General features: G+C 45.9%; 3 long non-coding RNA genes across 4 annotated transcripts; 2 read left to right on the top strand and 1 right to left on the bottom strand.

Annotated features, from left to right (window-relative positions):
- The first annotated feature begins 15,795 nt into the window (after positions 1-15,795).
- LOC145527288 (uncharacterized) lies at positions 15,796-51,114 on the top strand. The gene is made up of 2 exons (XR_014069640.1): positions 15,796-16,151; positions 48,125-51,114. It is a non-coding gene; the product is annotated as an uncharacterized LOC145527288 (long non-coding RNA).
- Positions 18,764-24,877, bottom strand: LOC145527287 (uncharacterized). Of its 2 annotated transcripts, XR_014069639.1 has the most exons (5): positions 24,820-24,877; positions 24,355-24,434; positions 23,356-24,117; positions 19,882-20,021; positions 18,764-19,088 (listed from the first exon to the last, which is right to left on the bottom strand). It is a non-coding gene; the product is annotated as an uncharacterized LOC145527287 (long non-coding RNA). The 2 variants fall into 2 exon arrangements; XR_014069638.1 differs by lacking the exons at positions 18,764-19,088; positions 19,882-20,021 and adding an exon at positions 22,695-22,944.
- Positions 32,502-33,603, top strand: LOC145527286 (uncharacterized). The gene is made up of 2 exons (XR_014069637.1): positions 32,502-32,779; positions 32,972-33,603. It is a non-coding gene; the product is annotated as an uncharacterized LOC145527286 (long non-coding RNA).
- Positions 51,115-71,600: the final 20,486 nt, after the last annotated feature.

Here is a 71,600-nt window from a genome sequence, read left to right on the forward strand (position 1 = left end):
CCAGCTGCTGGTGGTGGTTTAGTCATTAAGTCGTGTCCAACTCTTGCGACCCCATGGACTGTAGCCCGCCAGGCTCCTCTGTCCATGGAATTCTCCAGGCAAGAAAACTGGAGTGAGTTGCCATTCTCTTCTCCAGGGGATCTTCCTGACCCAGGGATCAAAGCCAGATATCCTGCACTGCAGGCAAATACTTTACCACCTAAGCCACCAGGGAAGCCCTGGTTCCCAGGAAGATGAGAGAAAATAGACCAGACCTGAATCCAGTAATCGTCCTGGGGCCAAACTTGGTCAACCTGCAGCCTGAAGCAGAAATGATGTGTGTGTGTGTGTGTGTGTGTGTGTGTGTGTTAGTTGCTCAGTCATGTCCGACTCTTGCAACCCCATGGGCAGTAGCCTGCCAGGCTCTGTCCATGGGATTTCCCAGGCAAGAATACTAGAGTGGGTTGTCATTTCCTTCTCCAGGGGATCTTCCCAACCCAGGGATTGAACACAGGTCTCCTCCATCCCAAACACCTCACAAACCCATGAGTGAGAAAAAACTTAATACTAAATAGCGTAAGCCACTGAGTTTAGGGATGGTTTGTTATACAGCATTATATTATTGTAACAATGGCTGACAGATACTATTAGTGAACTGAATATCTGCTGTTTTTGTCACCCACCGTTATTCATGTTTCCTTTTGTCACCACCTTTTCATGCCTCCTGTAAGCCATCTCCTCTCCATCTCTCAGTCCTGGGCTTTGAGTGGGGAAACTCACCCACAATATACACGCCTTTGGCCTTTTATCAGTGGAGCATCACGGTCTCCAAATCACAATTTGTTCAGAAAATACCTGTGCCAGGATTGCTGGGAGACGTAACGATGTGCTTTCCCAATGGGCTTGTATCCAGGCAGGTGCAAGATTGGAAAGTCTGGAAGCACCTGACAGCTAGACTGAAGGAGCCTATATGAGAAAGGAGCCAGCCAAGGAGAAAGCAGAACCTAGACATGGAGAGGGGCTTCCCAGGTGGCACTAGTAGTAAAGAACCCACCTGCCAATGCAGGAGACATAAGAGACATGGGTTCTATTCCTGGGTGGGGAAGATCCCCTGGAGGGCATGGCATCCCACCCCACTATTCTTTCCTGGAGAATCCCATGGACAGAGAAGCCTAGTGGGCTACAGTTCATATGGTTGCAGAGAGTCAGACATGACTGAAGTGATTTATCATTTAGCACACACAGACAGGGAGAGAGAGTGAAACCAGATGTCCGCTTTAAGCCCATACATGAAGCCACAGCTGAGGGTGACTCTGCCCTATGGACTTTCCAGTTAAATGAACTAAAAAAAAAAAATCCTTTTTAGATTAAGCCAGTTAGGCTGAATTTTCAGTTACTTGCAACTGAAACATTCCTGACTCTGTTTAGAAGAGTTGCCTTCCAACTTAACAACTCAGTTACAAATCTCCCTTGGGTGACTCTGGTCCTCAGGAAAATACTGCTCTAGGGGATACAGGGCGGTGGGAAGCATCAGGCCATGAGCACTGCCCTTCAGGCATTTACAGCACCAGGAAGGAAGAGCCAAACCACTACAAAAGGTCTAACTAATTGTTCGACACATCAATAACCTGCATTTGCCACCTAGACATCTTGGTTTACAGTTGTCCCTCTTTTAACACCTAAATCAGGATAGAAAATGAAAGAAGTGAGTGGGATGAGGTCTTTATTGATCAGGCTTACCAAGAGACACAGCCAGGGTGGCAGTGACTCAGGTGACTATCAGAACCATCTAGAGACATCTCCTGGAACTCCTCCATGAACAAAGGCTGAACTCTTACAAGGCTTGCCATCTGCAGGGGTCACTCTGTTAGCCCCCAGCCCCTAGGCATAGTTGCCCAGATCCATCACTATCTAGCCTTCAAGGCATCAAGAATCTCATGGCAATTTGTTGTTGCTGTTGTTTTCTTTTACAGTACTTTAAAGACTTTTAAAAGTACTTCCCAGTACTTAAAAAAGGGTCTTTTGGGGTAACCTGGGTCCATTTCCTCCAGGAAGACATAGAACAACCAATCAGCACCCTTCCCCTAGTGACAGCCCTTTGAAACAGGGCTGGAGGCAAGCCCCTAAAAAGAAATCCATACATGCAAAGGGACAGTGGAAGAAGGATACCGCACCACACTACACAGACTGAGGGGGCAAAGTTGTCGGACCAGGCAGTTTCATGTCTCCATGACTGTGGCCAATGAGGTTCTCTCTACAGGAATATCCTCCCCTGCTTTGTCTGCTTACCTGCCCAAGTTCTAATCTACTTTTGCAATCAGTCCAAGCATCACCACCTGCAGAAAGCCATAGGAGATTGTATTATTGGTCCATATATTCCCCACCCCTCCCACACTGGCCTGACCCTGTAGAAAGATAATACTTTCTACTCTATTTATGGCCAACTTACTCACATGCCTTGCTTTGGTCAATGCAGCATTAGTGAGACTGTTATATACTACTCTAGAGCAGAAGGCATTGCACGGCTCTGCCATCAAGACCAGCCAGACTCATGTAGGGACAAGCACTTTTACCCTTGGTTCCAGAATGAAGGGACTATGAAGCAGAACCACAGATATGAAGTAGATCTCTGATGGACAGGCATGCAAGTAAATAATACCTTGTTTGTTTTTAGCTACTTGAGTCACTGAAGTCATTTGTTACTGCAGCTCAATGTAGCCCAAGCTGACAGATCAGATACACTTCCCAGGGCAGATTTCAGCAGCCGCATCCCCTATATTATCATTGCATCTCATGAGCAATCCAGTTGTATCAATTATTTCACTGTAATACAATCATTTACTGTCTTCTCAATGGACACAAAACTCCTCCCTGACAGAGGCCACATCACTTTAACTAGGTTTCCCCAGTGCCTTGCACAAGGCGTGGAACACAGTAAACCACCAAGAAACATGAATAAACGGTCAAAGGATCCTAAAGTTCTGTACTGCCCTTTCCTCCCCTAGGAATGAAGCCTTCTCCTGAGGCCTTTTGCATGTTTGCACATAAATCCCCACTTTCAAGGTGATACCAGGTGACAAATCATAGAACAAGCTGCAGCTGAACTGTATGAAACCACCATCCTGAAGAATAGGAATTCGGAGGAGCATGACTGGGAGGATAGAGGCCTTCTGAAGGGCGTTCTCAAGTTCCTGATGTCCAAGGCAACCAGATTCAACAACCCCAGCAGGCTGGAGCAGAGGAGGGCCCAGTGGACGCTGAGCCTTCCACTCAGACATCTCTTTTGGGGCTTGATAGAGCTTGTCGGCAAAGCAGTTTTCAAGAACCTATCCAGGTCAAGTTCTTAGCAGCTATGGCTGGAACCTGGAATCTCAACCCCAGCCCTGCTGCCTCTCTCCTGGTGAAACTTCAGCCCCAGGGACCTGCAAACTGTTAAGAGGGGGCCCCACGAATGTCTTTTAGGGCAGCATCCAAAACAACCTCTGGCTAGGGGAGGGGCGAAAACACCTCCCACACAGTCCCGCCCTCTAAGTGAGCCCACACCTTCCACTGCAGGGCATTCCCAACTGGGAGAGCACAGGGTCTGATCTCTGAGTATCTCTTGCTTTTCACAATATTTATTTCTCACCCTACCTGTGTGTCCAACACACACCATCTTATCTCAGCTCCTGCGTCAGACGCACAGTAACCCAGAGGAGACAGACCTGGGCCAGGCCTTGCTACCCAGTTACCAGGGGCAGCGAATGCGTCTTCTTGGGAACTGAATGGAAGCAAACCACAATATTTACCCTGGGGGCGGGCACGTGCTTGGGTGATCAACAAGGGGCGGGTGAAATGAGCTGGTGTTTAGGCTCCATCTCCTGCGAAGCTCCTGTTTGTTTTTCCACTGCCCTGTTCCAAGTGGGGTGTACACCGAAGGGGCCCTGTGTACAGTCTGTGTGTCACCCCCGCTCCCGTCCGCTGCCTGCACCCACAGGGACTCTAGAGGTGGGGGCCGGAGGTGGGGGCGCCCGGAGGAAGCGATGGGAGATTTCAATGCTATTGAGGGCAAGCAGGTGCAGGATGGAGTGTCCTGCAGGATGGCTGGCGACACGGGCGGCTGGGCCTGGGAATGACCTAGTGTGGGAGGGGGCAGGTAAGTGGGGTGCCTGGCAGTCGGGGAGGCCCGAGGGTGGCCAGCTCAAGGGGTTAAGGCTGGGAGCCAACCTTCCCGCCCCCGCCCCCCCAAGCGCACGCTGCGGAATTTTGCCAGCACGAAGCAGAGTCACGAGCTGAGCCAGAGCAGCGGAGCGGGCAGGACATCATCAGCGCCGGGAGAGCGCGCGCGCGTGGGTGGATGGAGGGAAAGGGCTGGGAAGTTGTGTGTGTGGGGGGGGGGGGTCCTCGCATCGACTGCCTCCCTCGCCGCCACCAGCCCGCCCGCCGCTGTAATTCCTCATCCCAGCTTCTCCTAGCCCCAACCCTAGGGAAAAAAACCCAGAGTGTCCGGGAGAGGCTCTGGGGGGCCTGGGGGACGGGGTTGGCCCAGAGGGAGGCAGTCGTTCAGCCCTGGGCGCCAGCCCTGCCCCCGCACCTCCTTCCCCATCCCCCCCGCCTCGCCCCCGGCTCCTCGTCGCCTGGCGCCCGCTCCCCGGGCTCCGCCGCCCGCCCCCGCGCGGGAGCTCTCGGGGCGGAGGCGGCGCGCGCAGCGGCGCGGGGGCGGCGGCGACGGGAGGGGCGGGCGCCGCGCTCCTACGCAAGCAGCCGCGAGAGGGGATCCTGGGCGCAGGCCCCGCCCCCTCACGTGCCCGCGGCGCAGCGCCGCGTGCGGCCCGCGTGACCGGCTGGCTCCGCCCGGCCGCCGCCGCAGCCCAGCGCCCACGCTTGGGAGGGCGGCCGCGGCTGCGGGGGCGGTCGGGCGGCGAGTCGCCTCCTGCAGCCGCGCCCCTGCCCCCGGCCCCCGCACCTGGGCGCCCTTCTCCGTCCTGAAGTTGGAGGCCAGGGTTGCTGACCTCCCGGCTAACCTAGATTTGGGGGAGGAGGGTGGAACTCTGTGAAAGGAGGTCTCCCATCCCTCCTCTCCAAACCCCTGAGTTTCAGGAATGAAAGAGGAGGCAGAGTAAGGGGGCTCTTAGTGACGAGATGGTTCCCCGATTTAAACCTAAGCTGGCCTTGGGAAGGGCAGGGAGACGAGGTTTTGAAATGAGCGGGCGGGCATTGCCCTGTTAGACCTCCATCACTGCGCCGACGCCGAAGCATCACCGCCTGGATTGGTCGCGACCACCCAGACTCTTGGCTCGGTTGCGTCAGGTGCCCTGGCATGCTGGATACAGTGCCGAGCAGCGAGCTCAGTCCACGGGACGAGAGTCTGGTATCTTCTTCCTTCCCGGGTCGGTGACCTCGCTGACTCCCCGTGGCCCCGTGCCCCTCCCAGAAGTGGCAGGGGAAGCATCTAGAAAGAACCATGGAGCAGTGGAGGCCAAGGACAGGCTAAGCACCGAATGTTGTCCACAGCAACGGAGAAAGAAACCCATCATCTGTGCCTTTGCCTTGTGTCCTTAAGTGACCCATGTTCCTGCCCGGTGTCAGGTGTTGAGAGAGTCCACGCACCCTTGTTGCCGTCCTGAAACTTGTGTCTTGCTGCTTGCTGGTTCCAATGGCCGGTGAAACGGGGTGGGAGAGTGGCTCCAAGTGGAAGCCCCTCAAGTAAGTACACAATCTCAGGAAAAAGCGATGGATGATGTGGTCCAGAGTTGGGGAGTAAGATACAGGAAGCCAGCAAGCGCCGGAGTGGGAGAGGGCCCTGCGTCTGACCCGGATCCACTTCCGTTTCCCCGTGGAAAACCGTGGTTTGGTGTGTTCTCTTGAATGTGTATAATATTATTTAGAGCAAGGGTAATTTCCCAGGATGGTTCTTTATAGAAGGCAAAACCTAGGAGTGTCCAGTTCGTAGTGGTTTCGTTTCTGAATGGCCAGGGAATGGAAGACATTGACATTTGGAGACAAGAAGAGGGGTCCCCTTGGGCTATGTGTTTAGATGTCAGTGTATCTGGACTATTGCCTTTCTACTCATGGCTCTTGAGAAGGCCTATTGTCTCTCAGCACTCACTGTATTAGGTATGCTGCTGCTGCTGCTGCTAAGTCGCTTCAGTCGTGTCCGACTCTGTGCGACCCCATAGACGGCAGCCCACCAGGCTCTGCCATCCCTGGGATTCTCCAGGCAAGAATACTGGAGTGGGTTGCCATTTCCTTCTCCAGTGCATGAAAGGGAAAAGCGAAAGTGAAGTAGCTCAGTCGTGTCCGACTCTTAGCAACCCCATGGACTGAAGCCTTCCAGGCTCCTCCATCCATGGGATTTTCCAGGCAAAAGAGTACTGGAGTGGGGTGTATTAGGTATGAGAGTGGTCAATATAATTGAATGGCTACTGAGTGCCAGGCAGTGTGGAGTAAACAAAGGGAATGCCAGCTAATGTCCTTGACCTTGAGTTTACATCTCAAAAGGAAAGTCCTATGTTCTTGAAATACATACTTAAGGAATGTGTGTATATGAAGTTAAGAACCAACATGAGTGCTGTAGACAAGTGCTTTGATAGAAGGGAGGGAACAATAGAGGCCAATGAACCAGAGAAGAATGGGGGAGGTTTTGAATAAATGGACAGGAGCTAGGCAAGATGTCCTTGGTGCTGAGAACTACCTAAATAAAAGCAGGGAGGAAGGCATGGTTGTGGGCAGCCCACTGGTCAGGTAGAAGGCTGGTCTGGCTGGAACAAAAGATTTAGGGTTAAAGAAAGTTGAAGATGGCCTCAACGAATGAATGTACAGAGGCCCAAAGCAGAAACTTCCAGGTTCCCTTGCAGCTGCTAATTACCCAATAGGCTCTAAAGCCCAGCTCTGATCCCATAAAACCCTCCTAAGGAACATGCTGTGACTCTCCATTGCCCAAACTCACATGCCACTGTAGGCTCTCTGTGATTTATCCTAAACGTACCTGTAATCTTAACATCCTATTCTCCTCTTTGAGGCGCATTATAATCCACAGCTTGGAGAAGGAAATGGCAACCTACTCCAGTATCCTTGCCTGGGAATTGCATGGATGGAGGAGCCTGGCGGGCTACAATTCGGGGGGGTCACAGTCAGACACGACTGAGCAACTATCACTCATGCTCACTCACAACTGCTGCTGGGCCCCAAGCATGCCTCCTGCTTGCTTGCTTTTGTGCCTTTACTCATCTGCTTTTCCCTTTCTTTGGAATGTCCTCTCCTCCCTCGCCATTTCTACCCACTCATCCTTGAAGACACAGCTGAAGTGCCAGCTCATCCCACAGCCAGATGTAATTTTCGTCTGAGTTCCCACAACACAGTGTACTCTATCTTGGCACCTCACGTTCTACGCCGTATTATGCATATGGAGAGGCAGCAACTTTCAAATGTACTGCTGATCCAGTCACTTCTTGCCACTCCATGAATGTCAGTCTCATCCAAGCCACGGTCATCTCTTGTCTCAGTGCCATGATAGCCTCCTGACCCAAGTCCCCTGGCTTTCCCCTTGCCTTCTTCAGTCAGCTTTCTACACAGCAGCAGGTGTGATGTTTTAAAATGTAAACCAGGTCGTGTTACTCTTCTGCCCCAACCCCTGCAATGGCCTCCCATCACTTTCAGATGTAATTCAAAATTAACATGGCCTTCAGGACCCTATGTCATCTGGCCCCATCTATCTTTCGCAGGCTCATGATCTCTAGCTACCTTGGTCTTCCTATTTCTGGACTATTCCATTTCTGCTTCAGAGCCTTTCTGAAGGTTCTGGTTGACCCTCTCTTTTTTTTTTTATTTATTTTTATTGAAGTATAGTTGATTTACAATGTTGTTAATTTCTGTTATCCAGCAAAGTGCTTCAGTTATACACTTCCTTCTTTAATATTCTGTTCCATTATGGTTTGTCATAGAATGTTTTAATTGGAAGATAATTGCTTTACAATGTTGTGTTAGTTTCTGGTATACAACAGTGTGAATCAGCTGTAAATATACATAGATCAGCTCCCTCTTGAGCGTCCCTCCCAAACTGCTCCCCTCCTCATTGGTCCCTCTTAATGAAGTGCGTTTCTTTTGGAACGTACAGGGTTTGCTGTCAAATTTCATGTCTGTGGTCAAATACCTTCTCCTTAGAGGTTTCCCTGATGGCCTTATCTGAAACAGGCCTTCCTGTCAGTCACTCTCCATTTCCTTACTTTTTCTTTCTTTCTCTCTCTATTTATTTATTTACTTTCGGCCGTGCTGGGTCTTCGTTGCTGTGCACGGGCATTCTCTAGTTGCCGCAAGTGGGGGCTCTTCTCCATTTGCAGTACGCAGACTTCTTGCTGCGGTGGCTTCTCCTGTCGCGGAGCGCCGGCTCTAGGACACGTGGGCTTCAGTAGTTATGGCTCCTAGGCTTGGCTGCCCTGCAGGCATGTGGAATCTTCCCAGACTTAAGGATCGAACCCATGTCCCCTGCATTGGCAGGCAGATTCTTAACCACTGGGCTTCCAGGGAAGTCCCCTCACCTTTTCTAAAGAGCCATTGCCACTTTCAGCAATGCTTCTTTGGTTATTTATTCATTTATTGTGAGTCACTCTCATGAGAAGATAAGCTTGGTGAGGTCAGGAACTTGTTCACTGATGCAGAACAGTGCTACCTAGCATATAGTAGGTGCTTGATTTGTTAAATGAGTAAATGAGTGGGTGAATCTTGTTGCTCAGCTATAAGCTCCTGAAAGGCAAGCACCATGTTTTATACATTGGCTCCCTTTCCCCAGCACCTGGCTTCTATACATGTAGGTCCACTCAGATACTCACTGTGGGAATTTCAGATTCTATAGAGTATCTCTAACTGACTTTTTCTGCATTAATGTAACTACACCTATTTAGAAGACATGAAAATATGGTCTCTATCTAGTCCGTCACCTTCAAAGAACATTCATCCCTGGAAGATACACCCAATCAGTTTCTCTCCATTGATGAGTTGATACCCACATTGTGTGTGTGTGTGTGTGTGTGTGTGTGTGTGATGAGATAGAACAAAAGAAGGAATATCAGAGTGCATTGAAAGTGCATCGAAAGGCTAGGCATTATCTTTTAGCTTTGTGTATGTTATCTTCAGGTCATGATATAAAATGGATGTCTTACTGTTGGCCGGGGACCCAAAACTTTGAAAGTACTAGATGCTCCATAGATGGTCATCTGTAGAATGCATGCTTATAGTCTGAATAGTTGAATACCTAGGAGGTGAATGTTGCCGAAAGTCCTCTTGGTGGGCACCATTAGCCCTACCATAGAGCCTTTAGACTCCAGGACTGGGTCACCTCCATCCAAACAACTAACAGGGAAGGAGTACAGCCCACCCATCAGCAGCTTATTGGATTACTGAGCATGGTCCTGCCACTGGAGCAAGACTCAGTTTTCCACATAGCCAGTCCCTCCCATCAGGAAGCTTGCACAAGCCTCTTATCCTCATCCATCAGAGGGCAGACAGAAGAAGCAATAACTACAATCCCACAGCCTCCAGAATGAAAACCACAATCCCTGAAAGCTCACAAAAATGATCACATGGATCACAGCCTTGTGTAACTCAGTGAAGCTATGAGACACACCGTGCAGGGCCACCCAAGATAGATGGGTCATGGTGGAAAGTTCTAACAAAACATGGTTCACTGGAGAAGCTAATGGCAAACTACTCCAGTATGAAATGGTAAGAAGATATGACAACCAAAGATGAGTCCCCCAGATCAGTTGAAAGTGAAGTCGCTCAGTCGTGTCCAACTCTTAGTGATCCCATGGACTGCAGCCTACCAGGCTCCTCTGTTCATGGGATTTTCCAGGCAAGAGTACTGCAGTGGGTTGCCATTGCCTTCTCCAAGTTCAGTTACAGTCGTGTCCAACTCTTTGCAACCCCATGTACTGCAGCACACCAGGCTTCCCTGTCCGTCACCAGCTCCAGGAGCTTGCTCAAACTCATGTCCATTGAGTTAGTGGTGCCATCCCACCATCTCATCCTCTGTCATCCCCTTCTCCTCCTGCCTTCAGTCTTTCCCAGCATCAGGGTCTTTTCTAGTGAGTCAGCTCTTCTCATCAGGTGGCCAAAGTATTGGGAGTTTCTGCTTCAGCATCAGTCCTTCCAATGAATATGCAGGACTGATTTCCTTTAGGATTGACTGGTTTGATGTAGATGTTAAATATGCTACTGGGGAAGAGCGGACAAATAGCTCCAGAAAGAATGAAGGGACTGGGCCAAAGCAGAAACGACACTCAGTTGTGGATGCGTCTGGTGGTGAAAGTAGAGTCTGATGCTGTTAAGAGCATTATTGCAAAAGAACCTGGAATATTAGATCTATGAATCAAGGTAAATTGGATATGATCACACAGGAGATGGCAAGAGTGGACATCAACATTTTAGGAATCAGTGAACTAAAATGATGGGAATGGGTGAATTTAATTCAGATGACCATTATATCTACTACTGTGGACAGAATCCCTTAGAAGAAATGGAGTAGCCCTCACAGTCAACAAAAGAGTTCAAAATGCAGTACTTGGGTGCAATCTCAAAAACAACGGAATGATCTCGGTTCATTTTCAAGGCAAACCATTCAATAACACATTCAACAGTAATCCAAGTCTGTGCCCCAACCACTGCTGCTGAAGGAAATGAAGTTGAATGATTCTATGAAGACCTACAAGACTTTCTAGAACTAACACCAAAAGAAAAAAATGTCCTTTTCATCATAGGGATTGGAACGCAAAAGGAGGAAATCAGGAGATACCCGGAGTAATTGGCAAGCTTGGCCTTAGAGTACAAAATGAAGCAGGGCAAAGGCTAACAGAGTTTCCAAGGGAACGCACTGGTCATAGCAAACACCCTCTTCCAACAACACAAGAGACAACTCTACACAGGGACACCACCAGATGATCGACACCAAAATCAGATTGATTATATTCTTTGCAGCCGAAGATGGAAGAGCTCTATACGGTCAGCAAAAACAAGACCTGGAGCTGACTGTGGCTCAGATCATCAGCTCTTTGTTTCAAAATTCAGGCTTACCTGGAAGAAAGTAGGGTAAACCACTAGACCATTCAGGTATGATCTAAATCAAATCCCTTATGATTATATAGTGGAAGTGACAAATAGATTCAAGCGATTAGATCTGATAGAGTGTTTGAAGAACTATGGATGGAGGTTCGTAACACACCCCCAAGAAAAAGAAATGTAAGAAGCCAAAGTGGGTTGTCTGAGGAGGCCTTGCAAATGGCTGAGAAAATAAGAGGATTCTTTACCGCGGAGCCACTGGGGAAGCCCGGAAGAGATATCTAGTCTTTGCCATTGTATTGTTTTCCTTTATTTCTTTCCATTGTTCATTTAAGAAGGCCTTCTTATCTTTCCTTGCTGTTCTCTGGAACTCTGCATTCAGTTGGGGATATCTAAGTTATGACAAACCTAGACAGCGTTTTACTGACAAAAGTCCATACAGTCAAAGTTATGGTTTTTTCAGTAGTCACATACAGATGTGAGAGTTGGGCCATAAAGAAGGCTGAGCGCCAAAGAATTGATACTTTTGAATTGTGGTGCTGGAGAAGACTCTTGAGAGTCCCTTGGACTGCAAGAAGATCAGACCAGTCAATCCTAAAGGAAATCAACCCTGAGTATTCATTGGAAGGACTGATGCTGAAGCTGAAGCTCCAATACTTTGGCCACCTAATTTGAAGAGCCGACTTACTGGAAAAGATCCTGATGCTGGGGAAAATTGAGGGCAGGAGGAGAAGGGAGTGACAGAGGATGGGATGGTTAGATGATATCACCAACTCAATGGACATGAGTTTGAGCAAACTCTAGGAGATAGTGAAGGGCAGGGAAGCCTGGCATGCTGCAGTCCATGGGGTCACAAAGAGTCGGACACAAGTTAGTGACTGAACAACAACAACAACCGAAGATTTAGTATGGGTTAACTCTGGGCCAGGCAGTGCATTACACATTTTCACATACCTTTAACAGTCCTTATAACAATTCTAAGAGCAGGGTACTGTTATCATTACTATTACCAATTTACAGGGGAGGAAACTGAAGCTTAGAGAAATTAAGTAACTTGCCCATGATCACAAGGCAGCTAAACAGCTAAGCTAATGGTCCACTTCCAGAACCCTCCTTAACTGCTCTGCTGAAATATCTCCTGCAACATCTGTCCTTTAAGGAACTTAACTGAAAAAGCTCACCTTGTTCTATGTGCATAAAGCAAACACTATTTACCCAGCATTCTGATGGGAGATGTTTTACAGTAGCCAATAGGAACCAATAAGGAACATGGATCCAGGGACTTTTGCGCTGCAGAAGAGGAACACAGCCACAGACAACCCATAGCTTGGCCCAGAGGAAGCTGGCGCTACCCTCCTGTCTTCAGACTTCCCTGGCAGTGTCCCCCCATTGGTTGAACCAGACACCTAGAGTTCATGGAGGTCAACCTCCAGAGGCACAGAAGAGAATGAAGGAATTCCCAAGCGGCTCTGGAGGGACAAATGGAGAATCCCCAGCTCCCCAACCTCAGTGTCCAGATCCACAGAGATTCCCAGGGCCTGGGAATGCCAAGTCTTGGCTCCTGCAGGACTTGACAGCTCTCCACAACTCTCACCTCTTCCCGAAGGACAAGATCTGAACGGGCCAAGTGGGGCACTGTGCAATCTTGGGCACACTGCAAGCCCCTCCCTTGGCCCTCTCTTTGTCCACCAGGCTGCCAAGGGAGGAAAACCAGGCCAGGAAAAGAACTGGCCCCCCCCTCATCCACCTAAACATCTGCACCTCTGCCAGCACTTGGGCATCTCGTCCATGATCTAATCATGGGTGAGGTCAGTAGGTCTTTATACACACTGGGGATTCAACTGTCTGTATGGCAGATGGCTCAGAGGGTAAAGTGTCTGCCTACAATTCAGGAGACCCGGATTCTATCCCTGGGTTGGGAAGATCCCCTGGAGAAGGAAATGGCAACCCCACTCCAGTATTCTTGCCTGAAGAGTCCTATGGACAGAGGAGCCTGGTGGGCTACAGTTCACGGGGTCACAATGAGTCAGCCACCACTGAGCGACTTCACTTCCACTTTCTGTGGCAGAAATGTGTTCTTTTCAAGGAGAAGGAAGCAGGGCCAACAGTGAGGGTGTGTGTGTGTGTATGTGTGTGTGTCTGTGCACAAGAAGGGAGGGGTGGAAGGCAGCCTTCTAAAAACACTTTTCTGCTGTGCACACTTGCTCAGCCTTTGCAGACAAATGTGTGGCTGCAGCTGTGGCTAAAATATGAATGAATGTCGCAGCGTGCAGGTGCATGAATGGCTGTAGATTTCTGTGAATGAATGCATTTGTGATGAAGGGTGTCTGGGAGCCCTTGCAAGCTGGGGTAGTGGTTTGCAGGTGCCTGGTTGGCTGGAAGCATCCACCGATCAGTGTCTTTACCACAGTCTACAGACTGTGCTGGGTTAGGGGCAGAGAGGAACGCTGGGTTTTCTCGTAGCCCCTCCCTGTTGCTATGGTGATAGGCACTTGCCTTGCCCTCCCTGAGAGGAGAGAGGGGGAAAGACAAGGAAAACCATGTGGTCAGTCTGTCATCAGTTGAAGGTTCCTCCAAACCCCAGAAACTGTCCTTAGATAAACTCTGGCCCTACTAGCCCTCAGGGCTTCTCCTTGGGTCTGACAAGGGCCAGATGGGGTTTGGTTTTCTCTGCCCTCCACTCCCCTGACCTACTAGCCTGGCATAATAAAATTATGCATTTTCTGTCCTTGTCTGAACATTTTGAGGATGACAATATCTTACCCCTGTCTCTCTCTCAACTAGATTTCAGGGAGTGAAGGGAAGGGCCTCATTCTTTTAGGAAATAGTGATAAGCACAAATGATTGGGTGATGAGGCATGGGAAGACTGATTTTGTGGGTGTATCCAAAAAATTAAAGGTCCTCTTAATTTTAAGTCTTAATTTCAATACATTATGGATGTTTGTCCTCCACCCAAAACCCCCCACAACCCTTGTCATCTAAATGCTTCCCAAGAGGGCCCCTGTACACAATGGGCCTAATTAGTCCCCTCATTAACAGTCTCAGCAGAGGCTAAAGACTGAATGGGTCAGAGGCACCAATGCAAGGAGAGAGGGTCAAGGGGAGAGGATTGGGAAGCAAGAAATGTGGGCAATGGCCTCCATAAATTGCCTTCTCTGAAAATAGAGAAATCCAATATCCCCCCTCCCCAAAGTTTTGAGAGTGACACCTGTCACCCAACTTGCTTCTATGGGGGAGGCACTCTCTATATTCCTGTATATAATTCATAGGTATGTAGAAAAATGTACAGTTATAAAATAGTACAGTTAGAACTGTACTGTGAACTATGTGAAGAGGGTGGTGGCTCCCCCCACACACAAAAAAAGGCAGATTTTTAATACATGCAGATTTTAATAACATAATCTAATTATCAGGTTGAATATTTAAGTCCCCCCTAATTAAATTGAAACCTGTTTTGGTGGGCTGCTATGCCTTTTCTGCCAAGCAACCAGGAGAGGAAGGAAGATCCCAGAGCCTTTGCTTATGAATGTACTGTGTCTACTAAGTGTGAATGCCCTGGTGCTTTGTGTTTGTATGAATGGGGGTTGCATGTGCTGGTCACAGGCCACGTGAGACACGTGGGGTGGGAATTATATCTTTAAAAGATGAATTGGGAAAAAAATGAAACGAAAAAGTGTGAATGGCATACATCTTCCCAGGGCGTCCCCTCTTCTCTATTACCCACCACCCCGATGAGTCGCAACCGTTTTTATTAAAATTAATTCCTGGCTTTGCAAATATCAATAGATCGATATCTGCACTGTGTTCCACCCTTCACCAGGACCACACTGCTAAAAGCAGAGAGCTGCAACACAAAAGATACCGCAGTCAGCTCAAGCAAGGGGTTATTTTTAGATCAGAAAAAAAGAGGAAAGAAAAAAAAGCAGTTCTGGGTTTTTGCAATCTAATTTGGTCCCTTTTCTTAAGGGGAAAAAAAATCCCATCAATGGCATTTTCCATACAATCTGATTTCTATTTGGCTCCTAGAAAAAGAAGAGATCTGGGGCTGAAAATTCTGGAGTTTTATGGCTGATTCCAGCTAGTAGCCTTTCTTCACCAGGCTCCAACTGAATTAATTTGATACTATTTTTGAAAGTCAGTGTTTCTAAGGGAGACCTAATGACGCACTGACGTCAATGCAGGTCAATAGCACACACTGCTGGAACTGGGCGTGCTACACTGAGCCAGAGCTGGAGCCTTTTCAAACAGCCCCAACTCTGCAAATATCCCAGCTTTGCAGGGGGAAACAAGCCAAGGCTTGGTAGGCGTTGAGACCCCCCACCATTCTTCCCGAACACCCTCAAAATTGAGGCACGTTTTCCTGATGCAAAAAAAAAAAAGGGAAAAAGAAAATCCAAACATATAATCAGACGCACTGCAGTGCAAAAAAAGAGAGAGAGAAAAAAAGAAAAAAAAATTAAAAATCATACCTGTCAAAGGAACCGTATGTAATCCACACACACACATTTACGCTCAGAATGCAATGCATATCATTAGGGTCTGTCTATATATAGCCCCCGAGTGTGTGTGCATCGGGACTTAGTCCCCAAACGGGGTTTTCAAACGTGGGTGATGAGTTCTTGCTCTGATCAGTTACTCAGGAGGTGCCTGAATGTGTGGGGGTGGGAGCGTGGGAGGGGGGCTGCCTCCTCTCTCTCCTCCGGCTCCCCTCCTTTCTTCTCTCTCTCTCTTCCCCTCCCTCCTCGCTTACCTCGCCTCTCCTCTCCCTCTATCTCTCCCTCATTTCCTTTCTTTCTCTTCTTCTCCTCCAGTCTCCCCCACCCTCTTTCTAACTCTCCCCTCCCGCTCTCCTCTCCTTCTCCCCCCCTCCCTCTCTCTTCTCCCTCTCCCTCCAAGTCTGGCACTGAATGCGAACTGTTTTGCTTTGCTCCGGGAAGAGTGCAGACACAGAACGTGAAACCCCGAGCTTTTTTTTTTTTTTTTTTTTTGCGTGGTGCATTTAAAACGCTTCCTTATTTATATTACCCTCATTCCCTCACCTCTCCCACCCCCTCAGCAGCCTTTCCAAATTTCCCTAGAAATCTCTATAAAGCGTGCGGAGGGGAAAACATTTGCACAAAAAGTGAAGGAGCTCGCCAAGGTAGGTTATACCATGCACTGCCTTGTGTTTGGCTTTTGCAAAGTTTATGATGTCAGTTGGTGGATGTTTGGAGGAGTAGAGCTGTATGACTGGCCATGATTACTGTCTGTTTCACTGAACAATTATGTTCCTACAAATCGACTAGACTTCTTGAGCAGGCTTTCCTGGGCTTGGGTGTGTGTGTGTGTGTGTGTGTGTGTGTGTGTGTGGTTTTTGCAGGAGGCATGCCAGTTGGAAGACAGTTCTGTGGTGTCAAACTGGGGAGGGGATGCTGTCTCCTTTCTCCCACTCGGATGTTTTGTGGTGGGGGGGGCATGCAGGGGGATTCTGTAGTGGGCAGTTTGTCCACTTTGTCATATTTGGGGTTGATTCTCATTCACTACTGTCTTCATTCTTGTCATTATTTTGCACATGCAGTTTTAGTTCAGAAAAGGCTTCATGAAGTCAGAGCAAAGTGGGGGAGAGTGGGGAGATGGAGAGAGTCAGGGCACGGTGGTGGTGATGGTAGTAGTAACATTTCTTGCATAAAAAATTTAATCTCTAATCCCATTATTTGGAGAAATGCTGCGTCTTTAGTGGAGGCCGGCAAAATAATTTAAAAAAAAAATCCTGAATAGCAGGTAAAATGAAATTAAAGAAAGAAAAACACCCCAAACCACCACGTTTCTATTGCAAGAGTAAAAACTGCTACAGCTCACAACCACCTGTAGAGGGAAATCTCTGTGCAGGATTTCTTAGGGCCGGTTGTGTGGAGGAAAACCGCCGGAAAAAGCGCCTGGCAAACTTTGCAGCCTGAAGCCCGGAGAGGCTGAACTCCGCAGGGTGGAGGGTTAAACCGCGGGGGCGGCGGCGGCGGCGGCGGCGGCGGCGGCGGAGGCTGGCGCTCGGCCAGGGCCTGTCACCGCCTGGGAAGCCGCGGCGCTGGCCTCCGGGCTCTGGGGGGGCTGGTGCTGGGATGGGCCCAGCTTGGAGTGGGCGCGGGCCTGCAGGGTGTGGGCGGTGGTGCTGCGGGGTGTGTAGGGGGCGTCCCGTGAGGTGAGGGAGCGCGCCCTGCCCGGTGCCCTGTGGAGATGGGGGATCAGAGGCCGGTGTCCCCCGCGGAGCCCTGGTTTCCCCGCGGCCGCACAAAGCAAGGTGGTGACCAACAAGTGTTTCTCTTGAGAAGATTAATTCTGACAGAGACTTCAAGGGGTTCTCTAATCTGGGTAAATCCACGGGGGCTTCATTGTGTTGTGGCAAAGAGAGTCCTTCTTTGTGAGGAGGGAGAGCTTGGGCAAGGGAAGTGGAGGGACAGAGACAGGGGACTTTTTGCACGTCAGTCGTTTGACCTTGGCAGGGGGTGGGCAGAGTTCACATCCTCCAGAGGGCTGAAAAGGCCGAAGCGGGACCCCTTCTCCCACCCACCCCCACGCCTTTCATCCTGAGCTTTAAGTTTAATGGGAAAAATTCAGCGCCTGGTGTTGGTCAGATCCCGTCAATGGGAATTCCATGTGTCTGAGAGCAGGGTTTTTTTGTTTTGTTTTGTTTTTAAATCTCTGGAAGCAGGCAGCACTCTGAGCAGTAGTACTGTATTTTCCCCTGCAAATGATCTTCTAGGAAAGCTGAATCACCTCCATTCTGGTGAGCAGCCACTTCTGGGAGGTGGAACACAGGTCTCTTCTGAGGGGGGTGGGGGCGGGGAGTCCCCCCACCACAGCCTTTAAACATAGACGTGGGGGTGCCATTTGAATGCCTGGTTAAAATGCACTTGGAAGTATGGAAACTATAAAAGACAGTGATTCTTTGGTGGGCTGGTGGTGGTCAAGACCACCCAGCGGGAGGCGGGGTGGGGGTGGATGTGCTTCTAAAGAAGTGAGTTGGTGACTTTTTCCTCCTGGGGGTGCTGGTGGGCTCACCAGATTCTCATGAGAAGTGAATCTCTTTCAGCAGAGGGGGTGGGAGACTGGGGAATGTGCGCTTGGAAGTTAGAATCAGCAGTGCCCTTGCCACCTCTTGAAGGCGTAGAGATGGGGTGGGACATGAGATGGGGACACGGACGGGCACTAAGCCTGCTGTGGGGAAGAAGCACCAGCCAGCTAAAGAGAGCAAGTGGATGGCGACCCCATCCTTCTGGACTCGCTGGTGCCGAGTGAAAAGAGGTCAGCGGGCCTGACACCCGCTCTCCACGTCACTCAAGGGCCTCGTTCATGAGGCTGTCTGCTCGTTTTTTTGTCCAGTGGTGGAAGGAAATAGTCTTTCACAGCCTCGGAGGCGGTAGGGTTGCATGTGTCACTTCTTTCAGAAGGAAATCGAAAATTCTTCTGTTCTTTAAGTCAACAGGTGTTTGTCTTCTTGTGATATAAAGGGAGAGGAGAGTGGTTACAGGAAAAACTGGTCTTGGAAATAGAGCCATGTGTCTCCCCACCAGCCCCCCAAACCCACCAGATAGCTCTCCACTCTCAGCTGTGGTCTCTTGAGGACCAAGTTCCAGAAGGACCGTGTTCACCCAAGCCTTAAAGGCGTTCTGTCAGTCAGCCAGTCCTCCCCACCCCCACCCCCGCCCCGAGACCCATGTAAAAACCACCTCTCTTAGGTTCTATGAGGTGCCCAAGCCCACATCACATGCAAACACTTATGTGCAATGTACATGTACAATGTGTGTCAAGGCCAACCACGACACACCCACACGTGCACGTGTGTGCATTTGTGCACATGCAGAGTCCTCTCCACCCGTGAGCTCACGGACAGCACACAAAAGAGCGGACTCTCTTCAGCTCGGTCACGTGTGAAGACGCCAACGGAGAAATACCACTTCCGGTTTAGGGGTGGATCTGACGTCCCTGAGTATATGTGGTGAACCTGAATTTGCCTGGGGTTTCCTCATATTCATTCAGGAGTGTCAGTTCTCCCTGCGCTCGACGTTGGAGACCACTGTTACTGCACACGGATGCCCACCTGCTTAGGAGAAGAATCAAGTCCAAGTTTTCCATTCATTGCCTTGAATTAGCCCTGGTGCTTTGCCTGTGTTTCTCATAAGAAAAATAAGGGTAGGAGCAGGGCCAGCAACATAATTCATGGGGCCCAGTAAAAAATTGTAGGGCCCCTCGTTCAAAAACGCAGGAAAAAAGTGTTATTAAAGGTACTAAAATATAAAGCTTTTTTCCTTGAGTCTCTCTCTTGTAATGTTTTTTATTTGCTAGTTTCATGTCATGCTAAATAAAAATAAAAATTTTCATTAGCATGAAATTTACCATCTAGCTTTATACTGCGCAATGCTAGTTTTAAATGCAAATATAAGAGCATTTTATTCATTTGCAGAATCACTGAAATCACACAACTTGTATTTCATAGGTCATACCTGCACATGTGTTTAGTTCTTACTAGGACACTGGACACGTTGAACAAAGTGAACTCAACTGCTTTCATCTGACTTCTAACATGTGAATGTTCTACCAGCATCTCTGACTTCAGCTTAATGACGAGGAAGGAAGGACTGGAAGGAGAGGCAACTGTGCACTGCTCTAGTCCTCGCTTTCCTCCCGTGCCTCCTTTTCAGCATAGGTGGTTGGCAAACAGAGGGAAGGAACACGAATAAGAACTGATAAGGGACGGTTCCTTGGTCATCAGTGTTTCATATAACCCCGCTGCTTTATTTCTACAGTTAAGCATGTTCTGGTTCCAACAGCAGGACCTCTTGATGTTGTCCGTGGGCCCCCCCCCCGCCTTTCCCACAGACCCACCTTTGACTTACTTTGCATCTCACTGGGCTCCCACTGGAATTCTGTGCTCTTGGGGGAACTGCCAACCTCACGGGGGCAGTGAGGAATAGTGAACATATAAATGGTGCGTGTCTTCTCTACTCATGCTTTCTCCATTGGCCCACAACAGACTCTGCTTACAAAACACAAGTTCAAAGATATGATTATTAAGAATTTTAGGACAATGACAGCAGAGGATTAAACCAAGCACATGGCCCTTCATGTGTGTCTATACAAGTTGCACACCCATGAAGCCAGCCTAGGCAAGAAGTCACCCAGATCCTAGACTGAGAGCACTGTTGCTCATTTTCCCTCATCAAGCAAATAACCCACCTGCAGCAAAAAAACAAAAACCAAAAAAACACTCCACTAGCCTTAATTTTTCCTCCATTGGGGTTTCCTTCTTCTCTAACCAAGTCTCACTCTGCGAAAAGCCCACCACTTGCTGGTGAGAGTGTCACAGCTTTGAAGACAGAATTCATCTGCTGATATCTCCCTGATCTGCTGATGCCTTGGGTTAGAGCCCAGGCCTTGGAAATGAAGCATCTATCCACCCACCACTTTGGAGCTTGGCTCCATCAAGCAGATCTTCTGCCTGATATGTAATCAGGTTTCACCATCTACAATCAAATGAAAAAATACTTAGCTTGCTTCGTGAGTAATTTTGCTATTATTTAGTATTTAATCAATTATTATTTACCTCACCACTGCTCCAAAGTCAGCTCAGGGATCTCTTGGGCTAGTGTGACTGGTGCTTAGCAATGACTTTGGTCATACATTCAATTGATGTTGACATGGAAGAATTAGAGTTCGAGGCTCAAAGGGTCAAAAGGAAGACAGACCTAAATTCCTGATGGACTCTAGAAGCAAGGGAAGTTTTCCTTCCATCATCAACTGCCTCCCTGCTTCTTAACCTTGAATGAGCGAAGCTAGAGAGCACCTCAGAAATGTAGGGTGGACTAGAATGGGAATAGGATGGCATTAGAAATGCATCCAGCAAAGAGAACAGACACTACTGACCCCCCATCATTGGATCGGGGACTTTGAGACTTGAGTTTTTCAACCTTAATCCAGTTTTTCTTTTTCCCCTGGTCCTTCAGGTGACAACAGCACCCTTTTGTGAAATATTTAGCTTGGACTTAGCTACTGAGAATACCTAGAGAAGAGAAGAAAAGGAATTACTCTGATTTATTCTTTTATATAACCTTGACTAGGAGGCTGCTGCAGCTACAGCCCAACTTAGTGGACTGGAAGACCAATCAATGAATAACTACTTACTGTTTGTGAAAGAGCCTAGCACATTGTTTAACCTGTGGTGGGTGCATAATAAATGCTAGCTGACTCTGAGTACATCTGATTATTATGACAGTATATTTTAGTGAAAGAGCCATGGATTTGGCATCAAACCACATAGATTCAAGAAATCAAGTGGATGTATGATCTTGGACAAATTATTTAGCTTCTTTGTGACCTGCTTACTTCATCTAAAAAGTGGGAGTGTGTGTATGCTCAGTCATGTCCAGCTGTCTGCAACCCCATGAACTCCAGCCCGCCAGGCTCCTCTGTCCATGGAATTTTCCAGGCAAGAATACTGGAGTGGGTTGCCATTTCCTTTTCCAGGGGATCTTCCCGACCCAGGGATAGAACCTGCATCTCCTCCATTGGCAGGTGGATTCTTTACCACTGCACCACCTGGGAAGCCCCCCAAAGCGAGAGTGTTCACATTATAATGTCTAATGTATGGAGAATGAAAGGAGAAGTAGCTTATCTAAACACACTCTGTGTTCATGATACATGAATCTGCACATGAGTGTGCACAGAAGATGTTAACTTTTTTTTAAACTGTGCCTTCCTGTCTCACCTCACTCAACTGTAGAGGTAGACGCAGGGCTCTGGTAGGCTAGACTCTCACAGTGTCCTGAGTATAACAGCGAGTAGTTAGGGTTTGCAGCCAAACAGACCTGGGTTCAAACATATCTTGGCACCTGTATTTCGTTGATTATATGACTTTTCATAAGTTATTTAAACTTTCTAAGTTTTGGTTTCTTGACACTTACATTCAGTTCAGTCACTCATTCATATCCGACTCTTTGTGACCCCATGGACTGCACAGCACACCAGGCTTCCCTGTCCATCACCAACTCCTGGAGCTTACTCAAACTCATGTCCATCAAGTCAGTGATGTCATCCAACCATCCCATCTTCTGTCATCCCCTTCTCCTCCTGCTTTCAATCTTTCCCAGCATCAGGGTCTTTTCCTATGAATCAGTTCTTCCCATCAGGTGGCCAAAGTATTGGAGTTTCAGCTTCAACATCAGTCCTTCCAATGAATATTCAGGACTGATTTCCTTTAAGATGGACTGGTTGGATCTCCTTGCAGTCCAAGGGACTCTCAACAGTCTTTTCCAACTCCACAGTTCAAAAGCATCAATTCTTCGGTGCTCAGCTTTCTTTATAGTCCAACTCTCACATCCATACATGACTACTGGAAAAACCATTGCTTTGACTAGACGGACCCTTGTTGGCAAAGTAAAGTCTCTGCTTTTTAATATGCTCTCTAGGTTGGTCATAGTTTTTCTTCCAAGGAGCAAGCGTCTTTTAATTTCATGGCTGCAGTCACCAACGGCAGAGATTTTGAAGCCCAAGAAAATAAAGTCTCTCACTGTTTCCATTGTTTCCCCATCTATTTGCCATGAAGTGATAGGACCAAATGAGAGTAATAATAGTATTCACCACAAAGAGTTATTATAATTTATTGAGTTATTTGCAAAGGTTTTGGCACATAGCAAAGGATCTATTACTATTATTTTTATTGTTATCTTTATTATTATACCTCTGGCCACTGATGGGCCCACGGAAGCATCAGAAAAGTGACTTGGGAAGCATCTTCTCATGGCCTAGTGTGGGATGGCATCTCCACTATATGAGTTTCTTTCCTGGGTAGATTCTTCCTGTTGTGAAGCTAGTGGAGTTGTTCTTAGACCTTTTCAGATATGTACTCAGGGACTCCTCTTGAGAGATTCTGGGTAAAATCTACTTTCCCTCTTCTTCCCCTACTGAAAGTCAAAGGAACTATTGTCATTGACCCTGCCAAGCAAGGGACAGGCCTGGGATCTTCCCTGGACCTTTCCCTTCAGTTCAAAGCCCACTAACCCTTTTCTCCCAGCTCCCAGTCCTAAAAGTGGAGGTGTCCAGGTAAGAAGAAAGGGTCCCAGTCAATACCTAGACAAGTCTGGACCTCAAGAGTCTGGGTATAAGAAGATCATCTGCATTTGACTCACTGGAGCCAAAGGGCAAGACTCAAGTTTCCTCCTTTCCACTGGGCCACATGTTCAGACTCCTCCTTGGACATTGTGAGAGTCCCTCAGTGATTCCTTGGGGCAAGTATGACCATCTACTCCTCATCCAGGTCTTGATTTTCAATGACCTCATTCTCTAATAGAGAACAGAAGAAAGTTATAACTTACCCAGTCCCCATGGCCTCATCAACATTGTGGAGGGTCTGGTAGTCCATATACTTTGTTGTTTAGTTGCTCAGTGATGTCTGACTCTGGGATCCCATGGACTGCAGCATGCCAGGCTTCCCCATCCTTCATTATCACCTGGAGTTTGCTCAAACTCATGTCCACTGAGTTGGTGATGCCATCCAACCATCTCATCCTCTGTTGTCCCCCTCTCCTCCTGCCTTCAATCTTTCCCAGCATTAGGGTCTTTTCCAATGAGTCGGCTCTTCCCATCAGGGGGCAAAAGTATTGAAGCTTCAGCTTCAGCATCAGTCCTTCCAACGAATACTCAGGGTTGATTTCCTTTAGGATTGACTGGTTTGATCTTCTTGCTGTCCAAGGGACTCTCAAGAGTCTTCTCCAACACCACAGCTCAAAGCATCAATTCTTTGGCACTCAGCCTTCTTTATGGTCCAACTCTCACATCCATACGTGACTACTGGAAAAACCATATTCTAGGCTCAGCAGATTCAGAGATCTGGATTCTGCTTGCCACCATGGCACTCACAGTTCAAAAGATGAAAGAGGCCTTTAGCAGCCCATTCTTCTCTCAGTAAGACTTACACCCATCCTGAGTTCTTATGAACTTGTAGCCCTTGCATGACCAACAAGCCACCATAGGCTTCCTTTGCTTGTTGCAGACTTCTGTGTCTTGTGTCCCACTACACCAGGAACACTTTCATCCATGAGTTTATATGAGCATGTCAACGGGTATGGATGTATCAGCTGAAAAGAAAAAAACTCATCTGTTAAGATCCAGGTTTTAGTTCCAAGGACTTGGTAATGTTTGGGGACAAGGCCAGGTTTTTATGGGCAGTTCATACTCTTAGAAGCCCATAGGCTGATTATGTTTGGGTTGTCAGGTCCCAGATTTATAGGCCTTACCCAGACCACCATATCTTAGCTATTAGGAATGATCAAGTCTGAGAAGGGAGTGGCTTTGCAGGGAGTGGCTTCACCTACCCTCACTCTGGGGCAGCAGTTAGGATCCCAATTCACTATGAGGGTGATTTGCTTCTACTTAGTTTTCTGTCTTGAATTCACTTAGATTTAGGAAACAAAAATGGTTCAGGGAGGTGACGTAAGAGAAAAGGAAAGAGCAAATTAGCCACTATCCCTCCCTGAAAACATTTCTTTGACCACTTCCACCAAGGCAAGAGAAGTTCTCCTGCTCTATGTTAGCCTACGGATATCTGAGCTCTCAGACTTTTATAAGCTAACCACCCCCACCACCTGTGTGTCTGGTGATCTGGATATTTGGGGACAGAAATCAATGAGCTCATTCCTTAACCTGGCCTGTGAGCTGGCATAAACTGACTCTCCCTCCAGGCTCTAGCTCCTGACACAAATTAGAAAAACATCTCCCTCTCTTTTCTAGAAGGTGAGGTCTTGAGTACTAGTAGCCTTCCTCAGCAGTAAGAATGGTACTCTCTTATCTGACTCCCCAGCCTTCAGACACCCCATGATCGGACAGCCTGATTGAACCAGGGGGCAGTTGGGTTCCAGTCCAGGCTCTGCTGCCCTAACCTCATGGCCTTTGTGATTCACTTGGTCTCTTTTGACCTCATCGCTAAAGCAACGGGTCAGAGTCCACGCATCCTGTAATTTATGCAATCTCATTACTGTTGCTCAGAGAAAGTTGAATAATTCTTGCCCTTTAGGAGTCACTCCAGTATTCTCGCCCGGAGAATCCCATGGACAGAAGAGCCTGGCAGGCTACGGTTCACAGGGTTGCAAAGAATGGGACACGACTGAAGCGACTTTGGAGACAGCAATGGCAACCCACTCCAGTACTCTTGCCTGGAGAATCCCATGGATGGAGGAGCCTGGTAGGCTACAGTCCGTGGGGTCTTGAAGAGTCGGACATGACGGAGCGACTTCCCTTTCACTTTTCACTTTCATGCATTGGAGAAGGAAATGGCAACCCACTCCACTGTTCTTGCCTGGAGAATAACAGGGACGGGGGACCCTGGTGGGCTGCTGTCTATGGGGTGGCACAGAGTCGGACACGACTGAAGCGACTTACAGCAGCAGCAGCAAAAGTGACTTAGCATAGCGCAGGAGTTCCTAGGGTGTGTTAAAGCTACTGTTATCACAGTCTTTTTCTATGGCGCTGGGTTGAGTGGTCAGGGGATCCCCAGGCCTCAGACAACAGGTTGCTATGGGCCCATTATTCCCTGTGATAGCTGGTCTTCCACACACTGTCCACAGCAAATACAACACCAGACTGAATATGGTTCCCTTTTCATTTGAGGCCTATATATGCCCAGACCCTCCTCCACTAACCCCACTGGAGATCCTTTCATGAGGAGGAGAGAATCTAGCACCAGGCTCAGAGCATAAGCCAGACAGCCTGGATGAGAATCCTGCCTACTTAAATAACCCTGAGACTTCGGACAAGTTCAATCACCTCCCTCTTTTCTCATCTATAAGATAGGAAAAATACTGACACCTGCCTCCTAGGGTGGCTGCTGCTAAGTTGCTTCAGTCGTGTCTGACTCTGTGCGACCCCACAGACAGCAGCCCACCAGGCTCCCCCGTCCCTGGGATTCTCCAGGCAAGAATACTGGAGTGGGTTGCCATTTCCTTCTCTGGTGCATGCAAGGGAAAAGTGAAAGTGAAGTTGCTCAGTCGTGTCCGACTCTTAGCGACCCCATGGACTGTAGCCTACCAGGCTCCTCCGTCCATGGGATTTTCCAGGCAAGAGTACTGGAGTGGGGTGCCATTGCCTTCTCCGGCCTCCTAGGGTTACTATGAGTAAATGGAGCTATGTGAAGTGCTTTAGGACACTACCTGGCGTATAACAGGTGCTCGGTCAATTCTTAGTATTATTAGTGTTTCCTCCATTCTTAAGGTGTCTCTGTCCCTAATCCCCCATCCCTTTAGGTCGTTTGGAAGACTGCCAGGCATTTGAAGGTGATTTCAGGGAAAACATAAATATTCTGTAACCAGTTTGGCCCCGGAAGGCTCCAAGCAGGATGCAGATGAAGCAAGTTGCAAGTTGCAGCCTGACGAAGGCTGGTCCCTGCTGAGGGCTTGGTGCCTCTTGTTTAAGTGAGCTGGGCCCCAAATCCCTAATCAGAACGAACTCTTCCTGTGCATGAGCTCCAGATATAATCAAAATATTAGTAATTCTCCTGTTATTTACAATCCAGACCAAAGTTTTCTTTTGATTTGTAACTGAACATATTTCAAACCAATTGGAACAAATTTTCTTATACTGGTGGCCCAGAACAGCAAGTTATTCCATGAGTCAAAACGTTAGAGACGAGAACATGAGAAGACAAGGTAGGAGGCATCTGGGACAGAACTGATTCTCCTTCTTACAGCCAGTGGTTCTTGGGCTCTTCAAGGCAGTATCATTTTTTTTCTCTCATCATCAGAAACCCACCTTCTCACTGGACAGCTTCCCTCTGTTGACTTCAGGAGAAGAGGGTAGTAGTAACAGTCAAGCTCATGGCGTAATTGAAAGCAGGGCCTTTGTCATCTTGGATTAAAGAGTAGTGCCTCTTATGATGTTAGCTATACAGCCTCTGTTTTCCCTACCTGGTCCAAACCTCTGTGTCAAAAGAGCCAACACTGACCCTTAACCAGAGTTAGGCAAACAGAGCCCAGCAAAGTTATAACTCAGGGTAGATGGAGTCATGGCTTGAGAGCTGCTGATAAAATCCATTACCTACTACTACCCCTGCTATAGATTATTCTTAATGGCAGGTCCCAAACAGTCTTTTCTGGCATAAGGCTTAAATAATTCTACTCTTGAACTAGGTCTCCAGCTGTCAGTCTTCCAGCTCATCCCCAATTCTAAAAATCGAATGAAATTTCCAAAGATGTAATGAGTCCCGTTTGTTCTCTGCAGCTTGGCCAGGCGTCAGATAGATTATCTTGGAGAGAGAAGAGGAAGGCAAGAGCTTCATCCTGGTGTAATTGTTTCCTCCCAAGACAGAGGGCACTTACCCCATGGAAATGAGGCAATGCAATGAAAAGGAACATCAGATGCTTCCACTGGGGCTGGGAGGGACTTAACAAAGTGTGTCCCACTGCCGAGGCTGCTGCCCTTACCCTTGGAAATGTCCCCTGATGCTGAAGGGAACTGTTGTCTGTTCTGGAGAACACAGCTAGGGCTCAAAGAGGGGTTCACTCTGTATTTCAGAATACAGCTAATACAATGAAACAGATCTTTGGCTCAGGGCAGGTCATTTTGCCTCTCCAAGCCCCAGCTTTTCAACTTCAAAATGGACACTATGAAGGTCCTGTTTCACTAAGACGCTGTTAAGGATGGAATGGGATAATGTATGCATACCTGTTAGCACAGCACCTGAGGCTTGTCAATATTCAGTAAATATCAGCTGTTGTTACTCTTGATAGTACCAGCAGGGGGAAGGAGAGGAGCACTCAGATGTTCTTACGCTTCCTGAATGGCAAGTCTTTATCTTATTGTGGGTTCCTCCTGAGCTCTGCATCGCTCTTTAAGTAGGTGAGGCACAGAGCCCCTTGGGTACCCTTTAAGAAAGGAGGCCACTGCTGATCAAAACCAGACTGAGCAAATGTTAATTATAAGAAAGATTGGCAAGATCTCCTGCCATCTCTTGGGGCTCCTACTATTACATTGATTAACTATGAGCCAGAAAGTAAGTGTGGGGAACAAACAAGGTTTGTCCCTTGATAGTGGGCCTCCTGGTTGGCCTGAGGGTTCTGAGCAGAGAAGGAACTGTGGAAAAGCTTGTCTCAGAGGCTCAGCAGAATCCATCTTGCCACGTCTTGGCAGCATTTTAGGTCTTTTATCTGAGAAGGTGTTCATGTCCATCACTGAGTTCTCAGGTGCCCTCATTTAAAGGCTGGGCATTTAAAGAGTGGGCAAGGGCTGGTCCCTTCAGCCTGCTGCTTCACAGCATCCAGGTTCCATGACTGCCTTATAACAAGCTTGTAATAAGGACTTTGGGGCTTCCCAGGTGGCTCAGTGGTAGAGAATTAGCCTGGAGATGCTGGAGACACAGATTTGATCCCTGAGTTGGGAAGATCCTGTGGAGAAGGTAATGGCAACCTGTTCCACTTTCCTTGCCTAAGGAATCCCATAGACAGAGAAGCATGGTGGGCTACACAGTCCATGAGATTGCAGTCGGACATGACCTAGGGCATGAGCAATAAGGTCTTTTAGGGACTGTGATCTTTTAGATTTGATAGACAAAGTGCCTGAAGAACTATGGATGGAGGTTCATAACACTGTACAGGAGGCAGTGATCAAAACCATCCCCAAGAAAAAGAAATGCAAAAAGGCAAAATGGTTGCCTGAGGAGGCTTTACAAATAGCTGAGAAAAGAAGACAAACAAAAGGTAAAGGAGAAAAGGAAAGATACATCCATCTGAATATATAGTTCCAAAGAATAGCAAGGAGAGTTTAAGAAAGGCTTCCTAAGTGAACAATGCAAATACAGGAAAACAATAGAATGAGAAAGACTAGAGATCTCTTCAAGAAAATTAGAGATACCAAGAGAACATTTCATGCAAAGGTGGGCACATTAAAGAACAGAAACAGTATGGACCTAACAGAAGCAGAAGATATTAAGAAGAGGTGGCAAGAATACACAGAAGAACTACACAAAAAAGATCTTAATGACCCAGATAACCACGATGGTGTGATCACTCACCTAGAGCCAGACATCCTAGAGTGCAAAGTCAAATGGGCCTTAGGAAGCATTACTATGAACAAAGCTAGTGGAGGTGAAGGAATTCCAGTTGAGCTATTTCAAATCCTAAAAGATGATGCTGTCAAAGTGCTGCACTCAATATGCCAGCAAATTTGGAAAACTCAGCAGCAGCCACAGGATTGAAAAAGGTCAGTTTTCATTCCAATCCCAAAGAAGGGCAATGGCATAGAATGTTCAAACTACCGCACAATTGTACTCATTTCACATAGCTAGCAAAGTAATGCTCAAAATTCTCCAAGCTAGGCTTCAACAGTATGTAAACTGAGAACTTCCAGATGTTGAAGCTGGATTTAGAAAAGGCAGAGGAACCGGAGATCAAATTGCCAACATCCGTTGGATTATAGAAAAACCAACAGAATTCCAGAAAAACATCTGCTTCATTGACTATGCTAAAACCTTTGACTGTGTAGATCACAACAAACTGTGGAAAATTCTTCAAGAGATGGGAATACCGCCTTACTTGCCTCCTAAGAAACATGTGTGCAGGTCAAGAAGCAACAGAACCGGACATGCAACAATGGACTGGTTCCAAATTGGGAAAGGAGTACGTCAAGGCCGCATATTGGTACCCTGCTTAGTTAACTTATATGCAGAGTACATCATGAGAAATGTGGAGCTGGATGAAGCACAAGCTGGAATCAAGATTGCCAGGAGAAATATCAATAACCTCAGATATACAGATGATACCACTCTTATGGCAGAAAGCAAAGAGGAACTGAAGAGCCTCTTGATGAAAGTGAAAGAGGAGAGTGAAAAAGCTGGCTTAAAATTCAACATTCAAAAAAGGCATCAGGTCCCATCACTTCATGGCAAATAGGTGGGGAAACAATGGAATCAATGAGAGTCTTTATTTTCTTGGGCTCCAAAATCACTGCAGATGGTGACTGCAGCCATGAAATTAAGACACTTGCTTCTTGGATGAAAAGCTATGACAAACCTAGACAGCATATTCAAAAGCAGAGACATTACTTTGCTGACAAAAGTCTGAATACTCAAAGTAGTCTTTCCAGTAGTTGTGAATGGATATGAGAGTTGAACCATAAAGAAGGCTGAGCACCGAAGAATTGATGCTTCTGAAATGTGGTTTTGGAGAAAACTCTTGAGAGTCCCTTGGACTGCAAGGAGATCAAACCAGTCCATCCTAAAGGAAATCAGTCCTGAATATTCTTCGGAAGGACTGATGCTGAAGCCAAAGCTCCAGTACTTTGGCCACCTGATGGGAAGAGCCGACTCATTGGAAAAGATCCTGATGCTGGGAAAGATTGAAGCCAGGAGGAGAAGATGAAATGGTTGGATGGCATCACCAACTCAATGGACATGAGTTTGAGCAAGCTCCGGGAGATGGTGAAGGACAGGGAAGCCTGGTGTGCTGCAGTCCATGGGGTCGTCAAGAGTTGGACACGTCCGAGTGACTGAACAACAAGAGACTGTGAATCTCGATCTTTGTAGGGAGAGGATGATTAGAAAACCAGAGCATATTCAAAATTCCATGGGCTGGAAAAGTGTTAGCTTCAAAAGTCTCAGCCCCACATCTCCTGGGATAAGCCCTAATAGGAACTTTCTATTCCAGGTTGCAATTATAGCCCAGAGCCCAAATTTGGCATGGGACTCAAGCTGTCTCTAAAGTAAAATAACCCCTCCCTGGATACTCTGAAAACAGGACTGGGTCCAGGTCTTTTGATGAGGGCTCCAATTTTCTCTAAGTAAAAGATTTCTGGTAGAGAAAAAGTCCCCAGCCTCTGGGCAGAGATTCATTTTATAGGGAAATGAGGTAGACCAGAGAAGAGAAGTTTTACTCGGGAGCTCCCTCTACTGGCTTTTTGGTAGAAATTCCATAGCAGTCATTTTGCCCTGCCCCTTGGGTAGCAATTTGAGGCATCAAGAGCTTCTTGGTGCCTTGAACCAAGGAGAAAATAAGATATTCTGAGCCACCAAGGAGGATGAAATTCCAGAGGCTGGTTTCTTCTGCCTCCTTCATAATTTCATTTAACATTTACTGGGTGCCAACTCAGTGCTAAGCATCTTACTTGCATGATCTCATTAAATACCACAGTTGTGTGAGGGAACCAAGACCTGGGGAGATGTAAATACCTTGCTGGCATCACCAGAGACTAGCAGACCCTCAGTGACATTCATGGTTCTTGGAATTTCCCTGAGAGAGAGCGAGAGAACTCGAGAAGTGAGGACCAAGGGACAATATGAAACTGGAAGTGAAACTTGTTCTTATTACCTAATATGAATAGGTCATACCTGGTTCCAAGATTGTTCTAGAAAATTCCTGGAGCTAGAACATTTTGAGTCTGTTTTTCTGAAAAAAGATTCAGTCCATAAGGCAATTGCTTACATAGCAATGCTTGTCCAATCTGTGCTCTCTGAAGCCCAGACAGAAAAAAGAGGAACTGCCACAATTACTAAGAAGAATTTCCATGACAGAGGTGAGGCCTTTTAAAATTGTGGAGCATGTTCACACCTGTGTTTTTAAAAATAAAATCCTGTGAGATAGGGCAGGTAGCAGTACGCACATTTTCTAAGTTGGGAATTTAAGGTACTGAATGCCATGTTCTAGATTTCAATTAGGAGCAAATGGCAGAGTCAAGAATTTTCACTCGGAGCTCAAGTTCTGACTTTCTGGTTGGTGTTATTTGAAATCGAGGTTCTCGATCAAGCTTTTTAACTGCAGGTAATAAAGACGTGAAACCACCTCTTTGATTTACACATAGATCCTGTCCTGAGTCACTCCTTTCCCTGTTTCCGGTTTGTTCATGATTGAGCTCCCTTGATACAGAGTCATTTGGGAGTTGGGAATTACATAAGCCACTTACCTTTTTAAAGCTGGTCACTCACCAGCCCACATTTTCAAGGTATCCAGGTCCCTGGGAAAATCCCACATATTATTTCAACTTCCCTGTACCATGCAAAGGTGTAATCCTTTTCACTTCATGCAGAACCTTAAAGCATTTTTCCACATTGATTCTTCCTTGACATTTGAGATACGGGTAAGTCATAGAATGGGGCTTCCCCAATGGGTCAACAGGTAAAGAATCCACCCGCAGTGCAGGAGATGCAGGAGATGTGGGTTCAATCCCTGGGTTGGGAAGATCCCCTGGAGGAGGAAACAACCTACTGCAGTATTCTTGCCTGAAAAATCCCTTGGACAGACTATACGCAGGCTGTAGTCCAAAGGACTGCAAAGATTTGGACATTACTGGGCACGCACACAAGTCATAGGATCCCCATTCCTCTTTGGATTGAGTGATGCTTTCCAGTTTCACTTCTGTGTTTCTAAATCTACACAGTGGGACAGCAGTCACACCAGATATTACCTACTTCCCCTACCCCTGTCTCAAGGCCTCCTACTAGCTGCCCCATTCCCAGTAGGCAGAGTGATGTCATAATGGGGTCAGAATGGTACCTGCTGATAATAACACAGCAGATGCAAGAGCAGGCTTGCTGCAGCACCTCCTGAACAATTGGGCTGTTGTTGTCTTAAATGGAGTGTTTGGGTTAAACGTATTTGTCTATGATGTAACCTCCTGGCCCTCAGCTACCAGTGGAAGCAACTCTTTCTGGTTTGACCTGGTTGATATCACAAGCTCTACTTTGCCAGAAATGTGACTTCTTGATGAATAGTTGGTCCAGATCTACCAATTTGGAGTGAACTCATATTTGGCCACCTGCTGGTAAGGTTGAGCATCCCTTTACCTAACTGTAGCCGTGAACATCTGGCCCTCGTATCCCTGCTATGCCCAGAGAAACCAAAATGATACCACAAGGAGAGGATGGGAGAGCCTGGAACTGAGTGCTCACAGGGTGCTCTGAGTGATGGAATGTAGATTGCTGACACCCTTTCCCTTTCATTCTTGCTATTGTAGGAGCGCCAGCGACCAAGAGGAGACAAGATGAGTTTTCAAAGCAGCCCTCAGACACCCAGGACACACCTTATCCTTTGCCTCGTGCTTTCCGCAATGTTGCTGCTCACGTTCATCTTCCTATTAACCCTCGCCATCATCACCCCCTCTTGATCACCACCCTTCCTCCATTCACTGTCTACCCAGCTGTTTCTCTGAGGTGCCCCTCCCAGGGGCAGTGGCTTTGCTCTTTCTTTGGCAAGTTCCCCTCTGAGTTATATCCAGATGGCTGATAATAGTTTCCCTGTCTCCTCCCCCTGCTCCGTGCCAGAATCAGCCCAGGACTCAGCCCCCCAGGTCAGGGAAACCACGGCAAATCCTACCTCTTCCAAAATGAAGTTTCAAGACTCTCTGGCAGAGCCGTCACACTCAGTGAGGGTCCCCCGGGTATCTGAGAGTGATGTAATTGAAACCAGATGGACGCACCATCAATCCGTTAATCCTAGTCATATACAGTGAAAGAGTTCCCTTAGGACTGACTGAAACTATGAGGGGTAAGAGAGAGAGAAAGAGCCCTGGAATTAGACTGCCCCTGAATACAGGATGGAATCATCTCGATTTTTTTTTTCCTCCAATTAAATTTGCATTTCATTCTACCATATTGTGATGGCTTCACTCTAGACATTTTCATTTGAGACCCAAGGCTTTTCTTCATGGGTTTTGAGCTACAGGTTCCTGGATGGTGAGGTAAGTGACATTTGCCAGCACTGTCTAGGACGATTGGTAATGATCTCAGAAACCCAGGGCTCGTGAGACAGGCCTGCCTGGTTAGGCTGTAAGATTTGTCATTTATTGGTTTCTTTTGACCTGAATGCCCCTTGGGGATTCCCAGCCCTGACACAGACATTGGTCCAGCCTCACAATGTTAATCTAGACTACACATAAAACAGAACCACCCCCTCCCCCCAAACCAGGATTAACCAAGTCAGAATTTGTTGAGGTCGGAGTGCTCTCTCACAATCACTACAAAAAGTGTGGTTCTCAGAAAACCCACCATACCTAGAAAATACATTTTCTCTCCTCCAATTTTATTTCCACTTCTAGGGGTAAGTTAAAACCATTGGCAGACGCCAGATTTTCACGTGTGAGCTGAACTATCTCTTCTCATAAAAAGATTCAGACTCAGCTCGTTAACTCACATCCTTGCCAATAAGTGAAAAAAAACCAAAAAAGACAAAACTGGCCAATCCAGCAGAAATGTTAGGCCTTTCTTCCACTGCTCCATGGCCTGTATTTATTAGACTAGGACTTAAAGAGATGCAATGCCCATTTTTTACTGTTGGACTATCAGATATACCAATCCAAATTTCACAGACCAGCAGCTAATTTCAAGACTGCTTTAATAGTGAAAGGATAAAAAGTTCAGCTAATTTGGATCCACTAGATCACCCCCTCCCAATGAATTTGTGATTGAGATCTCTCTGCCCTCAGAGGCAAACAACTGTCCATCAACCACTAAATCAAGGCCAAACTCACATAGCTATCCTGAGGCACCCCTCTCTTATTATTATTATTTATTATTTTTCTTTTCTCCCCATGATCCAAAGTTCTGATTCTTTTCTATGTGGCTTCTGCTAAACTAAAGCACACTGGTGTCCTGAGCCCCACCCCACCCCACCCCACTGCTTCAGCCTCAGCCACTAACATGTGCTTGCTCTGGCTTCCTTGTCTTTGCTTAGATCCTTACCATGAAGCCCACTCAAGACACTCCCAGGTGACCCTCCAGGTCCCGAATCTCCCAAATGTGCCTTTCATTGGCAAGGCATAGGAAAACCTATCATCTGGTTCTCCAGGCAGTTCGAGTGGCATGGGGTGGGGAAGAAGGCGTTTGAAAGAGCTTGCTCCTTGATGATGGAGGTGTGCAAAGAGCAGATATTGCCTTAACTGCTCTGATATTGAACACTGTCATCGCTTTCAGGTGGATAGAGAGTTGAGACTTTTTTGAGTGCTGATGCCGACAAAAGGAAAGGGAGGGGGTGGAATTCTACTTTCCTTCAGCATGCAAGTGGTCCTTAAAAACGTCTCCCTAAACCTCCAAATATGCTGGCTTCTAAGAAGTGTTTTCCAAGACTGAATGTACCTCTTGATCAGGGTAAGTGATGAAACGTGTGCTTAACAGAGGAAGGGGATGGTGGAATAGCTTGTATTACGCACGCTGTGGCTCATCTCCCCCACCGTGCTAATGGCTTGGCCTCTGAAGTTTTCAGAATCAAGAAAAGGATCAGGGATGCCAGTTTCTGAAAGTGTGAAGGAGGACTAGCCAACCCAAACGCAGATTTGCTGCTGTTCTCACCTTCAAAGAGCCTTCTGGGGAGACTGGACTGGGGAGTTCCTAACTCCTCCCTGGTACCACCCACAGGACTTCCTTAATGGAGTGGGCAACATGGTTGGCTGTAGCAGCCTGAATGGACAGAAAGTTCACTGCATCTTCACTTCACACTGGCTGGCTTCAGACAGATCCCTTGAGTTTTGGATGAAGCTGAACCAGCTGGAACTTTCCGGTAGAGAAATTTGGAGAGGGAGGTCTCTTCTCATAGGCAGATAGCCTTGTGGCGAGGTGGGGAGAGGGAGGGGAGTGGTGGTGTGCTATATTGGCTCAAGGGACTCTTAGGAGAAATAAATCAACTTCATTGTTCAGGTTACTGCTGAAAAAGTCCCAGATATCTCTAATTCCTAATGATGGAGCTAGAACTGGAGCACAGAAAACTGGATCTTGGAATCGAAGCAATATGATAGAGAGATGTGAGCATGAATATGGGAACCGCACAAATATAAATATGATCAGATCCTTAGTTTTACAACTTCAAGCTCTAAGACTTCTGCACAAGTGACTTAAACTGCCTGCTCTCCATTTTCTTAGCTTTAAACTCTTTAGTCCATGGAATTTAGTCCAACTCTTTAGTCCATGGAATTCTCCAGGCCATAATACTGGAGTGGGTAGCCATTCCCTTCTCCAGGGAATCTTCCCTGGAGAACCAGGGTCTCCTGCATTGCAGATGGATGATTTACCAGCTGAGCTACCAGGGAAACCCTTGAAAATAGAAAAAATAAGTAATATTTTGGGATTGATTTATGTCCAACCTAATGGGGTGGGCAACAAAATTATAGTGATACCCATAAAATGGCCATAAGCATAAGATCATTTATGTAAAAGCACCCAGCACAGCATCTGGCACATAATAGGTTCTCAAAAACTATTGATTTATTCTCCCCCTATCCTGGCCCTTATTTAGGCCAAAATAGTTCTGCTCCCTGATGGAGACCTCTTTAGGCCAACAGGAATCCCTTTCCTGGACTTCTTCCCTGACAGACTCCCCTTGGTTGATTTCCTAAGAGCTGGATTTTTTTTCCCCTCTTCCAAACAGAGTACTTTACCTACTGGCATTTTTCTTGGTGCTTGGAGAGCAGACAAGAGACACGGGCGGGACATTTCTGGGCTTCATTGACCCTGAAAGGGAGGAGACTCAGTTCTTTTCAAGGGCTTCGTGACAACAGCCTACCCCACAGGCCCTCTGGGGCAGCATTAGGGGAAATGAGTCTTCTTCATGCTTGGGATGCCCAGGGTAGGGTTGGCAGTGCAGAAGGCGGTTTTCATCTTGGACAGATTCCATGTCAGTCTATTAATTCTCTGGGTCCTTAGCTTGACTGCTCAGACAGGAATTGGGCACCACAGCCCTCAGCAGAGAATGGCAGGACAGCTTGGAAAACCAAGGTCACCAGCTCCGGTCCAGGCGTGTACCAAAGGATCTGATTGTTGATGCGTAGGGCAACCAGAGATGCTGTCTGTGAAGGACTAACTTTCTGCAAATGTTTCTGCTGAGTTTCCTAGGTACCCCCAGCCCCCATGTAACCACTCAGCTTGATTAGAGTAGCAAGACAGGGAAGAGAGGCATTCTCTTGTGGGGGGTGGGGGTTGTGAGGAGAAGCAAAGATACCGAGTCCATCAACTGCCACAGGTAATGTAATTTTGGTTGCTACCCTTAAAAGTTCTGAGCACATTTCTTCTATTTCCAACTCTGCCTTATTTGTTAGGGTTACATACGGGGTTTACTGGAAGCTGTTAGGGGATGCCCAAAGTGATCTTGAATGAAGCTGCTTTGGCTTCAACATCAGATACAATAGCACCCAACTACCATTGAAAGCCTAGAAACAGAAAGCAGCTCACACGATTCCAAAGTGTCTCTTCTCTGTGTAGTTCATGTAGTCTGTATAGAAATGGTGCGGTCACATGAGTTTATGCTTACACATAGCTCATCTCATAGCTCTAAAAGCATACCTACTCTGTGCCTTTAAAACATACTCAGCCTAACACTCCCATTAATTCAGTAAGACTTCCTTGAAACACATGATGGGGATGCTTTCCTGTCCAACATCTAATGACCCCATGTGATAAGCCATTTTCAGTGCAAGAACCCAGGCCGACCCTGTCTCACTGAAACTACTTCTGACTGCCCGCCTGCCCCACGGTAGCGGCATTCTCACGTGCATACATACACGCATTCGTGGAGCTAAAAATAAACAGCTGTTGATGGGCTGCCAGAGGATGTCCTCCGTGCTGAGCAGGCATCCTCTGGCTTCCTACAGTAGGCAAGGCTTAAGCCACAGACAGGAGTTGAGGGTCCAGGACAGGCTTAAGCTTAAACCAAAATCTCTGAGGCAAGTCACAAAGGCTCAGAGGGCCTGAAGAGGGAGATGAGAGGGTATTAAAGATCACACTGATTGAAGGTCAGCCCCATGACGGCTCGCTGTCTCTCGGGCCTTGTGCCCCCAATCCTAGCAGTAACCTCTGGAAAATTGTTTATTGGCATAAGGGAAATCACTGACAGGGAATGTTGATAATTTAAGTTGATAAAGGAGATGGACCAGGCATCAGGCATGATGTAAATAGCTTTCTGGTCCCCAGCTCCCCCTTCTTGGGGCAGAAGTTACATGAACTGGATCTGGGATCCTGAGTAGATTTGGGGAGGGTGATTTGTGTATGTAATTGTGTTCCGATCTTCCAATCTGCAAGAATTCTTGCCACCTCCAGCACATCCCCAATCAATAAACCCTCTGTCATGCTGAGGTGTGGCATGTCTTCTGCTGAAAACCTCAAATTCAGACACAGCTGAGACACACGCTCGGGTGCACGCACACGCACACGCACGCTTTATCACCCTCACGAAACAAGCTCCTTTCAAACTGGTTTAAAAATAGCACTAATCCATTCAGCTCATTTTTCAGGAGCATTATTTTAAGATGAAAACTAGAAGATCCCCTGGTCTTTGAGAGGGAGAAAGGCTAAAGCCTCCCCTAGTCTTAAAAAGTCCTGATAATGTTGCTAGAGACTAAGCCTTTGCAGTCTTTGTTCCCTTTTCTCCTCCCCCATTCAACAAAAGTTGTTTATCGGCTAATACCCTGCCATCTGGGTATTTATAGAGGTGGGTTTCCTCTTCAGGTGGTAGTGCCAGGGCAAAGCTACAGCATCAAGCCCTTCCCTGTCCCTGGCCTCTCCGTTGGCTCTCCGCTCCTCCCGCCCTCCTGCAGTGACTGGAGGCCGGTGGATTTGTGAACCAGCTTTCCCCTCCCCTACACAGGGGAGCCCCTAAACGCTGCTGGCCATTTGCAAAAGGCTGTGTGTATGTGTGTGTTTAATTGCAGGTTTATTTGTTCCTGCTCTGGGAGTCTGTCTGTCTGTAACTTGGATGACTGCTCTCTGGGAAGCTGTAGCTGGCTGATTCCGTGGGCGACCGAGCAGGATGCGTGGGCGCAGGAAACAGAAGAGGGAAAAGAAAGCGGGAGGGAGAGAAAGGGAACGGGAGAGAGCGAGCGGGAGCCTTAGAATCTGTTATTTGCGTCACTCGAGGAGCCGGGGCTATCTGCCCGACAAACACACAGAATTAATCCGAGTTATAGCTAGAGCTGTCTCCGCTACAGCGGTCAGCTGCGAAAGGGCGGGGAAAGGACGCTCGCTCCGCGTCTGTGCCGAGCCGAGATTGCAGCCGGCGGCGCAGGGCGTTTGGGGAGGGGGCTGTCCTGCTGGGCAAGCCCTCGGGGGCCCCGCACGCCCGGTGCACACCAGGTTGCAGCCTTCTCTGCAGCTGCCCGGCCCAAGCCTGGGGTGGCGCCCGCCTCGGCCGCCTCGCTTGTTCAGTGGTTGCGCCGAACACAAAGCGTTGTCTCTGAGCAGAAGCCTCTTCTCGGCTGAACCAGACCCACCAAAGAGGAGAATCTGCACGTGACGTCAGTAGGTGATGACTGACGCAGGCTGGCAAAGGAGACTCAAGGCGGCTGCTCCGCGCTGCCTTCATGAGTCTATTTTCTCCAATCCCTTCGTAGTGAATTACTAGAACGCAACACACACACACACACACAGCGCCTTCAAAATATACATTTCCAAAGGCGGTGTGTTGCAAACACAGCAAGATTTTGCAAAGCATGGGTGGGAAACGTGGGAAGGGTATGGAGGGTTTTGTTTTGTTTTTTCCTTTCCTCATTTGGGAATCTCCAGCGTGGACCGCATTAGACTCTAGAGCTTTTTTTGGAAGCTCCTCCGGGGATGGGGTCTAAGCACCCCACCCCACCCCCATTTCCCAAGCATGTCTGGTCAATGGAGACCTGCAGCTCTAAAAGAATACAACCACTCCAAAGCCTTCTGGTCGGGGAGACAGTGAGGAGCTTGCAACAGGCGGAGGCAGACAGGAGTTAATGGGAGGGAGGGAGAATATAAGCAATATTTGGGTGTTTTTCTGCTTTGAAAAAATCATCTGCAGTAATGTAAGTGAGTGTGGTGGTGCAGGGAAAAGTGGGGAGGGGGCGCTTAATGCACATCTAATGTTTTGGACGTAACGTTCCAGCGAAATGCCTTTGTGTGTGGAGGTTTTTTCAGTACTTGCTAAAAATAGCATCAGGGTTTGATCGTGTTCCAGAAATAGACCGAGGGCTGCACTGGGATAAAAAGCCAGCGCGGGTGGAAGAAAACCTGGACATCACCGCATTCCTCCTCCCCCCCCCCCAACTATGTCTGGAAATTAATTGTTGGATTTTTCCTCTCCTCTCTTCTGTCTCCCTCTCTCTCTCCACTTTCTCTTCCCACCCCTTGTGTTTCTCTTTCTCTCTCTTAAGGAGTTCCCGTTTGGGTAAGTAATATTATGTCATGTGCATGCCGCAGACTGTGAGTATGAACAGAGGCTTACTTTGTGCATGCCCTGGGGTTCTTTTTTGGCTGTCTTTTCACCCCTTTTCTAAAGAGAAGGGTGGGACTGAGTAGGGGGTGAGGGGTATAACTGTGTGTATGCATAATGAATTTGGGGCTGCATGAAAAGGAACCAAAAGGGGGAATTCTTGCAGAGCCGGGAATCACCCTGACCAATCTCTGAATCAATAGCTGCAACTCTCTGTCTCTCTATGGGTCGGCGCTGTTGAGCCCGGTTCTCTCGACTGCCCCCCTCCCTTCCCCATTTTCTCTGTCTTAAAGGGTGTCCAGATACGACTTAATGGGCCATCTCTGCGAGATTAATGGAGACGATGCGATATAGATTAAAACTGCATGGTGGGGCTGGGAGGTAAAAGAAGGAAAAATCCGCGTTCCTCTGACAAACTTCCCTGCTCGCTCCGGTCCGGGAGCCGGAGGACCGCGACCCTGGCGGATCCCGGCTGGCCCAGGGCGCGGTAGCTGTCCATGGAAGGCAGGTGCTGAAAATTCCTTGGTCCTTGGCGAGCTCAGCTCCGAGCGCCAGGGGGCGGGGTTGGCGCCAGTTGCGGATAGCCCCGCCCTGAATGCAGAAGAGGGATACGGAGAGGAGAGGGTTAAGGATGTTCAAAGAGGATAGTCGTGACTTCGGTGAGAGCTTTGGGGAAAAGGAGGGGTGAGTGGGAAGGAAAGGGAAAAAAATGTAAAGGAGGGGGTGCAAAGTGTTAGGTTCGAGGATGAGCCAAGGCCCAGCGCTCCAGGAACCGCAAGCCGGTGGTTTACCGGCTTTCTCTGCAGAGGCCAGGCACTATCTGGGTCTCCATTCCCAGGCTCCCGCACCTTCCCGCCAGTGGGTTTGAAAGATTTCTCTCCAGTGATGGTCCCTTTCAAATAAGAGGCTATAGGGTTGCTCTACTCGGGCTCTCGTCGCTCCCACTTCATGTCCCCCACGTTCCCACATTCTGCAGTTCCCGGGAGGTGTGTAAGGATGTGTCTGTGCGTTATGGCATTTTTCTTACTATTCCCTTTCCTTCGCGTCCTAGTCATGGGAGCCCCAAATGAGTTGGTGGAATGAATGAATTAGAAGCCAAACCAAAGCACAGGAGTTGCTGGTGCGATGCGCAGAAAATCCAGGCTTGGGAACATCGCCCAGCGCCTTCAAGCCAAAAATGCCAAAGGGTTTCTGAAAACCGGCTCTGAAGGAAACTAGGGAGGGAGGGGGTTCTTCTCAAGTTCCCAAATGTTATTGGGGTGACCACCAACTGCCTGGGGTTATGGGGTTGACCCAACGTGATATGCACTGCAACCAACTCCAGTGACTTTAGTTAAACCTGTAGCCAGACAGGTGAAGGGGGAGGAAGGTTATCAGAGGCCAGAGTAGGGGGTGGGAGGAGGAATAAACATCACTCAGGCATACAAAGACATTCTTGCTGATTAACTCCTAGGGGAGAAATAATAAAAATGCATCCTCCAATTGGCCCACAAGGGTGGGCTGTAGACAGTGGGTGGGTGGGGTGAAGCTATCTTGTAGATCTGCAGTAAGCTTGTGAGCATGCAGGGATATTTTCTATATACCTGTAATAATAATAAGGGGGGGGGAAAGGACGGTAAGTATCTGTGAGGTCTGGCCTTCAACTGAAAGAGGAGAGCCCAGGTACCCCATCCTAACCCACTAACAGCCTATGGCTTCAGTGACCTGACCCCCCACCCCCAACTCAGGGCAGCGGAGGCGCAGCCCTGGGGTGCGGGCTGGGGGTCGAGTTATTTTTACTTTAGAAGTAGTCTATCTGGGAAGATTCCCTGGCTGAGACAGTATTCGTCAACTCATAATAGTAACAAGGGCTGTTGCTGATGTTGTGGAGAATAACACAAATAACTTCAACCCACACTTCGTCTTGACAATTCAGCTCAAACCAAAGCTGCTCGCCGCCTCCCGGCCCACCCCTCGGCCTCCTCGTCACTCACCCGGACCCACTCGTTCCCTTTCCCAAGCCTCGCCCCTCTCAGCCCTACAAGTTGCGTGGTTATGTTTACAAATTCTGCCACATTTGCAAAGGCAAGAGCTTGTTGCAGGGGGGGGCGCCGCTAGGAGGGATGGCAGCGCAATAAAACATATGCAACACGTGGAGCGGTGGGAAGGGGGGTCGTTAAGGGAAAAGAGAGGACGCCCCATGTCCTCATTTCCCCGCCCCCCCGACCCCTCTCCTCATCGCTTGGCACAATGCAGAAGTTTACCCCCGAACTAGATCCTATTAAATAATTCAATGGTAGCGGTGTAATTTTGGTTGGAACCAGCACGGATTCCCAAGTCGTGACTGCAAAAAGTGAGTAATGCGCGCTGGCTGCGTCATGGCTCTAGTCACAGTTCATTCCGAACTGAGAAGGAATCGTGACTTCGCCTGGAGACGTCCCCTACAAGGGAGACCGGCGGGGGGGGGGACAAGCCGGGGGGGCAGAGAATGGAGGTGGGGGGAAGACCTATCCAATGAAAACCGCTGCCGGGGGGACTTTTGAACTCCGCCGCTCGCTGTCTGGCTCTCCCCTCTCGGCCCGGTGCACCTCTCCCCCCCACCCTCCTGGCCGGCGCGCTCGCCAGCGCGCTCGCTCGCTCTCCCGCCACCCGACGAGTCCTCAACAAGTTGGAGGAAGGCAGGAACGCAGGGGTTAAGCTCGGAGAGCCGCAATTACCAAGATCGTGACCCTCCCACACAGTACAGTAACTTATATACTTACCTGGAAGAGCCCGCTCGGCCGCCGGGCCAACACCCGTGGGGGGCGGGGAAGGGCGGGAGGGGAGCGGGCCGGTTGGAGAGGGGCTCCTCCAAGCTGGCTGCAGTGCGGACCGGACCGGCGCGCTCCAGGGACCCGGGGACCCAGGTAAGGAGAAGGGGTGACGGTGAGCAGGTCGGCCGGCGGTCGGTCGGCTCAGTGGTCGGCTGAGCAGAACTTTTTCCTTTTATTTCCCACCCCTCAGGGGGCCGCGCCGCCGCTGCGGCGGCCTCGGACTGTGGAGCCCCCTCCGGCGCGGCGGACGCGCCGACGCTCGGAGGGTGTGTGCGTGCGTCTGCCGGTCGCCGAGCCGAGGGGACGCCGTGGGAGGGTGGGAGGGTCGCCGAGCTGCCGGAGGGTGATGGATGGGCGGAGGGGGTGGGCCAACAGAGACTCGGAGATGGTCTAGCTGGATTTTCTCTGGGCAAGCTTCAGCCAGAGCGTGCGTGTGCGCCCGCGCCCGCCGGCACGTCGATTCCAGGGTGGCAAAGAACAAATATGGCAACTTTTCCCCCCAAGTTCTGGCGATGTTTTGCAACACCCCACTTAGGCTGAACCTTTCCTTCCTCGGGGACGGAGGTGGTCCGAACGTTCCTTTGCCCAAATCCTTCTCGGGCCGTGATGGGGCGGGGTGGAGGGGAGGGGAGGAAGACCAGTCTGGGGAAGGGTGGCGCTGCCCTGGGGAGAAGCAGGGCAACCCCTCAAAGTTTGACTACGTTGGATGGTGGAGGGGGCCTAAAGGGAGAGAGGGAAGAGGGAAGGAGGGATAACGTAGGAAAGAGATCTCCCTCCTCCTTCCACCCTGGTCTCCCTTCCCCTCCCCTCTCCTTCCTCCAGCAGAGGGTGGAATCTCCCGACGTTGTGGGAGCCGGCGGTCAGAGAGGGGCTCGCCTCTTGTTGTTCCCCTCAACATTCTGCAGAATGGGTAGGGAGTGCGGGGCGGGGGCTGGGGGGGGGGTGCTGCAGCAATGAAAGGGCACCCGAGGCAAGTGGGACCTTAGAACATCTAGACGGGTTTGGGGGAGGGTACGGAAGGAGGGGCTTCACCCTGCCTATTGAGCCTCCAGAACTTTACGGGGAGTGGGGTTCGAGCCACCCCCCCCCTTTTTTTTTTTAAGAAATAGGCTGACTACTGTGCAGTTTGGGTATATTTTCTGTTTATCTTGGCCTGTCATTTTACGTCTGAATCTCCTGGCTTAGGTCCTGTTGGGAGAGATCGCTCTCTTGAACCCTGTCCCAATATCTCACGTCCTCGCCTCGGCTGGAATGGGGCAGAGGGGCTTGGCCGGATTTTTTGCAACAACAATATTTTAAGGTGTTCCAGTCTGGGTTTTGTTAAATAATTAGAAATGGAAATATTTTTTTCCTCCCTCCCCCTTCTGGAAAAAAAAAAAAAAGGAAATGTGAGCTCTCTCCTGATTGGTGGGTGACGATTTTAGTCCGCACCAATGAGCTGGCTGCCTCGTCTGTATTTATTTAGTGCTCTGGGGGAGTTTTTCTCTTTACGCAGCGCCTGTAGTCACGGCTGGAACCTCTGCTGGGGGACTAGGAGGGACAAGAGGGGGTTCAGGGGGAATCCGAACTGTACCTGTTCAGAGATCCGCGACCTTGCAGCCGGGGCTGGCAGAACCCTGAGAGGGGAAAGAGGGTGACAGGACAGATAGGCGGGGAGGCTCAGGGTGCTGGGGTACTGGAGAGGGGTGGAGGCTGGGCTCCGGGATCCCTGGTCCCCCCTCCGCGCTCCTCCTCTTGCCCTCCACACACCTCGCTCGAGGCTGTGCGGGCTGAGTTGGGGGATCGCGGACGGTGTGGAGAAATGGAGGGATGGGGCGAGGGGTTCGAGGAGGGGCGAGAGTCGGGCGGGCGGCGCGCGGGGTGGGAAGGCTGAGCCGCGTTGGAGCGCGCTGGGGAGACCCAGCCTGCTCGGCTCCGGGGTTCAGAGACATCCTGGGCTGAAGGCGGCGGCGGCGGCGGCGGCGGACTGAAGAAGCCGGCAGACTCTGCCCTTCGCGAATCTTTTTGCGGTCTGGGCTTGCTGTACATAACTCAATAGCCGGAAGCCCTTACCCCAAAAAGCATTCGCGGAGGGCGCACTCGTCGAGAAGACTGCAGCCACCAGCGATCGCCGAAGTCCGCACATCCCCGAAACGGCTCAGTCCGAGCCTTTCCCAGCCCTCTCCCCGTTTTCCACGGAAGAATCAGTCCTTTCCCTCCCGTCCTTCCCGCGCTCCCTGAGGCTTTGGTCACACGCCTGTCCTCCGCGCAGGTCCCCCACCCCCAACTTTTTAATCGACTTTGTATCACAGGGGGAATCGGAGCAGGCGGTGTGCGTAATGTTTTCCGAGAAGTGGGAAGAAGCTGAAATACAATAAAAGTTTACACAAGTTGTGTCTCCCCCACCACCACCAACCTCCGCCCACACCCCGAATAAGCCCATTCACCCACTGCAAAAAAAAAAAAAAGGAATCTAGTCTTAGGGCCAAATCGGTACCTGGAATATGAATCAGTTTAGGACATTTTCTGGTCATTTTTGACTCATATGATCCAACTCTGCAATATAGGGATGGGGAAGCCCTTGAAGGAGAGGCGGGAAGCCCTCAGCATCCCCTTTCCTAGTGGGGGACCCCGAGGTGAGGCGAGCCGCGGTGAACTGGGCAGCTCCGAAAAAGAGGAAAAATACCCAGGCACTGCCCGCTCCCCGGAGCCCCTTCTTCCCCCTACACCTGCTTCCAACCTAATTTGAAGCGTTTTGCAGCCTCAGGCCCCACCCCCCACCCCCCATCTAGCCTTGCTCAAAACTAAGTAACACAGAAAAGGATAAAACGTGTGAAAACTGGGAAAACCCCCGCAGAGAAGGAGCATTTGAGAGATGTGGTTGCACCCGAGTCAGAAGCTCAGCAGTGGCAACAGCAGCGCAGTCCTGGCCTCTTTAGGTGCCCCGTCCTGGGGAGCGGAGCAGAGCTGCAGGGTTGAGGATCAGCTCTGGGTCCCCCCACCTCACCTCCCCTTCCACTGCTTGCAGTCGTGACCGCTTCGGTTACAAGTGGCAAAGATCAGGCCTTCACCATGCTCTGCGCCCCCCACGTCCTTCGTCAGTTAGAAACACTGCTAGACGCCCTTAGGGACTGAACCAGAAGGACACACAGACACACGGAGGCCCAGAGGGATGGACGTGGCTAGAGGATGAGTCTAGGGATATGAGAGTCCAAGACCCAAGGGCTGCGAAGCTTCGCATTTTCGGGGAGGGCCTGAATTCCCCCCCCCCCGTACCCCAATCACCATTCTCCCAGAAAACTAAACACCCACCATCATTTCCTTCTCCCTGAGCTGAGCACCCAGAGTCTACCCTCTCCCGCAGGAGGAAAAAGGGCTCCAAAGTCCGAGAGTGCTGGACAGAGTCAATCTTTTCTAGCTCAGCCTGCGAGGAGACACGGAAGGCGAGGACTCCAAACTCCTGGGATAAATCAGAGCCCCTCTCCCCAGATAAAGGAGATTTTCTCTCTCCGGTTGCGTTTTCTGAAAGAGTAAAAGGGTCCCTAAGATCTGCAAAGGAGATGGAGCCAAAGCAAAAGCTCTGGGGGATTTCCTCCCTGCCTCTCACCTGGGGCCGTCTGTGGAGCGATAGCTTCGCGGAGGGAAGAGGCGCAAAAGCCAGGCTAGATTAAAAATAGCCTCACCCCGTGTCCCTTCAGCATCTCTTTTGTTTTGTTTTTGCTTCTTACCTTCCCCTTCTCTCCCCAGCCAGAAAGCCCTCCTCTCTCCAAAAGCCGGAACCTCCACCAGGTTTTGGAGAGAGGTGACCTGAGCGAAGTGAACTCGCACAAAAACAGTAAGAGCAGCCTGAGCGAGGGCGGCTCGAGGTGCCCGCGCCCCTGGCCCCCCTCACTCCTCCCACGAGGCGAGGTGTGGGGCCGGGGCTCGGGAGCCCACGAGCACCCGGCCGAAGCCGGCGTCGTGCGCGCCCGAGCGAGTCCTCGCCTCGCCTCGCCTCAGCCAGACAACTGTTGCTGCTTTGAAGAAGCTGCTGCGGCCGCAGCACAGCTGCTGGGGCGACCGACCGCACACCGGGGCTGGGGGTGCTCACTCCTGATCCGGGGCGAGGAGCTTGAGGAGAGGGGCGTCTCATTCCGGGTGGAATCAGAGGAAAGCACCCCCCTCCCCTTTCCCTTCACCAGGAGTGAAAATTGGTGGCTTCTTGTACATCTTTCCTTCCCTCCTAAGGGCGGCTGCTTCAACCTGAGGCCAGTGGGAGCTGTCTCTACGCTTTCTCCCCACTTTGCCTTTGCTGAAAAAGGAGGGCAAAGTGGGGGGGGAGGACCTCTTTGAACCCTCAAACTGCTAACGCACACATCTTTTGAAAAGAAAAAAAAAAGCCACGTCACCCAGTAAGCCAGGGGCCTGATGGAAACTTCCAGGCACTTGCATCTGACGCAGACTCTCGAGCCCCTACATTAGGGAAAAGGGGTAGCAGCTGGAGACCCTTCCTCACCCCAGTGTGCTTCTCCATGGGGGTGGGAAGTGTCCAGGGAGTCCCTGGGGACACTTGGTCCCCTGAGCCCATCAGCTAGCTTAGCTTTTGCCTGTGTCAGAAAATTCAGACCAGGCTGGTCCCTAGAGCTGAGGAAGGGGTGCAGACATCACGGAGCCCCCTCTCTATCTCCTGCCCCCTGGTGGTTGGGTCAGGCTGGGGGTCCAGCGCTCTCACCCTCAGGCCCAGTCTTGGTTGCTCGGTTCCTGTGTGGCTCCCCGCTGCCTCTCCTGCTCTATCCGTGGCTGGAGCCAAGTTTCCTCCCCTTGCCGTGCTCTTTTGCCCCTTCTGGCCTCTTTCCCAAGACCTGTGGTTGCTTTGAATCCCTTCCTTACCTGCCTTAGGCTGGAGGCAAAGGAAGAGACTGAGTCAAAGGCACGGAGCACACTTGCTACAATCTCAGACCAGGACCCTCTTCTCTGTCTCAGGACTCCTCACCCTAGGGGGCTGTGTGGGCATCTCTGAAAAGCTCTCCTCTTGCTTCAGCCCCCCTGCCTTGTAACTCTGGGCCCAGGTGCACCCCTCTGCCCTTTTCCTTCCCTGTAGCCTCCCTACCCCCATGATTTCCTACAAAATGTCCCAGCCCCCAAACTTTCCCATTCTCCTCCAGAGCCAGCAAAATAACCTTACCCATCTTTGGACCTTTCAGGTGGTCAAACCTGCCCTGACGCCTGGAGGTCTACATGAGGGGTGGCCACTGAAGGAAGAGGTCTCAGAGGCCATATGAGGCGAAGAGTCTGCACAGATGAGCTCTGGAGTCCCAGGTAAGTGCAAAGATACCCCAGCCCATGGCGCCCTTGGGCTGGGCAGTGTGTGTACACTCCCCACTTGGTGATGAGACACAGGGAAGCCAGAGATCCAGTGCTTGGGGATGGTCCTCGATGGCTTAGCATTTGGCAAAGAGAAGCATCCATCATACAGATGATGGGGGGAGCACAGTAGCCCATGAAGCAGGCCCCTTTCCTGTCTTATCCCCTAGCAGGACCTGGACCTGGGTGTTTGGAAGCTCCCAAGCTTTCAGGACTCAGGGGTGCAGGGCTTCTTCAGTGGGGCCCAGAGTTGCCCCTCTGCCCCCATGTCCTGGGCTATGTCAGGCCTCTTAGGGGCCCAGGAGAGGTGTGGAGTTGAAGGGTGATTTGCTACTGAGCTTAGTTTTTCTGAGGACGCCAGTACATTGAGTTATGTCTATTTAACTGGGTTTCCTCATAGGAAAGATAGGAAGATTTTTAGGTTATTGATTTTTTTTTTTTGAGGGGTAAGGCATTAAACTCTAAACACATTTACTATTAACCAGCAAAATCCTTTGCTACAGAGCTTTTGTTTAGCCGCTGTGCTGAGCTTCAGTCATACCGTGATTTGGGGAATTCAGTTCAAAGCTAGGCAGAGAATTTTGAAACTCCAGGGCTGTTAGATTTGTGAGGTAGGGAGAAACCGAGCTCCCTAACTTATCCTTGGCTGTTATGTGAGCAAAATGTAGGAAGCTGCCAGAAATTCTAGAGGAAACTTGAGGCTCATGGTAGAACAGAAGCACAGTCCATGGAAGACCTTCAGATCCTTATACAAGAGACTTATTCACTGAATTAATTAAATGATTGCTACATAGATTTTGTGAAATGTTTACTTTTGAGAATGGAACTTTAACAATAAGTTGAGTGACTAGAAACCCCTATAATCCCACCCTGTAAAGTGAGAGCAAGATCTTCAAATCACTGGCCGAACCTAACTTCTCTTAAATTCCCCTTCTGAATATAAGTTTTCAGCATCTGTCTTAGAGCAACAGGGCTGTAGTTCATTCCAAGAGGTTAACCTCTCCCCCTTCTCCTCCTTTAATTGATATTTCAATTGCCTTGTAGAAACAGCTAAGAAAATAATGGAGGGGGTAAGATTTTCTTGCCTGAAGGGTAACCTCTTCTAAAAACATCTGTTGATGGGTAAAATCTCAAATTTAAATATGTACGTAGCATGGGAAAGCTAGAAAGAGCTATAGATATACAGACCAATACCTTTATTTTATAAATCACAAAAAAGGGGTTCAGAGAGATTAAGTGATTTTATCAAGGTCACACAGCTGGGGCTCTAACGCAGGTTGTTTACTGTCTACTCTGGATTCTTCCGACTTCGCTCAGTAATTCTTAGCACTACCAAATAATACAGACAATCCATAAACACAAATTGTAACAGATTTCCTTCCAAAACGGCTTGCATTTAGGATGCCAGGGTTCAAAGAAGAGTTTACCTGAAGGTTCTTCTGCTAACAGTTAGCATTCTGGGGGCCTCACTAGGTTAGGCACGGCTCTCCTCTCTTGCTTCTGACATAGCCTAGACCTCGGTGCCTCCATGTGGGCCTTGATCCACTAAGGCAGTCATCAGCACAAGAAATTTGCTGTGTCACAGAATCCGAGTACTGATCTCTTCCAGAGTCTCTCTTAGCCTGAAGCAGTTCCATGAGGCCTAGGCCTCTCTCCCTTATTTCGTCCTCTGGGTGGCAGCTTGAATCTTATCCTTCCTGCTTACTGGGCTTGACTGGGAGCTGTTAGGAGGGTAGTAAGGGCCGATTGAATTCTCCCAGGATTTCTTAATTACTCGACAAGCAAGGAAGGTCCACAAAAGGAGTTTTCAGACCAAGCAGGGATTCATTTGATCCTTGTCCCTCAGATATCTTTTAGAGTGCTGCAGGTCACCTGCTCCTAGGACACTAGCTTGGTCTGGTCAGTTTTAAGATTTACTGCCAACGCCTGGATCTAACTCAGCTTTGCATATTTCCATCAGTGACAACCATTTTGATGCCATTATTAATCATGTCTTCGGCACATGGGAAGAGTAGCCACGCTGTGTGTGCTATGACCAATAAATTACTGTGACGGCCTTTTTCATAGACTCTCCCTGCTGTTTGCTTCCTCACTTCTCTTTCTGGATGTGCTCTTACTGGCAACTTCTAACTAGGAAATAAGATGCATTTCTCAGCTTAAAAAGAAGTAGATTGGAAGGAAGAAAAATGAAATGGAGTGAAAGATACAATTAGGTTAAAAAACGAAGTAAGGAGATTGGCAAACAGTGGAAGGCATTAAAAGAACTAGTTCTATCTGGTCCTGACTACTCAGGTTCATGACCCTGAAAAAGCTATTATATCCTTCCTAGGCTTCTCCTCCGTCTATAAAATTAGGTGCTTTAGAGCTCAGATCCCCCTTGTCCACTCATTCATTCAACACATGTTGAATGTTTATTGCTGCTAAGTCGCTTCAGTCGTGTCCGACTCTGTGCGACCCCATAGACAGCAGCCCACCAGGCTCCGCCGTCCCTGGGATTCTCCAGGCAAGAACACTGGAGTGGGTTGCCATTTCCTTCTCCAGTGCATGAACAGGAAAAGTGGAAGTGAAGTCGCTCAGTCATGTCCAACTCTTAGCGACCCCATGGACTGCAGCCCACCAGGCTCCTCCGTCCATGGGATTTTCCAGGCAAGAGTACTGGAGTGGGGTGCCATTGCCTTCTCTGGAATGTTTATTGAGTCCTTACTATATATCAGGCCTTATTCTAGGCATTGGAGACATAAATAAATTTTTCTCCCTTTGGTAACCTAATGAAGTTATGGAGCTTCTTCCCGGAAAAACAAAACAACAAAAGGAAAGAGAAAAAAGAAAAGCACAGATATTTTACATAAAATTTCAAGGAGCTCATGACTTCCCTAGGCTTCACTGGGCCCTAATTAAGCATTTTTCATCTAGTTAGTCTCAAGGTCCTATATTTTACAAAATTAAGGTTTGCTGCTTAGGTTGCATCATCAAATCTTGATTTGTAGCTGTTCTTTTTTTTTTTTCTTACCTAACAGCTCTGTGTTGTGTTTTTAATCATGGTTTTTGGCCTCCCTTTTTTTGTAGAATAAATATTTGGAATTTAGTTAATACTGCAAAAGGCTAGAGTAAATGCTGAACAGAAAATCAGTAACTGAAAGGCAAAGCAGGCATGGCGTTAGGGACAGAAGCAGATGAGAAGCTTTAATGGCCAAATCTAGCCCAGTCCTGCAGAATTTTGAAGTGACAATCCATCTTTCAGGCTAAATGTTCTTGGCAAAGTCTGGTGATTTGGCGGAGGGAACAGAGGTTGGTGTTGAAGCTGGTCAGTGTAATGTCTCAACATCAGGCCTCATAGCAAAGATGGATTTTCTCTGGTGCTTTTGACCACCAGGGAAAATCAGAGATAGACAGGAGAGGGATTCCTTGAGAAGGAAAGGAACAGTCCATTGGTTGGATTACTATGTTGGTAGACTGGCCCTGTTGGGATGACTCTGTTGGGATGGTAGGTTGCTTTTATATAGCATAGCTGGGGCTTTATGGCAGGCACTGCTGCTGAGGTCTTCAGTAAAGGAGAAACTGGAAGTCTTTAAGACTCAAAGTGGACATGGAGAGGTCAGCGTGCAAAGGTTTTGCCCCACTCCAAGTCTTCCAAAGCCTCTTTCTCCCCCTCTGTTAGCTCCCTCAAAATTCTTCCTTGCAATGAGGAAGGCCTGGCTTTTTTCATTTGGGGTGAAGTATGTTTATGGACTTAACTGTGATCAGCTACTGATGCAAGCTTTACGTTCAGGGTGAGCTGGATGCTCTTACTCAGAGCTCCCAGGGTAAATAGCCAGTGGAAGGCACTGCTGGGAGATGACCTTGAAAGTGGAAGGTCTGGATTAGGATGTGAATTTGTAAAGACTTCCGGAGGAGGAACGATCTGGTGAAGTGTGTGAGTTTCTACTTAAGCAAGAAAGTAACAGATTGCTGCTGCTAAGGCTAAAGAATAGAAAGATCCACCTAAAGGCAAATCAGTCCTTCTCATTTTCTCAATTTCCTTATCTGTAAAATGGGAATAACAATAACAACCCTAAGGTTCTGGTGAGGATTCAGTCAGATTATGCATGTAAAGAGCTTCACTCAGTTCTCAATAAATGTTAATTGTTGTTATTACTATGTTTTTTTCCCCCTGCCTGACACGTATAGCAATGGCATACAAGGTTTATAGCATGGAATCTGCAGTCATAGGACCAGAGCTATTCCCCGAGTAACAGATAAAAGATAATCTTTTCTGAAAGCATCTGTCCATTTGCTCCATAGCCTGCCAGTGCCCAGGATTACCCGACCGGAAGTAAATCAGAAGGGCTGATAAGAAAATCTTTTTCTCTACTTGATGTATCCCTACCCAAAGATTATCTCTTTGTTGTTTCATTCCCCTTTAATTCCTTGCTGTCAAGGTTTTTTTTTTTTAAATCTATTGAATTTAATCACAATTGTTTTTGCAAATCATTCCCTTTTTTACTTTTTAAAATTTTTTGATCAGAAGGGGAAAAATGATTCACCCAGAATACTTACCATTCACCTTTTATGGTCGGCTTATATCCAGTCCTAAGTTTTCAGTTTCGGTGATTCCCACCAAGGAAAGAGTAAAGAAGCAATAAAAGGGCAAGAACAGATAACACTATTTGCTATCATCAAGGATGCTTTCTCTTTCCTTTTCACATATATTTTCTCTTAGTTCCTTCCTTCCTCCAGCTTCACTTTTCACTGTCTTATAAATCTTTTTGTCTTCTCTTATCATCCCTCCCCACCTCAAAAAAATCTTTGCTCTCTTCTCTCTGATTCACTTAACTTGTTCTATCAGGCATTTCTTTCAAGTCTTGGCTGAAAGTTGCAGAGTGACGATAGGAAGCAGCTGATGAGGTCTTTATGTTTTCTGGGGAATACTAGAAGAAAAGGGGTACTCTTTGTACCCCGGAACCTATAAAGCACACCTGAGGCCATTCCAAAAGATGTTTTTGCCTTTGTTTACTCTTTATGTATTTTATTTAATTTTTTTAGAAACAGGAGCCTTCTCCACAGGCTTTTCTGCATTTCCCCCACAGCCTACCCACCAACTCTACTCAAAGGCTTTTTTTTTTCTTTTTAAAAAACCATACTAAAAAGCTCAGGGACATGTCAAACGTAAACTGCACAGTAGTCCTTGCCATCTCTTCTTTGCAGCCTTTCAAGGGGCGGCTAAAAGCAGCATAATTTGAGGAAGCAATATAACCGCTTGGTCTAAGGCCACAGGCTTTGAGGCCAGTGAGATCTCGGTTTACTTGTCAGTTCTATTATTTTCAGCTGCGTGCACTGGAGCAAGTTATCTCTCTGAGTCAGTTTCTCCATCTGTAAAATGGGGATATTCAAGTGCCTATTTCATAAGGTTGCTGGGAAGATGAAATGAGATATCAGTTAACACACAATCTGGTACTTCAGGTGTGCAGTGTGTACTCAACCAATACACACTGCTAGTGTTAAGACAGGTGCCTGCAGACCCAGGGTCTAGATAGACTTCTGGACTGGTTGAAAGAGTTGAAATAGGAATAGGAAGCAGATAACACCACCAGGAGTCACGAGGTGTGAGATGAGTCTAAAGTCAAGGAGCGCTGGGATCATCCTGAGATTTTTCAGATGTTGTGAATTGGGCTGGGAACTGGTCTGGAGCTGAACAAACAGTAATAGCCTCTCAGGACAGCTATCATTCAAACTGCAATGATTTATACCACACTGACCTTTTAATATCTCCACAGGCAAATCAGACTGACTTTATAAAAAATTATGATCCCCAGGGTTGACCCCTCTTTAAAGCCCAGATCTTAGGTTGGTAAGGAAAAAAAATCAACTAAAAAAATAGTTTCACTGTTTCAAAGTGGAGTTAAGTGATTTTTTTTTTTTTTTTAAATTAAGGGGTCTCTTTTACCCTTTGAGTTTGTGACCAGAATACTTGATCAGAGATAAGAAAAAGAGCAGAAAACCCTCTTGCCAGAGATGGGTGTGGTATGGACCAAAATCAAATTGTCTGTAATTCTTAGCTGATAAAGGGGCAGTAAGTAAACTAGCAGCCTATACACTGATTTTGAAAAGGAAGGGTGAATTGGAGATAGCCCTCCAAACTTTATCCTCTAGACTTCTACCACCTCTGAACCTCAACGTCACCTTTAATGAAATGATATTTAAGTAAAAGAGGAAAATTGTTTCCCCTTAGCAAATTTCCTTATGCCTCTCTTTTTAAATTTTAAATTATATGTGGGTAATGGAGCACAGAAGCAGTCATTTATAATAAAAATTTTTAAAGAAAGAAAAAAATTATTGATAGCTTCCTGAATAAAAATTTGCTCATTAAAATCTTAAAGAATTAAAATTAAAATATTAAGAAAATATTTTAGGCTATAACACTAATTTAGTATTTTCATATATTTACAGACTTATGAAATCCTCCAGTTCATAGCTATTTCCCCCTTAAACTTGCCCTTCAGGGAGCTGGTCCAGAAAAAATACTGTTTCAGGTAGTTTTACATAAGAATTATTTGCATTTAAATATGAAACAGTCATGAAAACAGTTGCTATCTCTTCAAACAATAAACAAATGGTATTTTAAAAATACAAGCTTATTACTTTTTTGAGGATTAGCTGTTAGCTTTAGAATATTTTTTAAAGTCATGCTTTAGAATTCTGAGAGAAAGGAAAATATTTTTTTCAAAGAAGGGAAACCTTTGAAGATAAACTGTAAAATTTTTTTAATCTTATGATTAAAAATCTTGCTTCTCAGTGAGCTACCTCTCAGCTTCTCTGAGATTTTAACATGAAATTTTGTTTCTTTTATTTGTATAACATTAAAGATAGTTTATCCCAGTAAAGATCATTATTTAACCAAAGCTCAAATATCTAAGAAGATATTTTATTTATGATTACAAAGCATTAATTTTTCATGTGGCACAAAGGAAATATAATTTCCAGAGAGATGTGTGATATTCATTAATATGCTTATTTTAGGGAGGAGTGGCACTTTCTTCTACTATTCGTAAATTTATTCCTTAATTTAAATATAAGATGCCTTTTTAGTTAATCTCTTTTTTGGTTAGAATTTTCAGTCAAAATGTTTTCCCAGATACAATTTTAAACTGACCACACTTTTTTTTTTTTACTAACATATTTAGGAGTTTATGTTTTAGCACTAGGTTGATTTCATCTTTAATTTTTTTTCTGTATATGCTCACAGACTATAAAATGTATAGATTTTAATATAACACATCAAAATAAGTTGTTTCATTTCTAATATTTATGCTTCTAGAAGGATTATATATGGCACTAAATAGGGGCTATATATTTATTGCTGTGTTTTTGGCAAAAATATTTTTTATTTTTTAAAAAAAATGTAATGAGGCTTTGTAATAAATTAAAGTAGTAGATTCTAGAAGTTGCTTGGGAAATCATATTATAGAATTAAATAAAGTTTATGAAAATGTCCCAAAAGGATTGCAATTTAAAAAGCCAAATATACTCCCCCAAAATATAAAAACCTAGGTCATAGGATTGCTCCAAATTAAATTTTTTTTTTCAAAAATTTCACAGGGCTTTTATTGTCTTTCATACCTTGCACCACAATCACCAACCTGTTGCAAATGTACTAAGTCTGCCATAGAGAAGAGGAGACATGAGGTGATTGAAATGATGAAATGCCTCAAGCAGTCTCTGATCTCCTCTCTCTGCCATTTTGTTGGGCAGACAGGCACAACCTCAGAAACAATTTTTCCATGTACACAAATCTTTTCCCATTTTTCCTGTTGTCTGTTAGTATGCAGTCCTACAGGGGAAAATACAGCTTATAGAGCTATCTTTTTTTTTAATGGAGGTGCTTTGATAGTCAGGAAGGTGACGCCCGTTAATTCTTCTTTCTTCTCAAGGGGGTCGGAATTATGTTTTTGATGTCATGCACTCTTGGAGGTTAATTAACATTTACTGAAAGTAGGGGAAGGAGTCTGTGATCTTAAAAAGATCCCCGAAGAATGAGGTGAAAATCTGTCACTAGTTTAGGAACTGATTCGGAGAGGACAGGGTAAAGAGAGATACAGGGATCTTATCCCAATGTCTTAGTTCAGGGGCACCATCAAAACCCTGAAACTGCATGCCCAACATCGGTCTACATGTTGTTAGCTTCATTATGGCGTTTTTTTTTGTCTGTTGCGCATGTGCATGGGCACACATACACGTATATATATTCTCACCAGCAGAGATGGTAGCTCACCTTCCTTACCCAGAAGGTAGAACTTAACCACTTGTATCTGAAGGTAACCTAATGTTAGAACATAGTTGCATGCTGGCTTAGACTGACGGATATACTAGAAGATATGAATTCCTCTAAATTTCATTTAAAATTAAAGTAGAGTCTGCACATGAATAAGCTAAATATTGACATTATTTTTGACATAAGGTAGTCTTTTCATCAAATGTAAGTTGCCCTCAACTCTGAATTAAACCTTAGAGGTCTTTTGTCTTCTTAAAAAGACTGATGGAAATGTGTCTGACAATGCTAAATAAAAACATCTTTAAATAAATAAAATTTTAGTCTCCAATCCTGAATACAGAGAAATTCCAGCAATGATGTAGAAAAGGCACTGTTTAGAATCATTTAGCATCAGTATCATGTACCCCCCAAAATTACAATTGTCAAATTTTTAAATCCTGTGACAGGAGAAGGAAGGCTGATTTTATTTTCTCTTTGTAAACTACCTTGAGATCCTTAGAAGGAAAACAATAGATAATATAATTATAACCTTCAGTGTTGCTGTTACCATCATTATTTACTGATAATTTTGTTATTAAAAAATGTTGTCCATGAGCAAAAAAGGAAATAGTATGAATAACAGAATAAAAGAAAAAGTAAAACATGGAAAGAAAAAGGAAAGAGAAAGCCTGACCGTAGGAAATTAAATGTAGAAGACTAGTTGAGGTAGGTTTAAACACATAAGATAAATATCAAATGAAATTCTTCTCTGTTCCCCTTTCTTTCTTCAGGAAAGCACATACATAAACCCAAAATTTATACACAAGAAGCAGTTTTTAAATTGATGTGTACAAGCTTATTTTAAAACTTCATTGCTATTAAATTTACCATCGTATTTGGTAAATTTAGAAATCAGTGTTTTCTGAAAGAGATTTTTTTTTTCCAAACTAGAAACAGGATTGAAATGAGAAAAGGTCAATTCATCCTTCACGCTGATAATTGGATTAAGGGCTTTCTGAGTCATAAAGATCATTAAATTTTTAAAATCTTAATTACTCCATAATGACATAATTCTTCAAAAAGTAGCAATTACTTTGAAATATCCTGAATAAAAAAACAAAAATTTGGAGGAGGATTTTCTTTCAGGAAAAAAAAAATGCTATCAAATTCTACAAAGACAAACAAAAAGTTTGAAACTATTTTATTAATATATTGAAAATATAGATTCGGAGGGAAATGTTCTTTGGGGGAATCTTCAGCAAAGAAAAAAATACGTATTTGATTTTAGGAAAGGCATTGCAGTGAGAAAAATATTTTTAAAAGGATATATATTAAAATATATGAGTAAGCTGAGTCTTAAAAATAGTCTCTTGAAGTTTTGGCTCAAAATTTTAACTGATTTTCTTTTCTTCCTTTTTAAAAATTTTTTAAAAATTGTGTTGATTGAGCAATACTGATCTGAAAACTGTCCCCCTCCTTGCAGACTGGCTTAGTTTGGCCTCTAAGAGCTAATGGCTGTACTTAACTGAAGGTCCCTGTTTTAAAAGAGCCCTTCTGCTTCTCCTATGTTTGCATTAAAAAGCTGTTTACCCTGAAGTACATCAGTCGCTTTTCTTTTCCCTGTTTTTTTGATGTTTTCTTTTCTTCAGAATTTTACATGATGTTGCTCCCCAGTCCCTCCAAAAAGTACCAAATCAAAATTCTCTTTTGTCTTCTTTTTTTTTTCTTTTTCTTATTTTATAAGTTTATTTTTCCCTGCAGATCTAATACCTTTTACTTATAGCAAACTCATAGTCCTGATATACTAGAGCATTTTTATTGGGGCCGCGGTGACATTTCTGTATTTGAGGCCCAGGTATTATGTGCCTTTGGTTAAAACAGTCTGGAGAAATATTGGAGCTGCACACAGTAAACATTGGACAGAAACAAAGATGTGAGTCTGACCTTGACCCCAACAGCACCAAAGCTCCTGTTTATTCTTGGTTTTCTCTGACAGCAGAGGGAACAAAGACCTCGTATCCTTGGGGAGGCATATAGAGAACTGTAGTGGGCCCCTCCTAAATCAAACTGAGGGTTCTCAGGTTCATCTGTATATGCACACGCTCAGTATACAAGCTGTGTCTTTTTATCCAAACCTGTCTAAGGAGAGGTTTAGTCCAGTCTAATTGATGGTTTTGAAAAGAGCTGAATCCAGATCAACTGGTTATTAAGCAGTGAATGATATGACTTCATTGACCCTCTGACTAAAATTGATTGTTACATGTTCTCTCACTCCCTGCAGAAGTTGATGCAACCCTGTTGATTTATTCATCCATTTGGTCAAAAGAGATCCTTCTGCATGATCGGTCAGATGCTAAGTGTAAATGAAGAGAACTTATTTGTTAATGGTGATCTTTGAGTTCTATAGGTCTGTGGGTTTTTTAAAAGCCATTCTCAACTGTAAGATTAGTGGATTTAAAAGTAACCTTCACTAATTTCTTACTAACAACAACAAAAATGGTAACCCCTAGTAGAGAGTAACCAAGCAGTGTTTTTACGGTTTAGGTATTCACTTATATTGTAAATTTCTTGAAAGTAGACTTCCATGGATTAACAGCTTTTCACCTCCTCCCTCAGTGCACAGACACAAAACATGCTCAGAACACATACATACACACACAGAAATCTATTGCCCTGTTTCCATAGTCTTCTGTGTTTCGTTGTACACAGGTTGGCCTGAAGAATCAGCCAATTCCCAAGTCATCTTGTGTATGTTATTTCAACATAGAATCTTAGGAACTGATCAGTACCTCTGAGGTCATCCAGCCCAAATGCCCCATTTTACATAAGGCTTCGTTGGTGGCTCAGATGGTAAAGAATCCACCTGCATTGTGGGAGACCTGAGTTCAGTCCCTGGGTTGGGAAGACCCCCTGGAGGAGGGCATGACAACCCACTCTGGTATTCTTGCCTGGAGAATCCCCATGAACGGGGGGCCTGGTGGGCTACAGTCCATGGGGTCTCAGAGTCATGCAGAGTTGGACATGACTCATCGGCACAGCACAGCACACAGCGTAGGGCTCTGTCTTGTCTAAAGTTCACAGAAAATTAGTAACTGGTCCAGGGTTAGAACCATCTAGCTTGTTGAGGTCCAACTCTGGGCAGCATGGAGATATGATGCTGAGTTCCTGGGTGGGGCCAAGAAAAAGAAGCAGAAAAAGGACAGTGTTGTTTTCTGGCTAGGACACTTTTCTAAGACAGAATTATCAAAGACTAAATATTTGGCACCCCTTGTCTATGCCAGCCAACTGAGTTGAACAGTCTAATTTTTTCATTAAGTCTTCTAAAGGAGATGTATTTAAATGACCTCCTGGTGAAGCTCAGAAATCAAACTACTCCCCTTCTCTTTAATAGAATAATCCAACACACATTTATGAACACCTGAAATGTATGAGCACTACATGTTAGCAACAGAAGGATAAACTAGGTGATGTCTGTGGAAGAACCTGGCATCCATAGTAGATGCTCAATAAACATTCATTCACTTATGACCAATAAGGACAGATTTAAATCAAGACAGATTTAAACAGCAACTAATAGAGGGCAAAATGAATTAAGTCTAACTAGAGGTCAAAACAAAGTGCCATGGCCCTGAAAGGAAGGAAGCTTAATTCTGATGGGAGTTCTGGGGGGTGGGGAACATGTGAGCTAAGCCTTGTATACTGAGTAGAATTTTGATAGAAAGATGATGAATATAGGCATTCCTGGCTGTGGAACTTGATAATAAAGGTCTGGAATAGTGGATGCGAGGTGGATTCTGGGGTAATGTTGGTTAATATATTGTGATTGGAGCACTGGATGATTGGAATGGTGAGGAGGAAAAGGAGACAGGGGCCAGGTTATAGAGGAAGCTGAATGTTGAGCAAATGACTTTGTACTGAGTTTTGAAGGCATTGCAGGATCACTGAAGGCTTTAGACAGGGGAGTTAGTCTCTGATGTATATAATATTAGAGAGTGGTTTCAAAGAGCAAGGTAATGCAAATAGTGGCTCAACTTCATTCTGGTCATTAGGAAAGACCTGCGTTTTTTGTGTTCTTTAAGGGAAGTCAAGATATCGTGACAGTACTTGATATAAACTTACACGACTGAGCGACTTCACTTTCGCTTTTCACTTTCATGCATTGGAGAAGGAACTGGCAACCCACTCCAGTGTTCTTGCCTGGAGAATCCCAGGGACGGGGGAGCCTGGTGGGCTGCCGTCTATGGGGTCGCACAGAGTCGGACACGACTGAGGCGACTTAGCAGCAGCAGCAGCAGCAGCAGGGGGATACCATCTAGGTGGTCACAGAGCCTGATGACTTGAGGAGCGATGTGGGCCTCAGTTGTCTTCCCTGTAGAACTCAGGGTACCCGGGACCAGTCAGTGCTCTCCAACAAGCAGTCAGGTGATTGGGTATCATGCTGCTGTGAGTGCTGTAAATGAAGCATCCTTCCCGGGGTGGAAAAAGCCCATGACTTGGATGAAAGAAAGGCCTCTGAAAATCCGATACCTTCACCCAGAGTTCCGTTATGGTGTCTTACGTATCTGGTCTCCTGGGTCACTTATGTCCCTTTTGAACTGTGTCTGCAGATAAGGTAGCACCTCCTCCAACAGGTGAGAAAGACAAAACTGTCAGGTGTCCATGTACTGTCTTGCTCCAAGGTTACTAGATGTAAGCCTCTCTGATAAGAGCTGTTTTCTACTCCTGATGTTGAGCCTTTGTTTACTCATGAATCCATTTTTTAAATTGTTTAAATTTAACTTTATTTATTTATTTTTGGCTGCACTGGGTCTTCAGTGCTTTTTGGGCTTTCTCTAGTTGCGGCGAGTGGGCCCTCCTCTTCACTGTGGTACATGGACTTCTCCTTGTGGTGGCTTCTCTCGTTGCGGAGCTCAGGGCTCTAGGTGCGTGAGCTTCAGTAGCTGCAGCACGCAGGCTTCATAGCTGTGGTCCCTGAGCTCTAGAGCTTGGGCTTCATGGTTGTGCTGCACAGGCTTAGTCGCTCCGCTGGCCTGTGGGATCTTCCCAGACAAGGGATTGAACCTGTGTCCCCTGCACTGGCAGGAGGAATCTTATCTGCTGTGCCACCAGGGAAGTGCATGGATCCAATTCTTGACCTGGGGTCTTTCCCTTCCAAACTTGATCTCAGCGAAGTTAATTTGCCTCCCTTGCATCCCCATTTCTGTCTGTGCCAGTCCATTGCCAGTAGGAAAGTGTCTCTCGTGGGACGCGGAGTGGGAAACAGATCCTTCTTTTACGTCACTCCACCCTGCAGCTCTTGTCCCTTCTTATTTTCCTGCCCTTTGTGCCTGCCGGGTTTCCCTTTCTGCTCCTAAGTGCCCACATCACTGTTCATCTTCCTCTCGTAGTCCTTTCGGCTTCGGTTGCTTTTCCTTCGGAATCGTTTCTCACGCACGCGTCTCATGTCTTTGCTCTGATGCCCCGTCCTGTGCCTTCTGTGTCCGAGTGAGGTGTGATAAGTCAGACAAGGGAAAGCCCCTCTGTGGGTGCAGAAAAGACGCGGTCAGACCTCAGGGTGCTGTAGATCAAGAGGAGAGTAGGCCTGGTGTGTGTGTGTGTTTGTGTGTGTGTGTCTGTATAAGTGGGACTGCCCTGCAGTGTGGGTACCCAACAGAGCAGTTATACTTGAGGGAATCCCATACACTGGATGTTTAAACATCTGGGCTGGATTTCTTACATCATTTGGACAGTATCATGGTTTAGGAATTAAGTGGAATCTTTTTTGTTAGTAAATACTGCATCTAATCTCATTTTATTTTTTATAATATTTATCATGCTATTTATCTGATCAACTATCTATCCACTGATTCTTTTATCTGGATAAAAATTATCGGGACTGATGTTCACCTGATAGCAATGATGGTTATTTCTAGATGGTAGGACTTGAGTGTGGGGTTTTTTTATTTTTATTTTTTAACTTTCTTTTTGATGCTTTTTTTGCACTGCTTAAATTCCTAGCAGGAAATCAGAATACCGGAATAGAATGAACATTGGCTTATATCACAACAGCCTACCCGTCCCTTAGTACTTAATCTCATTCTGGTTTTGTTTTCTTTTTTGCATTTCATACCAGTGACTCATTTAATTTGTAAGTGAAAATTTGTACCTTTTAATCTGCCTCACCTGTTTCCCTCAACACCCTCTTCCACTCTGGCAACCACCTATTTTCTGTATCTATGACTCTGTCTCTGTTTTGTTATGTTTGTTCATTTGTTTTGATTTTTAGATTCCATAAATAAGAGAAATCATACGTTTTTTGTCTTTCTCTGTCTGACTTATTTCACTAAGAATAATACCCTCTGGGTCCATCCATGTTGTCACAAAAGGCAAGATTTCATTTTTTAAAGGCTGAGTAATATTCCACCGTGTATAGGTATATATATATATCACATCTTCTTTATTCGTTCATCCATTTATGGGCAGTGAGGTTGGTTCCATATCTTGGTTATTGTGAATACTGCTGCCATGAACAGAGCGGTGCATATATGTTTTCAAATTAGTGTTTTTGTTTTCTTTGGAAAAATACCCAGAAGTAGAATTGCTGAATCGTAAGGTAGTTCTATTTTTAATTTTTTGAGGAAGTGCCATACTGTTTTTCATAGTGGCTGTACCATTTTACATTTCTTCTTTTACCATATAAAAGAAGAGGAGATTTTAAAAGCCCCAGCCAGCTCCCCAGATGCATTATTATAATGTTGTTTTTCTTTTTAAATAAAAATCACTATTGTTTTTACTTTTACAGGTACTTTATTCTTTTAAAAAAGTTTGTGATTTTTAAATAATCTTTTAGGCACATAAAATAGAACAACTAATGGAAGGATAAATGAATGGATGTAAGAGGTAGTCAATATATTATTGATGAGATACAAAATGAGATCATACTGCTATTTTGAAATAGAATGATTGTGTTTAACTTAAAGTGAAAGAAGAAAAAAGAAATTGAAGGAATTACTAAACTTCAAATACACATTTCTTTATCACAGGAAATATCATTTCTCAAAATATCCCTTCTAATTTTAAGAAGAGGTTATGAAGTACCTTAAGAAGTTATAGCCTTTATTTTTAACCCTGAAATTTCTTTAGGCAATGTTGATTTATTCCCCTCATGCAAGCACTTTTTTTTTCCTCCCACTTCTTTCTCCCTCACTTTGGTTTTTATTGTTGTATCACATTATTTTGCTATTGTTTTGGTTATGTTTTTATTATTTGTGCATTATCAGGTTTCATATCATTTCTATAGCCGTAATTCACATCATAGCTATTGTCTAGTATGTGTACCTTTTATTATACTTTTTACAACAGCTTCTCCACTTTTGAGTTCTTTATTTGGATTTATTTTATAATTGGCTGGATTTTATTGTAAATACTTTTTTTTTCCTTCTAAAACAGCTTACTGGTACTGTTTCATTGAGTTCTTTTGTATATGTTGCCTATATGTTTGAATAAGCATACTATTCTTGGGTCACCCTTTATTTCTAAAGAACTATGTAGTTATTCCTCTGTTACCTTTCTGACATTGAATATTATTGCAGAGAAGGACGTCAGATGATTATTTCTCATTGTAGGTAACTTACCTTGTCTGACTGAATGTGTGAAAAGTTTTTTCTTTACCCTTGATGTTATGTTTCGGCCTTGTGAGTTTTATGTTCCATATTTCTAGAACCCAATATGTGTTTTTCAATAGACATTTTCAGTTCTACCTGGCTTAATATTATTAACTGTAAGGTCTTAGCAAGTTATTCATCTCTTTACGTTCAGTTGTTGTTCAGTTGCTCAGTTGAGTCTGACTTTTTGGGACCCTATGGACTGCAGCACGCCAGGCTTCCCTGTCCATCACCAACTCCCAGAGCTTGCTCAAACTGATGTCCATTAAGTCAAAGACGCCATCCAACTATCCCATCCTCTGTCGCCCCCTTTTCCTCTTGCCTTCAATCTTTCCCAGAATCACAGTCTTTTCTAATGAATCCGCTCTTTGCATCAGGTGGCCAACATACTGGAGCTTCAGCTTCATCAGTCCTTCCAGTGAATAGTCAAGATTGATTTCCTTTAGGATTGACTGGTTTGATCTCCTTGCAGTGCATTTACAACTTATCTGTAAATGTAAATAATTATGTCTGCCTCATAAAATTGGTTGGGATGATTTTAGTTAATTTGTGTCAAGTGCATAGAATAGTGTCTGGCACATAATAAACTCTATTTTAAAGGCTACTATTTTTTTAGGGAAATTTTCTTTTGTTGGGTCTTTTAGTACTTTTTCCCACTTTATTTGTTGAGTTTGAGACTTTAAAGACACCTATTATCTTCCATGTTTATTGAGTTCTTCCTGATCTGCTTTATCTCTTTCAAATACATTTAATTATTTCAACCTTTATTCTACAACTGTGGTTTATTTTCAGCTCTGTCTATTCTGTTCTTTTGGTATTTTTATTTATAATTTTTAAATGATATTGTTCTGGCATCCATTTGTTTCCTCCAACCTGTTGTTTCTTTTTTCATCTCATTCTGTTTTGTTTTTTTTTTATCACCTCTTGACCTCATGTTCTTATTCGGTTATTCTTTAGTTAAACACACTTGTAAAGAATTTCTCTCCTCTTTCTTGAGTTATATTTTCTAGGCTGGTCATTTATGTGTCTTTTGCATGCTGTGTATATGTGTGTCATATACAGACTTGTTTTACCATTTCATTTTTCAAAAATATTTGTTTATTATTTGGCTGTGTCAGGTCTTAATTGGGGCACGCAGGATCTTTTGTTGTGTCAGGATCCACCAGGGAAGTCCCCACATTTATTTTTATCTTGATCATGCTTTAGCAGTTCTATCTATATTGTATTTTCTCTATATATTGTATTTTCTCTCTTTACTCTTACAGTGTTAGTGGTGTCTTAACTATCATCTCACAGTATCATTTGTTTTTTTCCTTAAGGTCTACACTTTAAGAGCTTTCCAGTTTTTTTCTAAAGAGCAAGGGAACAGAGAGGATTCACCTGGGGCAGGCTTTGTTAGACAGCTTGGGCTCTGCTCTCCCTTTGAAGCTTCATTAGTTGTCCTGCGCCAGCGGTCTCACCACCTGGCTCCAGTTGGGAGGTGGATCTCCTCTTGCTGGACAGATAACTTCTGGCTTCAGATCCATGCCCCACTCAGGACATGCCTGGAGCCTCCACTTCTGCAAAAGGCAGCCTCCTTATCCACTTTCCCTGCTTCTCTCATGCAGCTTGCGATTGTTTCCCCTACTTCCCAGTGAAGAAGGAAAACACTAGGCTGATCCCAGTTTTCTTCTTACCAGGTTTGGAGTTTTAAGTGAGAATTCTCGTGATTGGCGTGACTTATCGTGAGAGCTTTTGAGAAGTCAGGATGCAATTAGTGGCCATTCCATTCTGCTGCCCAACTCCATCCCAAATCAGAACTGATTTCCTTTTTAAAAACATTTTTAATGTAGTATGTATTTATTTGTTTTTGGCTTCGCTGGGTCTTTGTTGCTTCTCAAGGGCTTTCTCTAGTTGCGGAGAGTGGGGGCTACTCTCTAGTTGGGTGTGGGGGCTTCTCATTGCGGTGGCTTCTCTAGTTGCAGAGTATGGGCCCTAGAGGGCGTGGGCTTCAGTAGTTATGGCTCGTGGGCTTCAGTAATTATGGCTCATGGGCTTAGTTGCCCCACAGCACATGGAATCTTCCTGGACCAGGTATTGAACCTGTGTCCCCTGCATTGGCAGGCAGATTCTTAACCACTAGACCACCAGGGAAGTCCCGATTTCCTTTTTAGCTGCTACTTTTTGAGTCTTACTTCCAGCACTGGCTATGCCCCTTTCCTTGTTGCTACTGGAGAGCTTTGTTGTCACTTCACTAGGTTCTAGGGAAGGGATGTCTGTGAGGCAATTCTCTCCTCGTAACCAGAGTCATTCTCTGGACCTCATTCACTTCCATCTGTCTTGCTTCGGTCTCTCAGGAATATTGAGGGGCTGATTGTAAAGTTTTAAAAAAGAACTTTTATGGAATTTTATTTACAAAACTAATACATGCTCATTTCAATTAGTTCAATAATACAAACATGTATAAATACTAAGTTCGCGTTTTCCTCCCAGCAAGTGCCCCATTTCCATTTCTGTGAGATAACAGCTTGGATGTGGGAGGTAATCTCTTTAAAGATACAAGAACCCTTTAGAGGTAAGGTGTAGTGCAAATTCATTGTACCAATAATATGCACACACAAATTTGGTCCTTTTGTAGAATTAGCTAATTTGGTGGGATATTCCCAGTGTGGCTTGGAAGGCAACTTGAGAAATGTAAGCTCCATGAGAGCAGGGATTTGGGCTTCCCTGGTGGCTCAGCAGTAAGGAATCTGCCTGCCAGCGCAGGAAACTTGGGTTTGATCCCTGGGTCAGGAAGATCCCCTGGAGAAGGAAATGACAACCAGCTGCAGTATCCTTGCCTGGGAAATCCCATGGACAGAGGAGCCTGGCAGGCTATAGTCCATGGGGTCACAAAGAGCTGGATACAACTTAGACTAAAAAACACCACCATCTGACACACACTGCTGACCCTCTGTACTTACAGCAGTGCCTGGCGCAGAGTAGCACTCATTTCATTTTTATCCAATAAATAAGCAAATTACTGAATAACAGTCCTCAGGTGTTTTTGTTCAGAAAGACACATATGCCATTTGTCTTAGTCAGCTCAAGCTGCTGTAACAAAATACCTCAGGCTGAGTGGTTTAAATAGCAGACATTTATTTCTCAGGATCCTGGAGACTAGAAGTCCAAAATCAAGGTCCTGGTAGCTTCGGTTATGAGTGAGAGCCAGTTTCCTGGCTTGTAGACTGCCTGCTTCTTGCTGTATGTTCCCATGGCCTTTCCTCAGCACGTCAGCACGTGTGCGTGGGGAGAGCAAATTCTGGTCTCTTTTTCTCTTCTTATAAGGGCACTAATCCCATTATGGGACTCTACTCTCATGACCTCCTTTAGATCTAATTACCTCCCAAAGGCTCCGCCTCCTAATTTTATCACTCTATGGGGTTAGGGCTTCAACATATGAATTTTGGGAGAATACAGACATTCAGCCCATAATATCATTTGAGTGCAGTGGGTAAGAACTGAAAAATATGACTGGCTGTAAGCTGTTTGAGTTAAGGTCTGTCATCCGGCTGTATCATCCTGATTATTTTAACTGTGGTTCTGCACTAAAAGATGGATGGGAAGGAACATCAGAACGCGGATTTTCGAAGAGAGTTGAGTCTGGGTCTGGGTTTTTCCCTGTTAAGTAAAAGGAATTATTTCCTCTCTGAGCTAACCTTATGGTTCATTGTGTTCAAATACTCTTTTTTTAAAAAAAAATCATTTATTTTTGGCTGCAGTGGGTCTTCGTTGCTGTGCACAGGCTTTCTATAGTTGCGTCGAATGGGAGTTACTCTCTAGTTCTGGGGCACGAGCTTCTTATTATGGTGGCTTCTCTTGCTACGAAGCACAGGCTCTAAGGCACAAAGGCTTTAGTAGTTGTGGCACATGGACTTAGTTGCTCCGTGGCATGTGGGATCTTCCCGGACCAGGGATCGAACCCATGTCCCCTACATTGTTAGGTGGATTCTTTACCACTGGATCACCAAGGAAGTTCTCCAATACTCTTGTAAATGGTCAGGATAAAGAGGAACCCTAGACAGATTGTTTTATTTCAAAAACAATATCTTTATCATCAAAGTCTCTAGAAAGTTCTTTGGCAGACACACTGAGGCTGGGGGTGAGATTGTGGAAGGTTTTGTGTCCACCTGACAGAGTAAAGCTCCGTGCATCAAGGTTGGCATAAGACTAGTTTGGTCCATTTAAGGAGGTTCCACTGCAACTGACTCCACACTCACACACAAAAAGAATCCTCAATTTTCTTCTGAGGATTCTTTGTTAAGAATCTTTTCTGGATTCTTGGTCCAGAAGGACAGTAATATTGGAAGTATACTTTTGCTGGTAATCAGATTCCATACATCCTCTGCAAGGATGAACACACGTCAGTAATGAGTGAAACGAATCTTGGTTTGGTGAACTTTGAAATCTTTTTGAGTGAAAAAAAGTGTTATAAAATGTGTTTTTATTTTTATTAACCTTACTAAGGAAAAAACTTTAATGTAATTCTACTTTGTGTGTGTATGGTTTCCAAGTTTCTTGTCCTGTTAGGGTACTATATCTTTTTATCTCTTTAAAAATGTAAAAGAATTATGTTAACTTGGGGAAAAAAATCATTCAGAGTGGAAGACTGGATACAGAAAGAGACATAATCTGTTGGGATTCATAAAGCACACTTTCATTGGCCAGTTTGAAAAAGATACTTACAAGTGATAGGTTATAGAAATGAATTTGGAATAATTATTATTTAGAATTTGAAACTCCATGGCTTAATCCTTTTTTAAAAAGCTTGGTTTATTTTTGTTTGTTTTGGTTTTTGGTGATTTGAGTTTTTGTTTTGGGGATCATATAAATCTATGCCCTGATTATGCCATATTATTTACATAAACTTTATTTTAATGTGTTATTTCTAATTAAAAAAAAATCCTTCAAAGAATCAGACCAATATTTTTCCATATTTATTTTTAGCTCAGTGGTAAAGTTATATAAGAATTTAATCCAAATTTGTCTCTGAAAATGTAGACATAATCTGTTAATACAGAGTACGACATATAACTGATGTACTAACCTGGTAATTTTTTAGCCAACATTTAAAAACTGTGACGCTGTTTGAGTAATATTTGAAATAAATGAAATAACATGGAGCTTTTGTGTTTAAAAATCATTATTATGTAACATAGGCTTAGTTTGAATTGTAATATCTCAACTACATGTTTCATTCTCAGTAGTTCCCCCATATATCTTACCTTATAATATGACTACGTGAAAAAAATGTATGATTTTTAAATAAACCAAAATTCTGAATATTGAATAACTTATTTCTATTCTCTCAAATTATTAAAAATTTTATATAGAAATAGATATTTATTTTGACCTAGACTGGTGCAATTTGGTGATGTGAAAAATTTCCTGGGCAAAAAATCTTCAATTAAACTAGAGATCCTTTAGTCTGTAAGGAAGGGAAATGTTAAAACAGCATTAATAGGTTTATGTGGGGGTGTGCGTGTGTTTAGTCGCTCAGTCGTGTCTGACTCTTTGCAGCCCTTTGGACAGTAGTCCACAAGGCTCCTCCATCCATGGGATTTTCCCAGCAAGAATACTGGAGTGGGTTCCCATTTCCTTCTCCAGGGGATCTTCCAGACCCAGGGATGGAACTGACATCTCTTGCATCTCCTGCATTGCAGGTGGATTCTTTACCTCTGAGCCACTAGGGAAACCCTTGTAGGGATAAAGGTCCATTTTATTTAGATTTACTATTGTTGGAAGTTTTCCATTTTGTAAATGTAGAACTATCTGAAAATTGTGTACTGTAGCTTGGTTTTGTAATATTTTTTAATGTGCTTTAATGTTTTATTGTTCAGTCGCTAAGTCATGTCCGACTCTTTGTGACCCCAAGAGCTTTAGTGTTTAAGTGCCACAAAAGTCATCTGAAGGCAGCTATTTAAAATGATCGACAAATAAATATTTGTTGTTAATAAAATGTTGAAAAAAATGAAAACTCAAGATAGGAAAAATAGTTAAAGCTAAGATTTCCATCATCACCTATTATCGACACCAAATACAGGATTCTCCTAATGAGTTAGTTCTCCTGTCATGGTTCCACAGACCCCTGGTCTGGGATGGGTACCAGCTCACACCGCAAGGTGAATCTGAGCTTCCTGTGTGCAAAATGGTTATGTGATCTTCCTTTTACCTCTTAAATGTGATTTGAAAATTGCTTAAAGTTGAGAACTTTTAAATAACATCTTTGAAGTTATGATGTACTGTACAATGATACCATTTTATATTTTCTATCTAAATATAAGTCAAATTGCAACTGCCTTTCTGCCACCTCAGCTGGCTGTTAATTCTGTGGTAAGACAAGATGGAAACTTGGGCTTCCTGGACTTAGGTCTTCCATCTAGGGGTAATCTTTGCAAGAAGTTTCCAAGATTTGCTGCTGGGAGCTGCTGGCTGTGGGAGATTCCCACAAAGGGCAAGAGTAATACTTGGCCGGGTTTTCTGTGGTCAGAATAGGCAGAATGTCTTATTCCAGAAAAGTAAATCTAGCTTTTGGACTGGATGGGTAAATAGCTATATGAACACTGGCCTGGAATTTCTTTCCCCATTTGCCACTTCTATCTTAGGTGGTCCATGGAATGAAAGTGGATTTTTTTCTTATGTGTGCTGGAGCATGGTCTGGATCCTAAAATCAGCTCAGTTACTAAGTTTGTTGTCTTAGGCAGCTTGCCAAACCTCTGTCTTCATTTTGTCTTTTGTAAAATATGGAGCATAATAATTGCTTATTTGTAGTACAAGAGTGGCTCTGAAATCTAATAAAATTAGAATATACTGGAGGGTATAAAGTACTATATGAGGGCTTCCCAGGTGGCTCAGTGGTGAAGAATGTACCTGCCAAGCAGGAGATGTGAGTCCGATTGAGCCCTGGGTTGGGAAGATCCCCTGGAGAAGGAAATGGCAACCCAGTCCAGTATTGTTGCTTGGGAAATTCCATGGACAGAGGAGCATGGCAGGCTACAGTCCATGGGGTCACAAAAGAGTGGGACATGACTTAGAGACTAAAAAATAGCAACAAGAATAAAGCACTATATAGATATAAGATACTTATTATTATCATAAGTAATAATTACAGACTTACTGGAGAAATTGAGTGCCATAGTCCCTTGTGTTCTAAGTTATATGAGAGTTAGTATATGTTCTTTGGAGACTGTGCTTGAAAATACACCAAAGAAATTATTCAGTTGTAAAGAGTTGTCTGTGGCGTTGTGGATGCAACCGATCTAATGGACAAGGAGCCCAGGACATGTAAATGAACTTGACTGGCAACATCGAGCAAAGGGGTCTAATGCTAGAACGTCAGAGCTGGACAGAAGTAGAAAAGACCCCAGGAGATCATTTCATCCAAGCCGCTACCTCTGGTCAGGTCAATTCTTGAAACATTCAAGGTAG

Source organism: Giraffa tippelskirchi, chromosome 11 (genome assembly GCF_054371585.1).
Source record: "Giraffa tippelskirchi isolate mGirTip1 chromosome 11, T2T-mGirTip1v1.2.pri, whole genome shotgun sequence".
Classification (NCBI taxonomy): Eukaryota; Metazoa; Chordata; class Mammalia; order Artiodactyla; family Giraffidae; genus Giraffa; species Giraffa tippelskirchi.